This window comes from Panicum virgatum, chromosome 4N, assembly GCF_016808335.1.
Source record: "Panicum virgatum strain AP13 chromosome 4N, P.virgatum_v5, whole genome shotgun sequence".
NCBI lineage: Eukaryota > Viridiplantae > Streptophyta > Magnoliopsida > Poales > Poaceae > Panicum > Panicum virgatum.
In genome coordinates this window covers 44196986-44267683 of record NC_053148.1, presented here as the reverse complement: position 1 = coordinate 44267683, position 70698 = coordinate 44196986, and the positions used below count along the sequence as shown (strand labels likewise).

The following is a 70698-nucleotide window of genomic DNA, read 5'->3' as shown; positions in this document are numbered from 1 at the left end:
AACTTTTGGTGGGAAAACTTGCGTTGTTTCATAAACTTGAAAAGATAGAGTTATCCCTCGGTCTCTTAACCTTACGCGTGCAGCGCGGGGTTCTTTCGTCTTTCCACTTCGCGGCGATGCACGTGGTAGGTCTCTCGCGCTCGCCCCCCACCTATAAATACCGGCGCCGCGACTGTGTGTTTTACTTTTCACTGCCCTTGCTTCCCAGCCTCCTCGCTTTTCCTTTGGCGAAGGTTCTTTCTGAGCTCATTTTTCTTCGAACTATTCCGGTGCTGAACTTCAAGGGTGGCGATCTCAGAACATTCTGCATCTTCGGAGATGGCTCCGAAGAGGGATCAATCAAAAGGGCCGACGACAACTGTGCTCGGCTTGTCGAAGATGACTCCGTCCCTCCTCGATGACCTGGCTCGTCGGGGCTTCGTCTCTGCGGACGGTGTCAGGGCTCCACCGACGGGTGAGACCGTCGCTCATCCTCGTGCATACGAAGTGATCGTGTTCCGCGATCTGTTCACCGCCGGTCTTCGAATGCCCCTCGACTCCGTGGCAGTGGACATCTTTCGGCTATTTAAGGTATATCTGCATCAAATGACTCCCACTTCGATCGTGCGACTCAACCTGTATATGTGGCTGGCGAAGACCTGCCACCTTTCTCCAAGCGCCGAAGGCTTTGCTCGTGCCTTCAGGGTACACTATCAACCGAAGAAGATTTCCGTACAATCAGCCGGAGGTGCGGAGATATCGGCCCTTCCCCAATATGGCTGCTATACCTTCGCCTTCCACAAGAACCTCCTGTGCCCAGTCGTTGCGAGCAAGAACAAGTGGGCCAACGACAGGTCACCCTACTGGTTCTATCACAAGGTGACGCTGGATCCCATCACGAAGACCCATCCCCTCGTCATCGACCACGTTCCTGCCCTTGGCGAGGTGCCGAAGGTCGCCTGTCATGTCCGCGCTGAAGATGAGTCTTTGCTAGCCCTGCTACGGAAATTGTCCAAGACTTTCAGCACGCGCGATGTCATCGAAGAGAACGTTGCGTGTGGGTATTTCCCCATCAGGGTCGGGTGGGACATCTCCAGCTGGCTAGCCAAGGACCGCTGGATCGAAGGTATTCCAGTGCCTGATTTCGCGGCCGTCTTCAGCCTTCGGGCTGATCGTAAGTTCTCGTGCTTGGGTTCTTGTTAAGATGTGCTGCCCGCTACGTTACTAATGGTTTGTGCCTCTTTGGCAATGCAGGGGTAGATCCTGCCGTTATCGAGAGCCGGGCCGACGAGATGGTCGGATCGGTTTCGAGGGACGAATACAAGGCCTTGGTGGCTCACCGCAACGGAGCCCGCTGGAATCGAGTATTTCATGCCCTAGGCCTCTCCGCTCCTCAGCGGGCGGCTGAGGTAAAAATTGCGGAGGGCCCGGGCGCCGCCCCTGCACACGCCTCGGAGAAAGCGAAGGCCTTGGAAAAGGCAAAAAGGAAGCGGGCGTCCTCTTCATCGGCCCTGATGAAGAAAAGCCGGATCCTGGATGACATCCTGCATCAGTCACCCCTGCGGATAAAAGGGGAATCCGAGGATGGCGGGAGCAAAGACAGCAACCGTCCTCCTACCGAGGCAACACCTTTCGGCGTTCCATAGGTGGCGGTACCACTGAGGGCGCTCCATCCCGGCCTAGACCTTGAGTTCAGCACCGCCTTGGAGACCGAAGATGAGGGCGACGGCGAGGAGGTCAACATCGTGGTCGACTCCTCCCGCCGCTCGTCTCTCCCGTGCGGAGCCCCTACCTCCGGCAAAGAAGCCGAAGTGCCTTCCGGGAAAGACGCCGAAGCATCACCCTCGGCCGAGAAGTCCACCTCCTCTTCCGGGATGAAAGGGAGTGGCGGCGAAGGGTCAAGCAGTTCGTTGGATAGCAGTAGCTTCTTTGTTCATGATGCTGATCCTGAAGCTGCTACTGTGGAACTCAGTGCGAAGCCCACTGTTGTGCGCCTCGGCGGGAACATCGTCAAATCTCTTCGTTTTGAGACCCGGGACCGCGAACGTGGGCTTTTAGCAGCGGCAGGGGACTCCTTCTACTTCCCCCTCATGGAAAAAGACTTGATGGGGAGCGGGCTAAGTAACATCCTAGAGAGCGCCCAAGACTTGTCGCTGAAGGCCTTCGTGGCTGTGAGCTGTGCTGCCCGGCAGTTGGCGGTTGAGGACAGCTCAAAAGTTGTTGTTGCTGATCTAGAGGCGAAGGTGGCCTCCCTAGAAAAGGAGATGGCAGAGCTGCAAAAGCGCCTCGACAGGTCTGCTGAGGAGAAGGCGACTCTTACCACGTAGCTGCTTGCGTCCGCTGATCGGGCGGTGAAGGCGGAGGATGCCGCGAAGGCCGCCAAGTTGCTTGCTGAAGACGCTGAGAAATGTCAAGATGTTATGCAAAAATGGCTCCACACCTTTAAAGAGGCTATAAAGAACGGCTCGGAGAAGTTGCAGGAAGAGCTTCCTGACCTCCTCGCCAGGTATGGGCTTGTGGCTCCGGATATGTTTCCGGAGGGCACCGATACAGTTGGCCTGGGCTCCTTTTACAGTGGCTTCGCACTTGCGTCGCCATGCTGGACGCCAGGGTGCATTTCCATGAAGATATCAGTGCCATAGTCACCGTCCGTACTCTCAGTGCCGCAGTGTACGGTCTTTTTCCCTCCGAAGCCGGACAGGCTAGCGGGGTGACGAAGGCTCAACTTCGTTCCCTTCGTGACTCATCCTTCCGCTGGCCGGGCGAGGAAACTGTTTGTCCGAAGACGCTGCTGGCTTTGGCGAAAAACATCGCCATTAACTTCATGGAGCACTTCTTCAAGGGCGAAGGTCGTGCCCTTGTACGACGTGAAGTCGAGCGGATGAAGCCCCAGGTGATTGTCTGCGCTTTTTTTACCAACCTTCTTTACAACGAAAAACCCACTTACTACTGGTTGGCATCGTTCAGCTCTAGGCCAAGGTTGATGCCATCGCGGAGCCCATCCTCAAAGAAGTTGTGACTGCCGAAGAAGGACCTGGTGGCGAGGGCGCGAATGGTGAAAGCGGTCTGCGACGCTACTGATGGAGCCCCGGCGCCCGAAGACCGGACAAGGGCGTCCTCTTCTCGTCCTTCGGCTGGCGAGGTGTGAGGGTTATTGTAGGCTGTTGTACAGGGGTCTTCTGGTCGTAATTATTACTTTTATAAGCTAACACCTTCGGTATCTGCGCAGGACCCTGTGTTGTCCCCTGCGCAGGTGACCGAAGGCGTGCTTCCTCGTATTCTGAGACGAGGGAACTTTTATGTCTCTGGTCCTTCTTGGGCGAAATTCCACGCTCGTTACCCTTCAGTTTTATTTGAGGAATTTTGGGAGAATAGGGTACGCGTTTATGAGCTTCGAGACACCGATACGAAGCATTTTTTCGCTGAGTTTCAGTGTGACCCTAAAAAACACGCAAAGATCTTGCGGACCACGCGCTTCGCCGCGAAATAAAGCGGATTCTTGATACTGATAGGACTTATAGTGCTCCCGGCGGTCTCCGTGAGCCGAAACCGGAGCCGGTGGACGAAGATTCCCTATGCCGCATGAATTTATGTATCGTCGGAAGGGCATCTTTGACGAGAGCTCTAGTTGATTTGCATTTCCCTCGGTTTCAGGGGAGGACTTCAAAGCGTTTCTTCGACGGACAGCCGAAGAAATAATAGATGTGGCGGTCCGGGAGGTCATATCTGAAGTGGACCGCCTTGTCTTCGACGAAGAGGCCTTGGATGTAGCCATGTAATTTATGTCTTTGTGCTTTCACGCGAAGTGTGTTTTTCTTATTGTAATAAACTGCTCGATTCGTATTGAATGTATGGTTCTTAGGCGTTTATCCTTCTGCTGTGTACAAATGTGTGTTGCGAAGCGCCACCCCCCTTCGCACGGGTGAGGAGATAAACGTGTTTTGAATAGTTCATCATCGACGCTGTCGTGCGTAAATTGTTTGCAAAGCGCCACCCCCCTTCGCTCGATTTGTGGGGATGATGAACTTGCATCTTAGCCCCTTCGTCTTTTTAGCCGGGAAAGGTCGTGCCTAGCATTCGGCTTTCGTGCGACAGGACTTTCCTCCTTAGACATTCGCTCATAAGGACTTTGTCAGGGGACCTTCGGCTCTTTAGCCGGAGAGGTTCGCACCTAGCCTTCGGCTTTCGCGCGATAGAACTTTTTGCCTTAGGCATTCGCTCGTAAGGACTTTGTTAGGGGACCTTCGGCTCTTTAGCCGGAGAGGTTCGCATTTAGCCTTCGGCTTTCGTGCGACAGGACTTTCCACCCTTCGCTTTCATGCGACTCGATTTTGTTAATTTCTTTGGAAGTGAAGCTAAGAGGAGCGAAGCCCTTAATCGGGATTGCGCCTCGTGCTTACTTCTTTCAAGTGTTATGGCTTGTACTTTGCGCCGATGACTCCCCTCTTTGCTTTGATGAAGAGGGATAGACGCTTCGGCGCCTTTGCAGCGTGCCTGTTCCTTCGAGACTCTTTTGTGGGGGCCTTGTTTATATTTCACAAGGGGTTACATAGGGTTCCGCCTCGTTAAAAACCTCACACCTTCGGCGCCCGAGTGGACACTCAAAAGCTTCCCCCGTGAGAAAAAGAGTACGGGCCCTTCGATACATTGTGCGGATTTACACGAGAAAAAGCATAAAGAAAAAGAGTTTGCCCTACAAGCCCCTTCGGTTATTTCCCTCCGGTGGCTTTTACACATTTCCTACATGTAGTACTTCTGTAGCATGTCCTTGTTCCATGAATAAGGGTCTTCGGTGCCTTCTAGCGTGGGGAGCCTGCAGGCCTCTGGCCTTGCCATAGATGCGACGATAAATGGGCCTTCCCACTTGCTGTGCATCTTGCCCTTTTGCTTGGCCTTCGGTATTCTTCGAAGCACCAAGTCGCCCTCTTTGATGTTTCTGGGCTTCACTTTCTTATTCTTCAACCTTCGTGTCTCTTCTTGATATTTTCCCAAGTTTATTGCTCCTTGTATCTTACCAGCTTTGATTGTGTCAATTGAGGGTTTGATGTCTTCTTCGATATTTTCTGCCCCTTCGGCTGTTCTCCAGGATTTGAGTTTGATTTCCTCGGGTGTTACGGCTTCTTCACCATATAGAAGCTTGAAGGGGGTGAACTTCGTGGTCCTGGACTCTGTTGTGTTATGAGACCATATGACCCTCGACAGCTCATCCGCCCATTTCCCCTTCGGAAGCTCAGTGATATTTTTCTTGATGCCTGCGAAGATGATGTCGGTGGCCCTTTTCACCGCGCCGTTGGACTGCGGGCGGTAGACCGACGCGAAGCATAAGTTGGTGCCAAGTTGAGTGGTGAACTCCCTGAAAGTTGCGCAGTCAAACTGCTTGCCATTGTCCACTGTAACCTCCTTCGGGACCCCGAAGCGGCAGACGATGTTCTGCCAAAAGAATTTTTGTAGGGCTCCTGCTGTGATGTCCCTGAGTGCTTTGGCCTCGACCCATTTGGAGAAGTACTCTACCGTCACGACAGCGTACTTGTAGTTTCCTGGAGCTGTAGGCAATGGTCCAACGATATCAATGCCCCCATCGTGCGAGGGGCCACACCGGAGGAAGTAGCTACACCTCGTCGGGTGGGAATTTGATATATGGGGCATGTCTCTGGTAATTTGGACATGTGCGAACCACATCGTGGGCGTCCGCCATAGCCGAGGGCCAATAAAATCCTTCACGGAAAGCTTTGCCGACCAGGGCCCTCGTTGCGATGTGCGAAGAACACATCCCTGCATGTATCTCTTCAAGCAGCTGTTTGCCTTCTTCACATGAGATGCACTTTAGGAGTGGTGCGCAGACTCCCCCTCTGTATAACTCTTCGCCTACGATTTTGTAATTCCTGGCCCAAAGTGCCATTCTCATTTCTTCCTTCTCATCCTCCGGGACGAAATGTCCGCGAAGGTAGGCCATTATGGCGGCCCTCCAGTCTTCGCTGGTTATGGCGTTGACGAATTTGGCTGGTTCTTCGGCACAATTGACGGAGGCCTGCTTTAAAGTTTCGAAAAACACATCTGGCGGTAATGGATCGAACTGTGCTGCTGCCTTCGCCAGTTGGTCGGCTTGCTTATTCTTCGTTCTGGAGAAACTGCGGATACTAAACCCGAGGAAGTATTTCTCCATGCTTCGCACTGCTGCCAGGTACTTCGCCAATTCTGGCTTGAGAGCCCTGTTTGACTTGTTTATTTGGCCTGTGATCAACTCTGAATCAGACCTTATCGTTAACCTTCGCGCGCCCAGCGCTCTTGCTTTGCGAAGACCCAAAAAAGGCCTTCGTACTCTGTGACATTGTTGGTGCACCCCTTGAAATCAAGTCTTACTGCGTACTTCAGTTGCATGCCCGAGGGTGCTGTCAATACAGCCGAAGCCCCTGCCCCATCTCTCTGGTAAGCCCCATTGCACTCAAGTTGCCATATTGCTTCTATCTTCAGTTGTTCTTAAGAAGGTGTGGCTGGAGTCCAATCTGCGATGAAATCTGCCAAGACCTGTGACTTGATTACTGATCTGGAGATGAAGTCAATAGTGTGCTCGGCTAACTGCATAGCCCATTGGCCTATCCTGCCGGAGGCTTCTCTGTTTTCAAACGTGTCCCAGAGCGGGAAAGAGGTTGGAACCTTGATTTTGTGGCTCTGGAAGTAGTAACGAAGTTTGCGAGCTGCCATGACTACCGTGTATGCCATTTTCTCCATCTCTGAGTATAGCAATTTCGATCCGTTCAAAGCTTCGGAGATGAAATATATGGGCGCCTGCGTTAATGCCCCTTCGACCATGCGCTCTTCGACGAGAGCGACGCTGACGGCTGCGCCTGATGTGGAGATGTATAACAACAACTCCACCTTCTCCGAAGGGTTGGACAAGACTGCCAATTTCTCAAAGTACTGCTTTAGGTCTTCGAAGGCCTTCGCCTGCTCTTCGCCCCATTCTAAGTTGCCTGAGCCTTTCAGCGCCTTGAAAAATGGAAGGCACTTCTCCGCAGATTTTGATATGAATCGGTTAAGTGAGGCCAACCTGCATGCTAACTTTTGCACCCTCTTTCTTGTAGTTGGCGGGTTCATCCGCCTTATGGCTTCTATCTTCTCCGGATTTGCCTCAATTCCCCTTTCTGTTATCATGCATCCCAATAATTTGCCTCTTCGGACTCCGAAGACGCATTTCTCTGGGTTCAGCTTCAAACCATGACGGTGAAGGTTCGCGAATGTTTCGCGAAGGTCTTGGATATGATCCTCCCTCCTCTTGCTTCGGACAACAACATCGTCGACATATGCGGAGATGTTCCTCCCCAGTTGATCTCCCAGTTTTGATCATTCTGTTAAAAGTGCATCCGGCATTGCGGAGGCCCTCTGGCATTCTCACGTAGCAATATGTCCTGAAGGGGGTGGTGAAACTGGTCTTCTCTTCGTCTGCCTTGTTCATGAATATCTGGTGATAACCTGAGAAACAATCCAACATATTAAGCATCTCCGAGCAAGCTGCTGCATCGACCAGGGTGTCAATTCGTGGTAGTGGGTATTCGTCCTTTGGGCACGCCTTGTTCAAGATTGTGAAGTCAATGAACATTTGCCACTTCCCGTTCTTCTTCGGTACCATGACAACATTTGCTAGCCACTCCAGGTACTGGACCTCGCAGATGACGCCCGCGTCCAGTAATTTCTGTACCACGTCCCTAGCCGCTTTCTGCCTTTCTTCGGACATTGTCCTTTGTCCCTGCTTTACTGGTTTTGCCTTCCGGTTCACACTGAGCTCATGCTCGATGACCTCTCGACTGACCCCTCGCATATTCGAAGAGGACCAAGCAAACACATCTTGATTGTTGCGGAGAAACTGTATAAGCCTGGCTTCTTCGGCCTCTTCAAGCCCTTTTCCGATGATCACCATTCGGTCGGGCACATCTTCGCACAATGGCACCTTCTTCGTGTGTTCCGCTGGGGATACCCCCCTGACTTCTCTGGCTCTTCGCTGTTTGCAGCCTCATTGTCCTCATTTGGTGTTTCAATGATATGGACATTCTTGTTGCCAATTGATGCATTGTCTTCGCATCTTCTTGCTTTTTCCTGGTTGCCGAAGACTGTGATGATTCCTCCGGCCGAAGGTAACTTCATGCATAGATAGGACTGATGAATCACTGCTGCAAATTTAACCAAGGTGTTGTGCCCGAAGATGGCATTATATGGGTAGTTGATGTCAACTACATCGAAGGTTATTGCTTCGGTTCTTTGTGCTGCTCCTTCGCCGAATGTGACATTGAGCTCTATCTTGCCAAGAGCTTCGATTCTCTTGCCTCCGAAGCCAATGATCGGATACTGTGACTTGTGCAGGGCTGTTTCTATGAAACCCATTTTTACAAAGCACTGCCATACGAGGATGTCTACGGAGCTCCCATTGTCCACCAATATTCTCCCTACATCGTTCCCTGCGAAGTGCACTGAATTCTTGCCGATGTTGGCCCTGATGACGAGAGGGTCATTGTGTGGGTAGTGTTGCAGCCGAAGGTCTGCCTGTGTGAAGGATATCGGGACATGCGACCAAGTTGTTTGGAAGCATTTGCCCTCGCTGACATGAGAAACTGTTCTGAAGTACTCCTTGCGCTGCCTCTTTGTCTCAAGCACTGGTTCGTTGGATCCTCCGGAGATGGCGTTGATGATGTTCACCCTGCTGCCCGAAGGTGCATCGTTTGCTCGCTCGGGAATCTACCCTGGCTCATGTTTCGAAGGTGGAGGTAGATTTGTTGTGTCACAAGACAATGGTGTGGAGCTTCTGGACCATGTCTGACTGTACTGCGGAGGTGGTAGCATTGGTACTGATTGTTGTGGAGGTGGTGCATACGGTAGCAGGTTGTAATTGAAAACTGGGTATGACACCGGCCAATTTGGCGTAGGAGCCCAAGTGGTTGCCGTTGCCGAAGACTATGGTGGGAACTGCGAGATATGATTAACTGGCTTCGCTGGCTGGGAGTTCTGCCAATCAAACTCTTCTTTTCTTTCAATGGCGAAGGGGCATTCATTTGTCCAATGGCCTTTGTCCTTGCCGTGGAAAAAACAGAATGGGATTTTCTCTCTTCGACCTCCACTGTCTCTCCGGCTTTTGTTGTGTCGTTCCTCGCGATGGTGACGATCATCGCGATTGGATCTTTCTTCGTGGCGGTCCCTCTCGCCTTTCCCCCGGTGATGGTGTCTGGACTCTCGGGGTTCTTCTTCGGAGATATTGTTCACTGTTCTCTTCTGCTTCGGCTCATCTGCGTGCCATGGTTTTGAATGGGATCTCTCACTGCTTCGCGACTTCTTCTGCTCATGCTTCTCCTCGAGCCTTCTTCTCTTCGCACGGTCGGATATGCAATACTCTTGCATAATCTCGAATAACTTCGTCGCTATCTTCGGCTTGCGCCGAGATATGTATTCTCCGCATGGTCCTAGGTTGATCCCCTTCACCACAGAATCGATGATGCTCTGGTCGGCGACATTGGGTGCTCTTGCGCGAAGCTTCATGATGCTCTGAAGATATTCTTGCAAGGTCATGCTACCTTGGCTCAGATCGTGAAAATCATAGGATGTGACATCGTCGGGCCTCACAGCGCGGAAACTTGCACATAGTTCGAAGCGAAGCTACTTCCAAGACAGAATGGTTCCTGGAGGGATGTTTGCATACCAACGCTGCGCCAAACCCTTCAATGCGAGGACGAGCGCCTTCGCTTTACATGCGGTATCTCCTCTTGATGCTTCTATGGTGGCTTCGTATTTGAGGAGGAACTCTTCGGGGTCTGATTCCCCATTGAACTGCGGCAATATTGCTGGGTTGAGGCGATGAGGCCACCGCACCTCCTCCAGCTCTTCGGACAATGGTGATATTCATTGATGCCTTCTTCGGTAATGCTCTTCGCCGTCTGACTCAGAATGGTCAGAGATCTCCTTGACCGGCACGAACTTTGGGCGGAACCTTGGTGGTTCTTGTTGCCGCGGGTTGACCCCGATCATCTCCTTCTGCGGTAATGGTGGTGGTGGTGCCTGCAATTTCTCGAGCTGCAGCCGCTGGGCACGGAGCTTCTCCTGCATCGCCTTGCAGCGAAGCTCCTCCTCCCTCAACTTGTTGTACTGCTCTTGACGCTCTGTTTCGGTGAGCATGGTCTGCTTCCCCTTCGCTCTTGTCGTCATCTGTGGCTCCGAAGGTTCTGCTTCCAAGGCTTGCTGCTGAGCCCTTCGCGCCTCTTCAATGCGAGCGTCGATATGACGCATCGCCGCGATGTCTTTGGCTGAGACGCCGAGGTCCAGAAGGTTGACTTCAAGCTGGCCATCTGCAAGGGCGTCGACGGAGACGCCGTCGCTGCTAGTTCCGTTCACCTGTGTTGCTGCCGCTTCGCCCTGCGAGGGTGTTGTCGTCGTCGTCGTCGTGTCCTCCGAAGTGGCTCCGGTGGTTCCTCTCTTCTTCGTCGCTGCCATGTGGTGTATCGAACCGACGGGTGGGCGCCAAATTGTTGGTGGAGAGTGTCTCCGGGACGGACGGGCACTGCAACAGTAAGGGACAAGCACACGATTCGAGTAGTGAATATTCTCTCTATTCCATGTGTCCCATCAATGAACATTACAAGGGGTATTTATAGACGTCGTTATGCCTCCTATGTATAATTACTCTTTTATACCCTTACGATAGCCATTCGCTTCAGTGTCCTTGACTTCCTGTCATCGCGAACCTTCGGCGACCGGACCGAATGTGGTTCCCCAACAGGCGGGTTCGTGGCGCATACGCCCGCGACGTCGCCCCATTCCGGCTGATCGACAAACCCGTTTTTTTTAAAAGAAAAATCCCGCCTCGAGATCGACCGGCCGGCGCCTGTCGATGAGAGCGGATCCATCATTCGATCCCCGCGCTGCGTGCCACGCATGATCGCCGCCGCCGCCGCTCCCAACGATTAACTAACGGATGTCCCCGGCCGCCGGCCGCCTTCTCGAAGCACGCCCCGATTTCTTTTGCTCGTTTCGAGGGGGAGGAGGAGACCCACATGCCGAAGCCACTCCCGCCAGCTGATTAGCAGCCTCGCTCGAACGATGATTGTTCCGCTGCTCCCGTCACTAGATCGTCGCGGGGATAAACTAATCCCCCGATCGAATCGGCGAGAATATGATCCGGACCTGCCCGCCTCGAACTGAAAAACAATGCGCGCGCCCGTCGCATGGTTTCCTCGTCCGCTAGACTAGTAGGCCCGGCCGGCACATCGATCTCCGGGGATCTCTGTAATCACCAACCCGCGGAGGAATGCTCTAATTAAATCGAGCTGCGTGGCGTTCGTTGTGGGCAGCAAGTGGTGGTTAAAGCAGCAGAACCTTCTGCCGATCCACCACAAAGAGGAGAGATCGCGAGCAGGAGCAGGCATGCTACTCTGCTCCGAACAAGATAGGCCCTGCGATGATTGGGTCATTGGGATCATCAACTGGGACAACAAGGCGCTGCGCCCTTGCGAGCAGCGAGCGTGCTATTTTAAATTTTTAGTCCAGCCTCAGCTCGAATCTCGCGGGAGTAGTAGCCAGTAGGGGAGTGAGAAAGCAACTTGCGTGGCTCATCGGCCATGCATGTGGATCAGCTCGTGTTAATCTTTGCGTAAAGCAGGCCAAAAAGAAGAGAAAAAAAAGAGGTCAGGGTGATTGATGAGGAGCGTGAGACAGTAGCGGCGAAGAACGTACCCAGGAATTGTTTAGGGGATGGTTGGTTTGATAATTGCAGGCACTGATTCTGCTACCCACTAACCTAATATCTAGTCTGTGAATGCGGCTGTTTGCCACACAGCTTTTTTTTTCTTTTCTTTTTTTGTTCCGGCCGAATCGATACTTGCCGGTGCATTTTATTAAGCCTTTCAGCTCACGTTATGCGGGTAGCAGCTACTCCTAATGATGATTCGGCACGAATCCACCTGCAGGAAATTTTCTATGCCAGCGGATGAAAGCAGTCTGAACAATTATCAAAAGCAGCAATGGGTATAAAGAAATTCAGAGCATATCGCATAGAGTATTATACAGCTTAATTAAATGAATGTACTACTGCATTACGTGATCTTGGGAGGTCGTTTGGAAATCTTGCGAGTTTGGCGTGTTTTTTTTCCCAGTAGCAAAATGATGAGCTCTGAAACGAAGATATCATTTTAGGCTATCTGGTTAAAGTCAACAGTCGTGCACGCAGCTAGCTAGTTACCATCATGCATTCATGCTGTCGAGCTCTCGTGCCCCAACTAGGTCATGTCAACCCCATGGCTTCCATCAGCGATAAGAACGGGATCACGGCGCCACAAACTTTCAACAATCTTGGAACCAGAACGATCCGCGTGCAGCAGACAAGATCTACGATTCCATCACATCCTGTTGCAACTGTCAGCGGAAAGCGGCCTGCATGTCGACATGCTCGGGATTTTCTTCGGAGCTCTGACAGACAGGCAGGCTTAGTGCCCAACAGGATCATTCAACCGGGCGTGTGCGTGTCAGATAAATCAGCGAGTTCTGAATTCATACTGGCATATACTGCTGCATCGTCAAGGATCCCCACAGGATTTTCAACAAGGCAGTGCTCGATCTGATGGCCACTCTGAAGAAGGCGGCTTCCCATTTCACATCCTGGACGATCATTTTCATGGGAGATGGGACTATGGAGTTGAACGAACCCTAGCTCGACACGAACTTCAGCTTGGTGATGGACAAGACTTCCTAGAGTGACACAAGCAATCGGTCAAGGTGTGTCGTCACATTGGGGATGGAATATGCCATTCCAATTCGGGAGTGGACATGCTGCGACCACCGGAAGAGGAATTCAGATGTGAATGGTGGTGGTGCGAGACTGCGAGGTGTGAGGGATCTCTCGGTATCTTTAAGACCACTGTCTACTCGCGGTCCTGTCTGTCTCTGGCTCTTTGCCGATTTCGTCAAGCAGCTTCCTCACCAATGATCTTGCTTTGTTTCACCTTCCTTTCACCAGCAGGGCGTACAGTGCCAGGCACAAGTCTGTATCTGCACGACTGACGACTGCACCACTGCACCACAGGGCCTCGTGTACGCGGCCACGTGGGAGATTGCCTAGGAGAGAATAGTTTTTTTACTTTTAATCTATTTTAAATTTTATTTTAAAAATAACCGACCCAAACATATATGGCATATCTAACTCTTTTACTCGGCATGGTCTGCAAAATAAATCTGGATAGAAATTTTCCTTGAGAGGGAGTGTTGGAAGAATGCAAGGCAACCTTATAGAGTATTTTCCACAAGGCAATAAGAAGATATTTTTATGAAGTACTCTAGAATTAGTAATAAATAACTTAGAAAATCTTGTAATATATAGGAATTCTATAGAAGAGAGGGACAAATGTCACCACCATATGACCCCCCTTAGCCTATAAATAGAGAACCTCCTCCTTGCCATCCATCTATCTAAAAGTATGGTAGATGAGAAGGGTGAGTGCTAGGATAGCCACAAAGAGAGGGTGTGTTGTGTACTCTTGTGTAATACTCTTATGTTGTAATAAAATAAGTGTTTTGTAAATGGTAGTCTCATAGTTTCTAAGTATTTAATATATAAGTTGTGATCTATCGTAGTCTGGCTCTGCCACCCAGGATCACAACAAACATGACATTCAGCTTGTGATAGGATTGGAGAAATCTAGAGGAAAAACCAAAGGGGGAAAATGGAAGAACAGAGAGGAACACGAATTAGTAGGTAATAGATCCACTTCACTGAATCGATAAAGGGTCACAGATACAAGGCCAAAATGGAAGAATAGAGAGGAACACGAATTAGTAGGTATTAGATCCACTTCACTGAATCGATAAAGGGTCACAGATACAAGGCCGCCGGCGACGATGCCTAGAGAACTACTGCTACAACTAACTAGAGTTCTTAGATAATATCTTCTTCATCCCTATCATGTCCAGGCTGCTTGGAGCCTCTTTAACAAGATATGAACGTTACAGCAACATGGATTACATTAATGAATGCCGACCGTCGGATCGACAATAAACGCTTCTCCTTGGGCCTTGGTAGACCGGTATCTGCTACAGCCTAGGGACCGCGTCTGAATGAACCCATTGAGCTCTGATGAAACTGAAAGGAGAGGTCTTCAGGTTCCTGACAGCTTGTCATCACAAACGATCACCTTCTTGTCAGCAGGATCCTGAAAAACAAACAAGGAATGAAGTGTTACGGAAGCTGACTAGCGAAAGGGTTACTGTGCAGGAGAGATATCTTCAAGTATCACAAGATGCTACTGAAAAAACAAAGGAGTTTGTCAGACCCGGGGCAGCGGAACTGTTTATAGGCATAGAATGTTCTAGAGTAAGGAATAGCTAATGGATGTACCTTACCTCTCTTGTAAACTACCTAAATAGGCGTAGAACTAGCTGCAGTACAAAGGAAACTACCCGATCGTGCTGTAGTAGGACTCCAACTGTACTCGGCTAGGACTTTCCATGTAACCCTGTCCCTCCGGATATATAAGGGCGGGCAGGTACCTCCTCGAAACACATCAACACCTAAGGCAATACAAACCACCACACAGGACGTAGGGTATTACGCAACTCGCGGCCCGAGCTTGTCTAAATCTTTGTGTTCCTTGCACCATCGAGTTCCAGAGCCGTCGATCCCTACCTACAAACCTTACTGCTAAGGGTATCCATGAGCAGGTTTGGCGGTAAACACCGACAGAGTTCTAAAGCATGAATAACGGTGTCGTGGACCACGATTAGGGGCATCCTAATCGGGGTACTAAAATCACCCTAAAAACGCAAACACATATTAGGCAACTGAGCCCACGAAGACCTACGACCTCCTTCCAATCTAGAAAAAAGGAAAGGACTCAAAGAAGCCTAACACGCGGCCCATCTGCACCCCCCTCGGACCCGCGGGGTGATCTCCGTCTCGCTCGAGGGCTCCCATCGAGACCCTCGACCGCGCCCCGCGTCTACGCCTCGCTTGAGGGTAGCGAGCCTACCCTCGGGGAGGCGAATCGTCTCCGCCTCACTCGAGGGTAGCGAACCTACCCTCGAGCGGGGCAAATCATCTCCATCTCGCTCGAGGCCACCCCTTGACGAAAAGGACAAACGGCCCTTCCGCTCACCCGCCCGTCGTACGGAGGCATTAAATGCCAACCACTCCTCCACAGCGCCCAGGTCAGAAGACGTCAGGCCGCCATTCCCCACAGTGGCTATGACCGAAGTCCCGTCCGCCAACTCCGGTCACTGCTCCGCCATCCCGGACGCTGTGGCAACACTGTGGGAACCTGCGACGCGGTACGAGACGTGCTCGGCACAGCTCCCGTTACTATTCTGCCAACTCCAGCTGTCCGGACTCCACCTCACCACACCAACGGCCCCGGACCCGTCCCCTGCTCGGGAAGGGATCCGGCGCCGCCACGTGTCCCCCAAGGAGGGATGCTCAGCACTAGCAGCCGGAGGCCCGGACCTCCCCCCTCGAGGGGTCCGGGAGCTCCACGTGACTCCCGGACCCTCTTAGCGCATGCGCTAGCACTCCACCCAGGGGGGGCCCGGGACCGCCACGTGCCCCACTACCGCTGGCGCACATATATATGCAAGACCCTGGCCTACAGGGCCCACGGAACGCTGCCACGTCACACCTGGAAGACGGTACACCCTACAGTGACGACCACGCCGCCTGCTGGGGCTATCAGGACGCCGGCGTGATCTCCGCAAGACCGAGGATGATGCCCAGGACGACTGCCACGCCCAACGCCATGCCCCACAGTGTACTTCCCACAGTGCTCGACCACTGCATCCCCGCGATTCGGGGAAAAGACGACGACTTTCACGATCCCCTGCGCATATACACCGTCCCTCCTTGTGTCTATAAAAGGAGGAGGTGTGCTTCCTTTAAGGGGGTCGCGATCGGCCCATTCAGTAGGACACAACGTTTCGTACTACTAGCAGAGCACACACGCTCATCTGAAACCCGATTTTGGCACTCGCCTCAATCAACTCCTTCTCTAGCAGAGACTTGGGAGCTTCCCTCCCTCTCTCGCCTCGCCTGTACCCCCTACTACAGGCACCTCCGGTGCAAGATAGTACAGTGCTCTCGCACACCCCTTTGCTGGATGTACGGCCCCACGGCCGGAACCAGGATAAACCCGTGTGTTACTATATTGCCTCTTGCATCAACATCTGGGATAAGGAACACACAACATCATCACTGGTTGGGTCCGAACCGCCGGGTCAGGGCACCGACAGTTGGCGCGCCAGGTAGGGGCCGCTGCGTGACATTCTCTCTTTTGTTCCCATTTGATCTCCAGGGATGGCGAGCAGATCCAACCCATTCCCCATGGGCGTCTCAGATTCGCTCCCAGCAGGATACGTGATTTAGTTCCGGAGTCTTGAGTTCAGAGCAACCGGCAACGGTTACCTCATGGAGCTCCTCTCGCCCAGACGCAACCCTGACACTCCGACTTCACTAGCCCGGCGCAACAGGCGCTTGGGCCAGCACTCGCTACAGGAGCGCGTGGAGCGGCGCCGGGCGGCATGCCTCAGCTCCCCCATGTGGGTTGAGGTTGCCATGTCACAGCTCAGCATCGCGGTCGATGGGGCCACCGCTTCGTCATCACGTGCTTCGGCGTCAGCTACGCCGGCACCATCATCGACTGCAGCCCTAGTGCCTCCCGGGAGGGCGCGACTGCGGCGTCGCCCTTCCCCTTTGGGATGCGCAACGCTGGCTCTTACTCCTCTTCGTCCAGCACCAACTTCGCCGAGTATGAGGATCTGCTGTGTCATCACCTCCTGTCGATCCGCAACCTCATCGCATTGTCTCGTAACAACTCCTACCCCGAGACGGCGAGCTCGATCGCCGACGACATCAGCTTCTTCATGGACAACTTCACGGCCGAGGAGGCCGAGGACTACTCCGGGGTTCGCAACCCCGACGCTTTCCGCTCGTTCCTGCTCGCGGCGGCTTACTACCTCACCTGCTCCGAGGACTCCAGCGAGGGGATTACGATCCCACCCGTGAGTGCTTCATGGTCCAGCTCGCGGACGGGCAAGAGGACAATGCTCCGGGTGATGACGGGAACGGCGGGGCAGACGCGCAGGCAAACCAACCGGTGGTGCCGGCTGCGGCCCCTTCTTCTTCGTCAAGCTTGGCGGCGCGGCAAGCACAGCTGGCGCAGCTCAAGGAGCTTCAAGACAAGCTCGACGAGCAGCGTCGGCAGACTCAGGAGCTGCGCACCGCACTCGAGCAACAGTGCACCGCGCGTGACGCACATGCCCAGGTGGCGGCACGTATTGCCCGGGAGCGGATCCTAGCCGATGAGAACGTCGACAAACCTCCGGAACTGAAAACGGCTGGCGAAAAACTCGTCGCTGCGGCCTACCTACTCCAAGCGATGCTCGAGCCGTCGACGACTTCGGGTCGCAACCTGCGCCGCGAGGCACAGGCGCTCATCGAGCAAGCTGTTGTGCAGCAGGCCAAGCGCTCTGCGTCTCGCATGCGCTCGATAGTCCCGAAGTAGCCCGGTGGGACTGTATGGCAGGACCACGAGGTTTCGGTGCACACTCCACCAGGAGGGAAGGGAAAGGCAGCCACAGCGCATGATGCGAAGGCACCCTCGATGCCTGACCGCATCGGAAAGGCTCCCACAAGGGAGCGACTCCACGACACGCGCGGGCATGACGGCGACGGCGATGGCGACGCCCGCTACATCGTCAACGGCAGGAAGTACACCCCTCGACGGGGTGGACGCTTCGACCCCGAGGACGACAGGGGCGAGTCACCGAAGCCTCCGGGCACCCGGGTGTTCAGCCGGGAGATTCGTACCGCTTCTTTTCCCCCGCGCTTTCGACAGCCCACCACCCTCATCAAGTACTCAGGCGAGACCGATCCCGTAGTCTGGCTCAACCACTACCGCCTAGCATGCCAGCTGGGCGGTGCGACGGAAGACGCGATCATCATCCGCAACCTTCCCCTTCACCTTGCTGACGCCACACGAATGTGGCTCGAGCACTTTCCCGCGGACCAGATCCACAACTGGGCCGACTTAGTCCAGATCATCGTGGGCAACTTCCAGGGCACGTACGTGCACCCTGGAAACTCCTGGGACCTCAAAGGGTGTCGGCAGAATCCCAATGAGTCCCTGCGCGACCACGTGCGGTGCTTCTCCAAGCAATGCACTGAGCTCCCCAGCGTCACCCACGTCGAGGTCATCAACACCTTCCTCGAGGGCACGACGTGCAGGAACCTGGTGCACGAGCTTGCGTGAAGCCGTCCCGCCAACACTAATGAGTTGTTCGATGCCGCCACCAACTACACCGCCTGCGAGGAGGCAGTTGGCGCCATTTTCGATGACAACCCAAACAAGCGCAAGGAAGATGCGCCCGCAGAGGGCGGCAACGCCAAGATCAATGCCCCCGCCAAGAAACAAAAGCGAGGGAAGAAAGGGAAGAAGCAAGCCCCACCAATCCAGTGTGGACCGGGGCAGGCGAAAGACTCCGACGAGGCCTTCGTCGCCGCCCTGAACCGCAAAGGACCTCGAGGCCCCCCTCGAGGTGGAGGCGGCCTATTCGATGACATGCTCAAGAAGCCGTGCCCACACCACAAGGGCTCGGTCAACCAAACCCTCGAGCAGTGCGAAATGCTCAGGAAGTACTACAACCGCGTCGCGCATCGCGACGAGGACAAGAAGAAGGATACTGGCGACAAAGGTGGAGATGACGAGTTCCCCCCGGTGGAGAACGCCTTCTTCATCTTTGGAGGACCAACGACGAACATGACCTCTCAGCAGCGCAAGCGCGAGCGCCGTCCAAGGCCACGCCATCCTACCTTGACTGGTTGAAGGACACCATTTCCTTTGGCCGCGAGGACCACCCCGACTACGTCCCACACCCGGGACGGTACCCGCTTGTTATCGACCCCATCATCAGCAACACCCGCTTCTCCAAGGTGCTCATGGACGGAGGCAGCAGCCTCAACATCATGTACGCCCACACCTTGGAGCTCATGGGGATTGGATTGAATAAGCTTCACCCCAGCAAGTCGCCATTTCATAGCGTTGCGCCGGGGAAGCGAGTCCAACCCCTCGGCCAGATCGATATACCCGTCTGCTTCGGCACAGTAGCCAACTTCCGCAAGGAAGTGGTCAGCTTTGAGGTGGTGGGGTTTCGGGGATCCTATCACGCCATTCTTGGTCGTCCCTGTTACGCCAAGTTCATGGCCATCCCCAACTACACCTACCTCAAGCTAAAGATGCCGGGTCGGAAGGGTGTCATCACCGTCGGCTCTTCGTTCGAGCAGGCCTACGAGTGCGATGTCGAGTGCGTTGAGCACGCGGAGGCTCAAGCGGAGGATGAGGCCCTCACAGCCACCCTCGACAAAATGGAAAGCGAGGCCTTGGACTCCACGCACCGACACGCGGGCAGCTTCGAACCCGCCGAGGGTATCTAGAAGGTGCCTCTCGACCCGAATCGCTCCGACGACAAGGCATTGCAGGTCAGCGCTATCCTCGACAGCAAATAGGAAGTGGTGCTCATCGACTTTCTCCGCGCCAACGCAGACATCTTTGCGTGGAGCCCCTCGGACATGTCTGGCATACCGAGGGAGGTCGCCAAGCACTCCCTTGATATCCGACCCAACTCCAAGTCGGTGAAGCAGCGCCTACGATGTTTCGACGAGCTCAAGCGCCGGGCGATTGGCGAGGAGCTGCAGAAACTTCTGGCGGCCGGATTGATCAAGGAAGTATTCCATCCCGAGTGGCTAGCTAATCCTGTATTAGTGAAGAAAAAGAATGGGAGTTGGCGGATGTGCGTAGACTACACTAGTTTAAATAAAGTATGTCCGAAGGTTCCCTTTCCTTTGCCGCACATTGATCAAACCATAGATTCAACTACGGGATGCGAACTTTTATCCTTTCTTGATGCTTACTCCGGTTACCACCAAATCAAGATGAAAGAGTCCGACCAGCTCGCGACTTCTTTTATCACACCTTTCGGCATGTACTGCTACGTCACGATGCCCTTTGGCCTCAGAAACGCCGGAGCTACATATCAGCGGTGTATACTCCATGTTTTCAGGGATCATCTCGGGCGGAACGTAGAGGCATACTCGCAATCGCAATCGTCGCTATACTCTCTGTACCACTGAACACACACCTCAACCGACTTCTCTTCTAGCAGGGACCTGGGAGCTTCCCTCCCTCTCTCACCTTGCTTGTACCCCCTACTGCAAGCACTCCGGGTGCAGGATAATACAGTGCCCTCGCACACTCTCTTGCTGGACGTATGGCCCCGCAGACGGAACCAGGATAAACCCGTGCGTTACTGTGTTGCCTCTTGCATCAACATCTGGGACGAGAAAACACGCAGCATTTACTAGTTGGGATCCGGACCCCTGGGTCGGGACACCGACAGTTGGCGCGCTAGGTAGGGGTCCGCTGCGTGACATTTTCTCTCTTGTTCCCATTTGATCTCCAGGGATGGCGGGCAGATCCAACCCATACCCCATGGGTGTCTCGGATCCGCTCCCAGCTGGATACGTGATCTGGTTCAGGAGTCTCGAGTTCAGAGCAACCGGCAACGGTTACCTCATGCAGCTCCTCTCGCCCAGACACAACCCCGTCACTTCGACTTCATTAGCCCAGCGCAACAGGCGCTCGGGCCACCATTCGCGACGAGCACGCGCGGAGCGGCGCCGTGCGGCACGCCACAGCTCCCCCACGTGGGTCGAGGCTGGCATGTCGCAACTCAGCATCACGGCGGATGGGGCCATCACCTCGTCATCACGTGCCTCGGCGTCATCGGCGCCGGCACCGTCATCTGCTGTAGCATCAGTGCTTCCCAGGGGGGGCTCGACCTCGCCGTCGCCCTTTCCCTTCGGGATGCTCAACGCTGCCACCTACGCCTCTTCAATCAGCACTATCTTCACTGAGTATGAGGATCTGCTGGGTCATCATCTTCTGTCGATCCGCAGCCTCATCGCGTCGTCTCCTGACGAATTCTACCCCGGAACGGCGAGCTGGATCGCCGACGATGTCAACTTCTTCATGAACAACTTCACGGCCAAAGAGGCCGAGGACTACTCCGGGGTCCGCGACCCCAACACTTTCCGCTCGTTCCAGCTGGCGATGGCTTACTGCCTCACCTGCTCCGAAGACTCCAGCGAGGGGGATTACGATCCCGCCCGGGAGTGCTTCATGGTCCAGCTGGCGGACGGGCAAGACAACAACGCTCCGGGTGATGACGGGAACGGCGGGGCGGATGCGCAGGCGAACCAGCCGGTGGAGCTGCCTACAGCCCCTTTCTTCTTCGTCAAGCTCGGCAGCGCGGCAAGCTCAGCTGGCGCAGCTCAAGGAGCTTCAAGCCAAGCTCGACGAGCAGCGTCGGCAGACCCAGGATCTGTGCACCGCACTACGTGTGGTGCACATGCCCAGGCGGCAGCGCGCGTTGCCCGGGAGCGCATCCTGGCCGACGACGACGTTGACAAACCACCGGAACTGAAGACGGCCGGCGAAAAACCCGTCGCTGCGGCCTACCTACTCCAAGCCATGCCCGAGCCATCGATGCCTTCAGGCCGCAACTTGCACCGCGAGGTACAGGTGCTCATCGAGCAAGCTACCATGCAGCAGGCCGAGAGCTCTGCGTCTCGGATGCGCTCGAAGGCCCCGGAGCATCCCTGTGGGACTGCGCACCCGGACCGCGAAGCTTCGGTGCACGCTCCACCAGCAGGAAAGGGCAAGGCAGCCGTAGCGCCTGGTGCGAAGGCACCCTCGGTGCACGACCGCATCAGAAGGCCTCCCGCGAGGGAGCGACTCCACGACACGCGCGGGCACGCCGGTGACGGCGACGCCCGCTATATCATCGATGGCAGGAAGTACACCCCTCGAAGGGGTGGACGCTTCGATCCCGAGCACGATAGGGGTGAGTCGCCGGAGCCTTCGGGCACCCGGGTGTTTAGCCGGGAGATTCGAACTGCTTCTTTTCCCCCGCGTTTTCGACAACCCACCACCCTCGTCAAATACTCGAGCGAGACAGATCCTGCAGTCTGGCTCAACGACTACCGCCTAGCGTGCCAGCTAGGCGGTGCGACGGAAGACGCAGTCATCATCCGCAACCTTCCTCTTCACCTTGCTGATGCCACACGAACGTGGCTCGAGCACTTGCCCGTGGACCAGATCCACAACTGGGCCGACTTAGTCAAGATCTTCGTGGGCAACTTCCAGGGCACATACGTGCGCCCTGGGAATCCCTGGGACCTCAAAGGGTGTCACCAGAAGCCCAACGAGTCCCTGCGCGACTACGTGCGGCACTTCTCCAAGCAATGCACCGAGCTCCCTAGCGTCACCCATGTCGAGGTCATCAACGCCTTCCTCAAGGGTACGACGTGCCGGAACCTGGTGCACGAGCTTGCGAGAATCCGACCCACCAACACCAATGAGTTGTTCGACGCCGCTACCAACTACGCCGCCGGCGAGGAGGCTGTTGGTGCCATCTTCGACGACAAGCCGAGCAAGCGAAAGGGGGATGCGCCCGCAGAGGGCAGCAACCCCAAGTTCAACACCCCCGCCAAGAAGCAAAAGCAGGGGAGGAAAGGGAAGAAGTAGGTCCCACCAAACCAGCGTGGATCGGGGCAGGTAGAGGACTCCGAGGAGGCCTTTGCTGCCGCCCCGGACCGCAAAGGACCTCGAAGCCCCCCTCGAGGCGGTGGCGGCCCATTCGACGACATGCTGAAGAAACCGTGCCCTTACCACAAGGGCCCAGTCAACCACACCCTCGAGCAGTGCGAGATGCTCAAGAAATACTACAACTGGTCCCCCCGGTGGAGAACGCCTTCTTCATCTTTGGAGGCCCAACGATGAATATGACCTCTGGATAGCGCAAGCATGAGCACCGGGAAGTCTTCTCCGTCACCAAGGCCACGCCATCCTACCTCGACTGGTCGAAGGACACCATTTCCTTTGGCCGCGAGGACCAAATCGACTACGTCCCGCACCCGGGACGCTATCCGCTTGTTGTCGACCCCATCATCGACAACACCCGCTTCTCCAAAGTACTCATGAATGGAGGCAGCAGCCTCAACATCATGTACGCCCACACCTTAGAGCTCATGGGGATTGGACTAATTAAGCTTCGTCCCAACAAGTCGCCATTTCATGGCGTTGCGCCAGGAAAGTGCGTCCAACCCCTCGGCCAGATCGACCTGCCTGTCTGCTTCGGCACGGCAGCCAACTTCCGCAAGGAAGTACTCACCTTTGAGGTGGTAGGGTTTCGAGGATCTTATCATGCCATTCTTGGTCGTCCCTGCTATGCCAAGTTCATGGCCGTCCCCAACTATACCTACCTCAAGCTGAAGATGCCGGGTCTGAAGGGCGTTATCACCATCGGCTCTACGTTTGAGCACGCCTACGAGTGCGACGTCGAGTGCGTTGAGCACGCGGAGGCTCAGGTGGAGGACGAGGCACTCGCAGCCACCCTCGACAAAATGGCAAGCGAGGCCTTGGACTCCACGCATCGACACGCCGGGAGTTTCGAACCTGCCGAGGGTATCAAGAAAGTGCCCCTTGACCCGAGCCACCCCGACGACAAGGCGTTGCAGATCAGCGCCACCATCGACAGCAAATAGGAAGTGGTGCTCGTCGACTTTCTCCGCGCCAACGCAGACATCTTCGCGTGGAGCCCCTCGGATATGCCTGGCATACCAATGAGGTTGCCGAGCACTCCCTTAATGTCCGACCCAACTCCAAGCCGGTGAAGCAATGCCTACGACGCTTCGACGAGCTCAAGCGCCGGGCGATCGGCGAGGTGTTGCAGAAACTTCTGGCGGCCGGATTCATCAAAGAGGTATTCCATCCTGAGTGGCTAGCTAATCTTGTATTAGTGAAAAAAAAGAATGGAAACTGGAGGATGTGTGTAGATTACACTAGTTTAAATAAGACATGTCCGAAGGTTCCCTTTCCTTTGCCACGAATTGATCAGATTGTAGATTCTACTGCGGGGTGTGAACTTTTGTCATTCCTTAATGCTTACTCCGGTTACCACCAAATCAAGATGAAAGACACCGACCAGCTTGCGACTTCTTTTATCACACCTTTCAGCATGTACTGTTACGTTACGATGCCCTTTGGCCTCAGAAACGCCGGAGCTACATATCAGCGGTGTATACTCCATGTTTTCGGGGACCGTCTCGGGCGCAACGTAGAGGCATATGTCGACGATATAGTTGTAAAATCCAGGAAGGCGGATGACCTGGTTGCTGATCTCAGAATCGCATTCGATTGCCTACGGGCCAAAGGGGTAAAACTCAACCCCGAGAAGTGCGTGTTCGGGTGCCTCGAGGAATGCTCTTAGGTTTCATTGTCTCCCAGTGGGGCATCGAACCCAACCCTGATAAAGTCTCGGCCATCTCTTGGATGGGACCGATCCGAGACCTAAAGGGGGTACAGAGGGTAATAGGATGCCTAGCGTCCCTCAGCCGGTTCATCTCGCATCTCGGCGAGAAAGGCTTACCCCTGTACCGACTTCTGAGGAAAACCGAGCGCTTCACGTGGACCCCCGAAGCTTAATAAGCCCTCGAAAGGTTGAAGGCATCGCTCACTCATGCCCCCATTCCCACACCACCCACGGACGGTGAGCCCCTCTATCTGTACGTAGCTGCGATGACCCAAGTGGTTAGCGCGGTAGTCGTTGTCGAAAGAAAAGAGGAGGGCCATGCTCTGCCCATCCAACGGCCGGTGTACTACATCAGCGAGGTGTTGTCTGAAACTAAGACATGCTACCCGCAGATTCAGAAGCTGCTCTATGCAGTGGTTTTGGCTCAGCGCAAGCTGCGCCTCTACTTCGAGGCCAATCCCGTCACCGTGGTCTCGTCTTTCACTTTGGGAGAGATAGTCCGCAACCGGGAAGCCGAGGGTAGAATTGCCAAATGGTCTATGGAGCTGATGGGAAAGACTCTCACCTACGCCCCCCGCAAAGCGATCAAGTCCCAAATCTTGGCCGACTTCGTGGCTGAGTGGACGGACACTCAGCTACCCCCATCACAAATCCAGGCCGAATGCTGGACGATGTTCTTCGACGGATCGGTGATGAAAACCGGCGCTGGTGCCGGCCTCCTCTTCATCCCACACCTCGGAGAACACATGCGGTATGTGATACGCTTGCATTTCCCTACGTCTAACAATATGGCGGAGTACGAGGCCCTCCTCAGTGGCCTCCGCATCGCCATCGATCTCGGCGTCAAACGCCTCGACGTGCGCGGTGACTCTCAACTCGTCGTCGATCAAGTGATGAAGGAGTCTAGCTGCCATGACCCGAAGATGGAGGCATACTGCCAAGCAGTGCGCCGCCTCGAGGACAAATTCGACGGCCTAGAACTCAACCATGTCCCGCGCAAGTACAACGAGGACGCCGACAACCTAGCCAAGATCGTGTCGGGGCGGACCACCGTTCCCCCGAACATCTTCGCTCGCGACATCACCAAGCCCTCCATTGCATTCAAGGATCCAACGGAGCCGGGCCCCTCGACCGCCGGGCCCTCCGACGGGAACCCGCCGGCGGACGAGGCCGAGCCCGTGGACATTTACTTCGGGACTACCTCCGCGGACGAGGCCGAAGCAATGGAAGTCGACGAGGCCCCCACTTCGCAAGATTGGCGCATCCAGTACCTTGACTGGATGATTCGAGGGGTCCTACCCTCGAACCGCGCTTAGGCGCGGCACCTGGCCAGTCGGGCCAAGTCCTTCGTTCTAATCGACAGAGGGCTATACAAATGTAGTCCCTCGGGAGTCTTGCAGCGATGCATCCCCATCCCCGAGGGCAAGGAGCTGATCCGCGACATTCACGCTGGCGTCTGCGGCCATCACGCCGCGCCGCGAACCCTCGTGGGTAACGCGTTTCGGCAAGGTTTCTACTGGCCCACCGCGGTCGCCGACGCCACCTACGTCGTGCGGACCTGCGAGGGTTGCCAGTTCTACACTCGAAAAACACATCTCCCGGCCCATGCTCTGCAGACCATCCCCATCACGTGGCCGTTTGCCGTGTGGGGACTGGACCTCGTCGGTCCGCTGCAGAAGGCGCCCGGGGGCTTCACCCACTTGCTGGTGGCGGTCGACAAATTCTCCAAGTGGATCGAGGCTCGACCCATCGGCAAGATAAAATCCGAGCAAGCAGTTTTATTCTTCACCGACATCGTCTTCAGGTTCGGGGTCCCGAATTCGATCATCACCGACAACGGCACCCAGTTCACTGGCAAAAAGTTCTTGGCGTTCTGCGACAGTTTCCACATACCAGGCTGTGGCGCACCCACAGATGAACGGGCAAGTGGAGCGTGCCAATGGCATGATCCTCCAGGGACTGAAGCCAAGGATCTTCAACAAGCTGAACAAGTTTGGCTGGAGGTGGCTCACGGAGCTACCCTCGGTCATTTGGAGCCTGAGGACGACCCCAAGCAGAGCCACGGGCTTTACCCCGTTCTTCCTCGTCTATGGCGCCGAGGCCATACTCCCCACGGACCTGGAGTACGGGTCACCAAGGCTCAAGGCCTATCAAGAGCAGCAGAACTCGCGAGCCCGCGAAGACTCGCTGGATCAAGTGGACAAGGCTCGAGACGTGGCGCTCCTACACTCTGCGCGCTACCAGCAGTCTTTGCGAAGATATCAAGCACAGAGAGTTCGGCGCCGAGACCTCAACAAAGGGGACTTGGTACTGAGGCTTCGACAGGACAACAGGGGCCGCCACAAGCTCTCACCGCCATGGGAAGGACCGTACATAATCACTGAGGTGCTCAAACCCGGCACGTACAAGCTGGCAAACGAGGACGGCGAAGTCCTCACCAACGCTTGGAACATACAACAGCTACGTCGCTTCTATCCTTAGAGTTCTAAGCTTTTTGTACATCGTTTGTACTCTCATTCTCGATTTCCCGAAATAATAAAGAAGTACACTTTACATGTTTATTTTTTGGGAACCTTCCGGACCCTCGAGGGCTCGGATGCGCACGAACACTGAGGTACGCCTGGCTTTACCCTCGGCAAAGCCAAGCCTCCCTCGGGGGCTACTACGGGGGGAACCCCCGAATGCCCCCAAAAAATCGCCAACATTTTTTCGAAATATTTCCGTCTCTCCCCTAAGCTTCTCGTATCCTTGGAAAAAAACGGACGTGAGGCGTAAGCAACTATGGTACGAAGCCGGCCGAGTCGTGGGGCTGCCTACGCCTCCGGGATACGGCACCCCCCTCACCACCCCACGCCTACGTTGCTTATGAACGCGAAATTCCTCGCAGAAGTTTATCTAAGTCGCATACGAGAACACAGAAATAAATTAAAGAAAACAAAGGCTCGAACGCACAAGGCCTCGATGGGCCACACAGTCGATTTAACGAAAATGAATTTCTTATATTCATAACATATGATTACAAATTGTGATTACGACAATCTCTGATCTATTACATGGGCTTCAAGGCCCAGATTTCCTACAGGCTACCATCCCCCCTTGCGGGTCTTTAGTGGTGTCGAATTCAGCAATGGGAGGGATGTCGGCTTCGAGCTTCTCGGCGAGGATTGTGGCGAACTCCTCCGCGGCTACGTCGGCTTCATCCATGATGGCCGACGCGGCGTCCGCATCTGCGTCATCGGGAACGATGTACCCCGACGACACCCTCTGGAGATCCATGAGGTAGTGTGTCGAGGCCACGGCGAGGGCCCGCAGCACACCGAGGCGGAAGGTGCTCTTGGCGTGTTCGGCAATCCGACCACCTAGCGCGCGCAGGCGGCTGATTACCAAACTGCCCGAGATGGCACCCTCTCCCTCGAGCCCTTGGCACACGCTCACGGCGGTTTGCTCCAGCTCAGCAAATTCCGCCTGTGCCGCCGTGAGCGCGGTGTGAACTGCTTCCTTCGCTGCGGACTCGTCCGCCACCTTCTGCCTCAGCTCTGAGCAAAGGAAATCAATGTAAGCTACGAAAAGAAACAAACCAACGAAAATTCGAAGGTACTTACCCATGATACTCTTCTACGCCTCCACCCTCTGGACTCTGGCGGCCTCTTCGAGCGAGGACAAGGAGTCTTCCTTCTCCTTGAGGGCAGCCCCCACGTTCTGGAAGGCCTCCTCCTTCTCCTAGAGGGCCTCGCCCTTTTCCTGGAGGGTCCCGGCAAGCACGACCATGGTCCCTTCCTTGTGGAGGAGCTCGGTCTCCTGCTGCTCGAGCGATGTCCTGAGGCACCGTAGCTTGGTGCTCTGTGCTTCGACTTTCCGAGCCTTCTCCTCGAGCGCTGTCCGGAGGCGTTGCAGCTCGGCAGCCTGCGCTTCGGCCTCCCAAGCCTTCTGCTCCACCGCGGCCCTCTGGACATCCCACTCTCCGGCGACCCGCGCGAGATCCTCCTCCAGCGCCTGCTGACGGGCTCCCAGATCTGCCATTTTGGTGTTGGCTTCGATATTCTTGAACACTAGCTCGGCGTTGTGCTGCCCAAGCTGGCTCATCTGGGAGTACATTCGGGTCATCTCGGCGCTCTTCTCGTGCGAGATTTCCCTCAGCCGCTGCAAGAGGAAAGGCGTGGGTAAAGACATGTTAAAGTCAAACCGAATCCGAGCAATTTTCGAGGGGAAGTATTTACCTGGCTGACCTGGTAATCCGTATTCTGATGGAGCTGGAAGGCGCGGTCCAGGGCTTGGAAGATCTCTTGACCAACGTTGAGCTGCGCATTCCAGACCTCCTCCTCCTCTTGCTCCTTGCAGAGAAACTCCGAGGGGAGCCCAGACGGGACGATCGCCCCGTGATGGGGCCCCTCGGACGTCCCCGCCTTGAGCACATCCGCGTCGGCTGACGCGAACTCGGCGATGTGCGCGGCGGCGCTTGCCACAGTGGCGGGGTCGATGTCCATCGAATCCCCGTATTCTTCGCTACTGTCCGCTTGGCTGGCGGGGCACTCCCGCACAGCCCCACCAGATTCCTCTCCTGTAACCGGCCGGGCGGCGCTAGCCGCGTCGCCCTGACCGGCCTCGACTTCGATGACCGACCGGGCGGTGCCGTCCGCACTGCCCCGACCAGTCTCCTCGGCGTCGCCAGCCTGAGCGGTTGCTTCAGCACTGCTTCGGCTGCCGTCGCCCTCCTCCTGCGCTCGAGCTTGCTGGGCCGCCTGGGCCCCTCGAGCCATCGCCTCCCCCAGCTTCGCGGCCTCCGCCACAAGGTCCACAGCAGGCAGGGGCTGCGGCGCCGTGTGTGGCGTACTGCATGCCCCGGTCTTGAGGGCCTTAGTCAGGGCGAGCTGCACCGCATCCTTGGCGACGGCCCCGGGGCTGCAAATCGAGGAATAAAAGCTGAGGACTACGGGATCGAGAAACTTACCAACACACAACAGAGATGAATTCCAAGTCTACTTACCCGGATCGAGCACTCATGCTCTGCTTTCTCGTACCGCTTCTTCGAGACCGTGGCACCGCGCCGCCCCTTGAAGACTGCCCCGAGGGCGCCGCCCTCGGGTCGACCTGGAGCCTCGGGGCTGTCGGCACGGGTGTCTCCGCGCCCGCAGCGGACTCGTTGCCGATCAGCGCCTGGGGCGCGGGCGTCTCCTCACCTGCCGCCGGAGAGGGCGACTCCCGCTCTGCCCCCTCGAGGGGCGGATCCGCCAACAACTCCGCCACGGTCCTCGTTTCTTCCGGCGCTGCCAACGCCCCCTCATCGGCATCCCACTGATAGATCCGCGGGGAGCTCGCACCCACTGCCGCCCCGTCGTCCCCCAGAAGGTGGCCCTCGGCATTCGAGGTGTCCTCCTCCTCGTCCGTGGACTCGGGCGTGGCAGGCCGCGGCTTCCCCTCCGAGCGTGCAATCTTGCACAACTTGTCGTGCTTCGCCTTCCTCTTCCTCTCGGCCTTCGCTTCCGCCGCGTCCTTTCGCCTCTTCAACTTCTCTGCGTTCAGGCGGTTGATTTAGCGTTCTTCCGGGATCGGGGACCTCGAGGAGTGGCACTTTAATCCCTGCAAAGTACAACCGAGACAGAGTCAGGGGCGAGGAAAGGGGCTGCACAAGACATAACAAATTCGGAATCGAAACTCACCAGTGAAATATACCCCGCCTCGGGGCGCATCTTGATCCTCCAAAGATCCTCGGGGTCGTGGGGGAAATCCGCCACCGCATACCTCATCCTCCGGGCAGCGGTGGTGCGGGAAAGCAGCTCGAACGACGTCCTCGAGCCCTCAGCCTGGCTCCCGGGGGTGAGCTTGTAGATTGGCAGGGACCTCTCTATGAGAGGGATCACCCGCTGCCGGTGGAAGTTCGCGATGACGGCCGCCGCCGTCAACCCCTTCTTCGCCAGGAGCGCCAGCGCGTCCGTGAGGACTCCGAGCTTGGCTTGTTACGCTGGGGGCGATACCCCCCAGTCCCACTTCGGTGGTCGTTCCCGGAGTACCTTGTTGGTGAACGCCGGGAGCGCGCCGCTATAGTTCCGAAGGTAGAACCACCCTCGACTGCACCCGGCGTTGTTTGTCGTCATCTTGCAGGGGATGTATAAGTTCTTCCGGTACGGGCGGACATGGAGCGACAGGATGAGGTACCGTCGTGCACTCTCGTGGGGAACACATTTCGACAAGGCTTTTAGTGGCCCACCGCGGTCGCCGACGGCACCGACGTCGTGCGGACCTGCGAGGGTTGCCAGTTCTATGCTCGAAAGACGCACCTCCCGACCCACACTCTGCAGACCATCCCCATCACATGGCCTTTTGCCGTGTGGGGGCTGGACCTCGTCGGCCCGCTGCAGAAGGCGCCCGGGGGCTTCACCCACTTGTTGGTAGCAATCGACAAATTCTCCAAGTGGATCGAGGCTCAACCCATCGGCAAGATTAAATCCGAGCAAGCCGTTCTGTTCTTTACTGACATTGTCTTCAGGTTCGGGGTCCCAAACTCGATCATCACCGACAACGGCACCAAGTTCACAGGAAAGAAGTTCTTGGCGTTCTGCGATAGCTACCACATATGTGTGGACTGGTCGGCTGTGGCGCACCCACAGACGAACGGGCAAGTGGAGCGTGCTAATGGCATGATCCTCCAAGGACTGAAACCAAGGATCTTCAACAAGCTGAACAAGTTTGGCCGAAGGTGGCTCACAGAGCTACCCTCGGTTATTTGGAGCCTGAGGACGACCCCAAGCAGAGCCACGGGTTTTACCCCGTTCTTCCTCGTCTATGGCGCCGAGGCCATACTCCCCACGGACCTGGAGTACGGGTCACCAAGGCTCCAGGCCTATCAAGAGCAGCAGAACCCGCGAGCCCGCGAAGACTCGCTGGATCAAGTGGACAAGGCTCGAGACGTGGCGCTCCTACACTCTGCGCGCTACCAGCAGTCTTTGCGAAGATATCAAGCGTAGAGAGTTCGGCGCCGAGACCTCAACAAAGGGGACTTGGTACTGAGGCTTCGATAGGACAACAGGGGCCGCCACAAGCTCTCACCACCGTGGAAAGGCCCATACATCATCGCCGAGGTGCTCAAGCCCGGCACGTACAAGCTGGCGAACAAAAATGGCAAAGTCTTCACCAATGCTTGGAACATACAGCAGCTACGTCGTTTCTATCCTTAGAGTTCCGAGCTATTTGTACATCGTTTGTACTCGCATTTTCGATTTCCCGAAACAATAAAGGAGTATGCTTTACTTGTTTATTTTTTGGGAACCTTCCGGACCCTCGGGGGCTCGGATGCGCACGAACACTGAGGTACGCCTGGCTTTACCCTCGGCAAAGCCAAGCCTCCCTCGGGGGCTACTACGGGGGGAACCCCTGAACGTCCCCAAAAATCGACAACATTTTTTCGAAAAATTTCCGTCACTAAGTTTCTCGTACACTTGGAAAAAAATGGACGCGAGGCATAAGCAACTACGGTACGAGGCCGGCCGAGTCGTGGGGCCGCCTACGCCTCCGGGATACGGCACCCCCCTCACCACCCCACGCCTAAGTCGCTTATGAACACGAAATTCCTCGCAGAAGTTTACCAAAGTCGCATATGAGACCACGGAAGTAGAGTAAAAAAAATGAGGGCTCGAATGCACAAGGCTTCGATGGGCCACACTGTCGATTTACGATAACGAATTTCTTAATTCACCAGTACAATTACGATAAGTACTAATTCATTACATGGGCTCCGAGGCCCAGTCTCCCTACAGGTTATCATCCCCCCTTTGCGGGTCTTCAGCAGCATCGAATTCGGCTATCGGGGGGATGTCAGCTTCGTGCTTCCCGACCAGGACTGTGGCGAACTCCTCGGCGGCTGCGTCGACGTCGTCCATGATGGCCGATGCGGCATCCGCATCGGCGTCGTTGGGAACGACGTACCCCGACGACACCCTTTGGAGGTCTATGATATAGTGCGTCGAGGCCACGGCAAGGGCTCGCAGGACACCGAGGCGGAAGGTGCTCTTGGCGTGCTCGGCGATCTGGCCACCTAGCGCTCGCAGGCGGCTGATCACCGAGCTACCAGATATGGCGCCCTCCCCCTCGAGCTCCTGGCACACGCTCACAGCGGTCCGCTCCAGGTCAGTATACTCCGCCTGCGCCGCCATGAGCGCGGTGTTGACCGCCTCCTTCACCGCAGTCTCGTCTGCCACTCTCTGCCTCAGCTCTGATCAAAGGAACCAAGATAAGCTGCGAAAAATTAGAATCCAACAACAGCGAAATTTCGAGCACGCACCCACGATATTCTTCTGTGCCTCCTCCTACTGGACTCGGGCGGCCTCCTCGAGCGAGGACAAGGAGTTCTCCTTCTCCTTGAGGGCGGCCTCCGCATTCCGGATGGCCACCTCCATTTCCTCAAGGGCTTTACCTTGGAGCTCGGCCTCCTTGCGCTGGAGCTCGGCTTCCTTCTGCTCGAGCGCCGTCCTAGTGCGCTGAAGCTAGGCGGTTTGCGCCTTGGCTTCCTGAACCTTCTGCTCCGCTGCGGCCCTCTAGACGTCACGCTTGCTGGCGGTCCGTGCCAGCTCCTCCTCTAGCACCTGCTGACGCGCCCCCAGATCCGTCATCTTGGTGTTGGCGTCGATATTCTGAATCACCAAGCCAGCATTGTGCTGCCCAAGCCAGCGCACCTGGGAGTACAGCCGGGTCATCTCGGCGCTCTTTTTGCACGAGATGTCCCTCAGCCGCTTCAAGTGGAAAGGCGTGGATAAAACACACGAAATCAAGGCCAAATACGAACGATTCTCGGGAGGGAGCCGCTCACCTGACTGATCTGATAATCCGTCGTACTATGGAGCTCCAGGGCGCGATCGAGGTGGTTCAGAATCTGAGAGCTGGCCTCAATCTGCGCCTGCCAGATGGCCTTCTCCTCCTGCTCGTCAAACCCCGGACTGGATGATTGTCCCGTGATGGGGCCCCTTGGACGTCCCCGCGTTGAGCACCTCCTCGCAGGCCGACGTAAACTCGGCGATCCGGTCGGCGGCGCTTGCCACAGCAGCGGGGTCGATGTCTCTCGAGTCCCCGAACTCCTCGCTGCTATCCGGCAGCTGTACCACCGGCACCACGCTTTTCGGCGCCGCCTGCGCCGTCGTTGCCGCAACGACACCCTCGTCCCGGGCCTCTACAGGCACCGAGACGTGGGTTTCCTCCGCCACCGGCGCCCTCGGCGCCGACTCCTCCTCCTCCACGACGCCCTCGACCCCAGCCCTCGGGGCTTAGGGACGAGGGTCTCCATCTCCGTTTGGCTGGCGGGGCGCTCCTGCGTGTACCCACCAGCTCCTTCTTCTGCGACCGGCCGGGCGGCGCTATCCGTGTCGCTCCGACCGGCCTCGACTTCGAAGTCTGGCTGGGTGGCATCATCTGCGTTACCCCAGCCGGCCTCCCCCACGGCGTCAGCCTGAGCAGCTACTTCAACGCCACTCTGGCCGGCATCGCCCCCATTCCCCGGCACTCGAGCCAGTTGGGCCGCTTGGGCCCCTCGAGTCATCGCCTCCCGCAGCTTCGCGGCCTCCGCCACAATATCTACGACGGGAGGGGGCTGCGGCGCCGTGTGCGGTGTGGCGCGCTCCCCGGTCTTGAGAGCTTTGGCCGGCGCGAGCGGGGCTTCATCCTTGGCGACAGCCCCAGAGCTGGAAATCGGGGAAGAAAGGCTGAGGTTAGTAGGATTGGGGGATCAATTAAATGAACGCAAAGAATAAAACCAAAACCACTTACCCGGACCAGGCGCTCATACTGCGTTTGCCCGTGCCACTCCTTCGGGCCCGCGGCACACTGACGTCCCTCGATGACTGATCCGAGGGTGTCGTCCTCGGATCGGCCTGGAGCCTCGAGGCCGTTTGCGCGGGCGTCTCCGCACTCGCCGCGGACCCATCGCCGCCCGTCGACATCGCGGGCGCGGGGATCCCCTCACCCGTCGCCGGCAGGGACGACATCCACTCTGTCACGGGCGTAGATGATCATCCGCCCGCCGCCCGCTGCCGGCGTGGGCGACCTTCATCCCGCTGCTGGCGTGGGCGACCTCCGCTCCGCCCCCACGAGGGGCGGGTCCACCAACAACCCCGGTGTGGGCCTCGCCTCACGCAGCGTCACTGGCATGTCCTCGTCGGCAGCCCCTTGGTAGACCGGAGGAGAATCCGTGCCTGTCGCCGCCTCGTCATCACCCGGGAGGTTGACCTCGGCATCCGAGGTGTCCTCCTCCTCATCCGTGGACTCGGGCATAGCGGGCCGCGGCTCCCCCTCCGCGTGTGCAATTTTGCACGCCTTGTCATGATTTTCTTTCCTCTTCCTCTTCCTGTCGGCAGCCGCCTCCGCTACATCTTTCCGCTTCTTCATCGCCTCTGCGTGCAGGCAGTTGACTTCACGTTCCTCCGGGATCGGAAGCCTCGAGGGGTGGCACCTGCGGCTCACCCCCTGCAAAATGCAATCAAATCAGAGTCAGGGAGCGGGGAAAGGAATAGCACAAGTCGGCAACCAATCGAAATCGAGACTCACCACTGAAAGGTACCCCAGCTCGGGGCGCATCTTGATCTCCCAGAGATCGTTTGCGTTGTCGGGGAACTCCGCCACCGCGTTCCTCGCCCTCCGGGTAGCGATGCCTCGGGGGAGCAGCACCATCGACGTCCTCGAGCCCAAGGCCGGGACCCCGGGGGTGAGGCCGAAGATCGGCAGGCTCCTCTCCGTGAGAGGAATCACCCTCTGCCGGTGAAAGTTCGCGATGACGGCAGCCGCCATCAACCCCTTCCTCGCCAGTTACACCAATGCGTTGGTGAGGACCTCGGGCCTGGCTTGATGCGCTGGGGGCGATACCCCCCAGTCCCACTTCGCTGGTCTCTCCCGGAGCACCCTGTTGGTGAACGCCGGGAGCCTGTTGCCGAAGTTGTGCATGTAGAATCACCCTCGAGTCCACCCGGCGTTGTTCGTCGTCATCTTGTTGGGGATGTACAGGTTCTTCCGGCTTGGGCGTAAATGGAGCATCAGGCCGCCCGCGCACGCAAACCTCTTCGGCTGGCCCCGCACATTCTCGACGAAGAGCTCGCCGTGGAACAAGTGGATCCACAGGTCCCAATGTGCTTCAATCCCCAGGTATCCCTCGCAGACAGCGACGAAGACCGCCGCCTGCGAGATGGAGTTGGGGCCAAAGTTGTGCAGCTCCGCCCCGTAGTACTCGCACAACGCCCGCATGAATCTACTGACGGGGATGCTGAATCCCCGCTCGTGGAGACGCACGAGGCTCACGACGTAGCCCTCGGGGGGATTCGGCTCGGTCTCCTCCGGCCGCGGGGGAATCCACGCCGGCCGCTCCAAGCTGGTGTTCATCGGCAGCAGCCGGTCGGCAACCAGCTGCTCCAGAACTGCCTCTGTGGCGGTGGATTTCCCCCATGGCAACGGCTCCCGGACGTCCGACATTGCTTCGAATTATGGGGGGATGTGGGAAGGCAAGCTCTGCGGTGCCTAAGGTGCGCTCTCGCTCTCTCCTTCTTCCTCCTCACGCTCTCGGCTGTGGGCTCAAGATGCAGGGGAGGTGGAGAAGGCAAGGGAGATGAAGGCAAATGGCCAGGTGAGCCCAAACAATCCCCCCTTTCTAGCTTTTTTCACCACGACGGGCGGATTCGCCGCCACGGCACGAATCCCCCGCATTGAATGCGGTAGATTTTGCTGTTGCTGACGGATGGGCCCCATGACCGCGGAGTCTCCCACGCGTGCACTCGGCAATAACTATGGCGCGGTAACCAATGGGCGCGGTGCAACTGTTGCACTGTTCCATCCGTCAGCCGCCGCCCACGCCGCTTCGTCTACACGAGGTAGTCGCCTGAAAAGGCGCGCCAGCACTGCACCGCATGTACCGGGCCACGTCGCCCACGACCAGCGGAGGACCCGCGCACACGACCAGCGACTCCACGCCACTTGCGAACCGTGACAGAATATTCCTTTCGGGGGCTCTTCACCCTCGAGGGAACCATATTCCGAGGCCTTACTGATCAGGGGTTCGAAGCCTCGCCCTTCGAGGGTTCGACAGGCGCCCTAGATCGCCAGAGTCAGGGACTGCATGGATGTGCCGTACAAGCTACCCTCGAACGCCGAGTTCGAGATGTCCTACGCAGTGTTCAAGGCCAGTCGAGGGCAGGGTTTTTTTTTCGACCGGTTTACCCAAACCGGCGCCCTCCGGTTTCGGTAAATCGGACCGGTTTGACCGGTTACCGGTAGAAACCGGTCAAATTCAAATTTGAATTCAAAAAACTCAGTGCAACCGGTTCATACCGGTATACCAACCGGTTAGACCGGTTTACCGGCCGGTTTGACCGGTTTGAATTCAAATCCAAATTTAAAATTGCATGTGTAACCGGTTTGGACCGGTATACCGGCCGGTTAGACCGGTTTACCGGCCGGTTTGACCGGTTTACCAAGTGGGCCTTAATGGGCCTCTCATTTTTTTCCTTTTCTTTTTTGTTTTAACTTTAAATGCCCGAAAAGTATGTTAAACGAACGAATTTTTGAGAAATTTTGACACCATTATATTCGTCGCACCTTGAAGTATTTTTAGGAATTTTTTGGGAATTTTTCATTTTTTGAATTCAAATTTGAATTTTGAATTTGGGCCGGTTTGGTACCGGCCCAAACCGGAACCGGACCGGACCGGTTTGACCGGTAACCGGTCAAATCGGACCGGTTCCCACCGATAAGGGGAACCCTGGTCGAGGGTGCCTAGCAGGGGGATCCCATCGAGGGAGAGCATCGAGCCCTCGGACCCTATCGAATGGGTCCGAGCCCCGCCTAGCGAATCTTTGCGAGCGCTTTATGTGATGTGTCCACGGACCACGAGCCGACCCTTATCGAACGGGGCACGGACGTTCACTTGAACTACCCGATAACAGCTCACTGAAGCAGTCATAGCTCGCGGCCCGGGCATGGGTAGCATGGTGCGCTTCACCCCTCCTCCCTATGGAAGGGCGACGAGGGCCGTAATAAAAGTCGAGGGTTCCCCGAATGCCTTTATGCATGCCTGGGCTCGGGGGCTCCTCGCACACCGTGGCTTAGGCCGCACCCTCGAATGGATCGACGACCGTCGATTATGAAGTTCCATGTGTTTAACCAAAACCCCCACTCTTGACGTGCGCCTGCCAGATGGTTCAGCCAGACACTGGGTCGATGTGCCAGCACGAAAAACACCGAGACCGGCTGAAAGGAGTGCCGATGCCGGCTGAAAAAGACGCTGGACGGCCACCTCAGTGAAGCAACCAAGCAGGATGATGTTTATAGCCCTTGGACGAGTGCAAACACTCCTCCAAGGCCTCGGGGGCTACACCCGCGGGTGCGCTGACGCGCCCCCACAGAGGAAACTTCACACATTCGAGGACCAAAATCCCCTGCAGGGGTGGTGCCCACCCATACACTTTCGGTCGTCCTCTCCGCGAAGGAGAAGGAGACTTCATTGATCTTTGCTAACAAAGATTACGAAGGGTTACCGGCTTACAGCCGTCGAAAAGTACAAACGCATTGCTACCTGCGTGGCAATTTTCCCTGTCTTGGGGAGGAGTGAGCGCCGATGAAGAGCACCAAGTCCTTGGCCGGCGCGATGGCCAGGCTGCTCGGGATTGCGAGGAGCAGCCCACATACCGCACGGGTCCAGTGGGATGCCCTCCTCGCAAGCTTTCTTCTAGCATCTCCACCGAAGACCCTGCGGGGGGTCAAGCTGGCGGACAGCACCCTCCGCACCATCTCCCCGAGAGCGACATTGTCGCCAGGAGGGTAGCGAACCTACCCTCGAGCGGGGCGAATCATCTCCGTCTCGCTCGAGGCCACCCCTCGACGAAAAGGACAAACAACCCTTCCGCTTACCCGCCCGTCGTACGGAGGCATTAAATGCCAACCACTCCTCCACAGCGCCCAGGTCAGACGGCGTCAGGCCGCCATTCCCCACAGTGGCTGTGACCGGAGTCCAGTCCGCCAACTATGGGAACCTGCGATGCGGTACGAGACGTGCTCGGCACAGCTCCCGTTACTATTCTGCCAACTCCTGCTGTCCGGACTCCACCTCACCACACCAATGGCCCCGGACCCGTCCCCTGCTCGGGAAGGGATCTGGCGTCGCCACGTGTCCCCCAAGGAGGGATGCTCAGCACTAGCAGCCGGAGGCCCGGACCTCCCCCCTCGAGGGGTCCGGGACCTCCACGTGACTCCCGAACCCCCTTAGCGCACGCGCTAGCACTCCACCCAGGGGGGCGGGACCGCCACGTGCCCCACTACCGCTGGAGCACATATATATGCAAGACCCTGGCCTGCAGGGCCCACAGAACGCCGCCACGCCACACCTGGAAGACGGTACACCCTACAGCGACGACCACGCCGCCTGCTGGGGCTGTCAGGACGCCGGCGCGATCTCCGCAAGGCCGAGGACGATGCCCAGGATGACTGCCACGCCCGACGCCATGCCCCACAGTGTACTTCCCACAGTGCTCGACCACTGCACCCCCGCGATTCGGGGAAAAGACGATGACTTCCACGGTCCCCTGCGCATGTACACTGTCCCTCATTGTGTCTATAAAAGAATGAGGTGGGCTTACTTTAAGGGGGTCGCGGTCGGCCCATTCGGGAAGACACAACGTTTCGTAATACTAGCAGAGCACACACGCTCCTCTGAAACCCGATTTTGGCACTTGCCTTAATCAACTCCTTCTCTAGCAGAGACTTGGGAGCTTTCCTCCCTCTCTCGCCTCGCCTGTACCCCCCTACTATAGGCACCTCCGGTGCAAGATAGTATAGTGCTCTCGCACACCCCTTTGCTGGACGTACGGTCCCACGGCCGGAAACAGGATAAACCCGTGTGTTACTGTATTGCCTATTGCATCAACATCTGGGACGAGGAACACGCAGCATCATCACTGATTGGGTCCGGACCGCCGGGTCAAAGCACCGACAAACGGATAAGTCAATTGAAGAATAACGATGTCAAGAATACATGCCTCATATGCCTAAGCACATTGCTACAGGTACTGGGAGAACGGGATACAAACAATCCTTGATGATGACAAAACAGAACAGCAAGCCATTTCTCAATACCCTTGTTATACAGCTCTATCCTAGACTATTCACAGTTCAGACAAATGCTTACAGGGGAGTGGATTTAAAACGTTAGCCAGTTGACCACATGTGCCAAGTCATCATGCTCGAGGCTACCAAACAATGTAACAATCGAAACATAGAAATAAGAAGGAAGAATTTTCAAGTTAACAAAGCATATAGCACTAGTTCCAGAAATCAATACCCAACATAACAAACATAATCGCACAGAAAAATGTACAAGACAACTCATCCTCGATCTTACCTCCTTCCACCATCTCAGTATCATCCTGGATCTTTAGACACCTCATGTAATCTGGTACGCATGGAACTCCAGTTGTCAAGACCACACTTACTCCAGTTGACAATCTTGGAACCAGAACGATCCGCGTGCAGCAGACAAGATCTACGATTCCATCAAATCCTGTTGCAACTGTCAGCGGAAAGGGGCCTACATGTCGCATATGCTCAGGATTTTCTTCGGAGCTGACGGACAGGCAGGCTTAGTGCCCTACAGGATCATTCAACCGGGCGTGTGCGTGTCAGATAAATCAGCGAGTTCTGAATTCATACTGGCATATACTGCTGCATCGTCAAGGATCCCCACAGGATTTTCAACAAGGCGGTGCTCGATCAGATGGCCACTCTGAAGAAGGCGGCTTCCCACTTCACATCCTGCACGATCATTTTCGTGGGAGATGGGACTATGGAGTTGAACGAACCCTAGCTCGACACGAACTTCGGCTTGGTGGTGGACAAGACTTCCTAGAGTGACACACAAGCAATCCGTCAAGGTGTGTAGTCACATTGGGGATGGAATATACCATTCCAATTCGGTAGTGGACATGCTGCGACCACCGCAAGAGGAATTCAGATGTGAATGGTGGTGGTGCGAGACTGCGAGGTGTAAGGGATCTCTCGGTATCTTTAAGACCACTATGTCTACTCGCGGTCCTGTCTGTCTCTGGCTCTTTGCCGATTTCGTTAAGCAGCTTCCTCCACCAATGATCTTGCTTTGTTTCACCAGCCTTTCACCAGCAGGGGGTACAGTGACAGGCACAAGACTGTATCTGCACGACTGACGACTGCACCCCAACAACTGAAAGAATTCCCTTCGTTTTTCTTTCACATTGTTATCTCTCGTTGTTGCATGAGTCTGGTATCAAAATAAGGTTGATTTGACCTGTGTATTTTTTAAAATTGTTTATGTGTCACAAGACAAAATCCCATGCAAAATTGATTGCAGCACCAGTTGAGGCCATTCCCATCTTGATTTAACATGTGGCTGACTTCTTCTTCTTGGGCAATGGCACAAAACCAAAAAAGTTTTTTTTTTAAAAAAAAAAAGAACGCCCGAGAGCTCAGGAGGAATCAACAAAGCAAAGATTTGATAGGGTTGTGGAATGCTATTCCAAGCCCCGCATCATCATCGACCAAGCAAAATCCCAACTTTATGGCACATCAGGATCAGGTTATCAGTCCCATCTCCGCGCGTCCTGTCAACTGGGTTGCCGTTCCTGACGATGCCACGGAGCCGAAGTTGCTGCTGAATCCCAATGCACCAGGATAAAAAGGTGATTAGACGCGAGGACCGAACTCGCGATGATTAAACCCCACGGAATTTCTCGCAAAGGTGCCTGCTACTGGTATCACAACCGAATATCCAGTTTCAGTGGGGTTTACCGGGAGTTTTACGAGTATCAAATATTGGGCTAAATCAGTAAAGTTGCAGATATAGCATGGTCATTATAAAATGAGAGGAGTTTTGTGAAACGTGAGAAAATTTTCATCCTATGATTTAACATGTGAGAGGAGTACTCATTTGGCTCCGGCTACCATTAACAATTTTAGTAACAGTGTAATAAAACTATGCATTAAGACTGGCTTTAGAAAATCCGCAACGTCCTAGCTACTACTCCTAGTAAGAGACAGCTAACCCTTTTTTTATACGTACTTATTAACTCAACTGTTTAAGCCATTGTTTGTAATTTTTTTTCCTTTTTTGATGTTCTGGTCTCGATGTCTGAATATGGCATGAGCACACTTATCTTGAAATGCAGTTTCGTGGAAGTAGATTTGTCTTGCGTCTTATAAAAATTTTGTAACGAAAAGTACCTGCCAAAATGTGTTCTGAAGACCATGTCAGTGTTCCAAAAATGTGACTAGAGAGATTGTTATGGTTCACAATATCCCGCTTATCAGTGCCCAAAGGATGTTTTCTTTAGCCTAAATGCACACGCACCCGCTTCTAGTATGTAAACCAGCTCTAGTTTTCTTGGTTAGAAACTCCCTTTTTTTCTCACCCTGCTGAAGATCTCAAGTTGTAAACGCTTTTGGCTTGCAAAAAGCCCTTTAAATGAAATTCAGGTGGGGGACGCTCCCCCCCCCCCCCCCCACACACACACACACCGTAAAAAAACAAAAAATTGGGCAAAATAGGATGTTTTGCGAGCTATAGAAAAACAAATAGGATGAACCCCAAAGAGCCGTGCAAAGTTCTCTCTTTTTTATATCAACTAAGGAATGATTGTATATTTCACGGTTTTCAATGATGACCATGTTACTCTATACACGTGAGAAATTTTTGTAGAACTTATATATTTGTCCAAACATAAACGGAAGCCTATGCACCTAGACTGAGAAATGGGCCACTTTCCCCTGCACCAGTCCTGTACCAAGCCGCACTACACAATACAGGTTGGATGTGACTCGAAAACGAAAGCCTCGGCTCTCCTCTCCGTCCTGCCTCTGTATGGGTGCGTACCCACACGACGTCCGCGCACAGCGCGCGACCCTCTGGAGCTCGAATGGGCGTGGGCACGACCCATCACTCGAACTCGCCGCACGGTACCTGTGGCCGAGAGCGTCGCGTCCCGGGCCCCCCCGGCGGCCATCCGAAACCTCATATGCCGTGTACCACGGCGAAGGGACACGGGAGGAACGGTGCCCCGTTTCGTACGGCCAGGCGCGAGGTGTCGTCGCTGTCGCGGCAGCGAGCGCCATGCCGCGCTGCCCCGCGTGTGCCGGCGGGCACCGCGGGGTCCGTTCGCTCAGCTCGAGCTCGGGCTGGGAGCCAGCAGGACGGAGTGGGGGAACGGTGTCCGGTTCCCCTCGCCGCCGCGGCAACAGCGCGCGCCCCATCGCTCGCGGCGCGCCGGTGCCCCCGACATCTCACCTCGCGCGTCCGCGACCGCGAGGACAGCGCGCAAGGACAGGGCTAGGCCGAGCGCTCTGCCCTGCCCTACCACCGCGCCGTCGCCATCGAGGACCACCGCGCCTGCCGAGGGCGCCGTCGCCGGCGCCGCCCTGCGCTAGCTTTCATCACGGTACGCACGCAACGGTGCAGCCGGCCTAGCCACCACGCGCCGCGCGGTTGGTCAGAGGAAGGCGAATAGGCGATCGAGGTGGAGCCGTGGAGCGCCGCGCGTGCCAGCGACTCGTGGTGTGTAGGCCGGACGCCGGCGCCCAAAAGTCTTTCCACTGGTCACGGCGACGGCGATTGCCGCACCACTGGCAGGACCAGATGACCAACAGCGACTGCTACGCAACTGTGCACACGACTGCCGCAGCCGTGCCAGTCACTTGTGTGCCAGTCATGGGCGCCAGGCCACGTCCCCATCTCGCCCCTGCAAACGCGCACGCCGCGGACGCCGGCGCCGGCGCGAGTTTTCACCGGCTGATCCGCGTCGAGACGCCGACGCCCGACCTACCCACCAACGCAAGCTAGCGCCCGTCTCTGCTTGTTCAGAGCAGAGCCCGACGCCGGGCCGTCGTTTTCAGTTTTCACCGCCCCCATCTCGATTCCCGGCGATCGCCTGCGCCTCCTATCGCGGCCCGCTAATCGCGCGCCTCTTGGCAGCTGCGACTGCGACGACGACCACCGCTGCTCTGCTCGCAGTCAGCCAGCAGACTGGATGCCTCACGGCTCGCATCATCTTTTGGCCATTTCCATGCGCTCCAAGTGGAGCGCAGAATCTACTCGCCCCGCTCGATCATGCCCGTATTTCCAGTTTTGACCAGGATTCGCGTCCTCCATCCGTGCATCGTCTAGCGAACCCGACGGCACTTGGTTTCGGTGTGGAATCTGAGCGCGTGGTCGGCATAGGGTCATTGTGTGGAGGAGGGATCTTTGAGTCTCTCTCCATGACTCCGTCGGTATGAGCTACAATGATCCTCCTGTGTGATGATGGAGCAAGAAGGCGTGCCTGTAGCTGTCTTGGGGACTTACGGTAGCAGCAAGCTAGCAACCCCCAACTCGTAGCATTGACCGCCATTGTTGCGTCCCTCTCATGCCAAAAAGGATGCATGGAAATCTAATGCAAACCAATAATTTCCTCAAAGTTGATTATCGTCCCATACCATGTTGTCATGGAGACGAAATTGTTCACATGGAAAAAAAATGGAATTCTTGAGGTTTGAATAATTGCCCTCATTTTCCCACTGGGTCGTGCCATTTTTGGGCGGACCACAGCACGATCTTTTGGCACAATCCGAAGCATGGCACAACATGAAATATTTTGAACCATACCAGCACGACACGGATACGAAGACTGTATCGTGCCTAGGATATCAGCACGATGGGTCGTATGGCACGGCCCGTATTTTGGGTCATGCATATGCTGGCATGGTATGAAAATAGCCCGCCAGCCCACACCTAGCCCATTGTTCTACTATGGTAACTAATCTTCCTTTCTAATTAACCGTCATCATGGAAGAAAATATTCATTCAAGAAAATCATGTAATTTTCCTACCATACAAAGTTTATGTGCTTCCTAATTGAGATATGCTGCCTTCCATATGAGAATGCACCTGGGCAAACATAATGTTTCTCCATCGACGCATATAGAATTCGGCCAATCGCCATTACTCTCACGATCATCTCTTCTTGAGTTCTTGTAACGATGATTACACAAGCCAACTGCAATTATGTGGAGGGCCATGCTTGGGCCGGCACAGCATAAAGATGTGCCGGCGTGCCGTGAACCATGCTTGGGCTCGGTAAAAGACTTGTTGTGACAGCACGGTATGACACGATATGCTGAACGTGCCTAGAAGTCTAGACCCGACAAGGCACGGCCCAAGTCGCGACTCTAATGAATACATGAGTTTTGCAAGGATTTTGAAGACTCCGGGACTAGATAGTGGGATCAGAGGGACCGACCTAGGTAGCCGCTCAAAATTTTCGATGATAAAGGAGCCAACAAATTTTCACCATGTTTGAATTTTGATAATCTACTTTCTCTTAGGTGTGCCGCCACTCAAAAATTACTCTAGGTCCGCCCCGAGTGGGATTTATAGATCGGGCTGTCCAAATCTCTTCACCGGTCAACAATGATTGGAAGAGGATGAAAAGCGTCCACATCTTGCAGCTCGCAAGCTACTTTTGCTTAATAGTGGTGCGTTGTTGTTTCAATCACTCAACTCAGCACTGCACAACGGCCATATACGTGATGTATCCTTTTGTCATTGTCACCAGTCACTACAGTAACATAGATATACGACGTGTATCTTTTAATAATTTAATTCATTTATTTTTTAAAAAATGTATCTTCTAGGCAAATAGGAGTATGATTTGTCTTCTTATTGAATATTTGAACTCCCCCTTCCCCGTGGACATGGCCTCGTTCATTTTGCCCGGCCAGTGGGTGGTCACTTGCCTGGTGGCCCTCAACACCTGAAGAACCAATGGGATCTCCTTCCTCCATGACATGATCGCTATCTATAACCAGCTCACTTGGAAGAAATGCTTGTTGTAACAAGTATTTAGGTTCTCAAAAATAGCCACTTTAATGCCAATCATGGTAGTAGCATCCATAACTTTCTCCACTAAGAGCAAGTATTGTAACCGGTAGAGAGCAGACGAAATCCGACATGGCAGCGCGAGAAAAAGTAAGAAAGAGAAAAAAATACCACCATCCATAACTTTCTCCACTAAGAGCAAGTATTGTAACCGGTAGAGAGCAGACGAAATCCGACATGGCAGCGCAAGAAAAAGTAAGAAAGAGAAAAAAATTAGCGACTCGTGAGACGCCGACGAAAGGCGGGCAAAATGCACTGTGGTGACTACTCCCTCAATCTAGTTAGTCCATGTCACAGCGTAATAGAATTCAATATCCATGGAGTCCACCACCACTGCTGATGATGTGTTTGTTGCAGCCAGCAAACAGGTGTATCCATTAGCCCTGCTCTAACTTGATGACCTCAACCTCAAGCCCCCGCAAAAACACACTGAATTTCCTATTTTCTTTTGCAATCCCTTCAAGTGACATTCGATGGTACACTACTGCACTCCATGGCGAATGTTTCGTCTCCTTGTACGTGACATTCGAGAATGTCGGTGGCTAGTTTTCTTAAAAAAATGCCACGTAGAACTAACCGACTACTATAATACTGGCGTGTGTCCGAAGACCATTGGGTGGCGTTGTCCGAGGAAAAGGGGCGTGGCGTGGAGACGTTTGCGGCAGTACGATCCACGCCGACACGCCCGAAAAGGGGAGCCGCACAAACGAGCACGGTAGCGCACTCGCGCGAGTCTCTAGGCTCGTGTCGATGGATCACGCGCCGAGAGCACATCGGAACGGGAGAGGTCGGTGCCTCGGACCGCCGGCCTGCGCGCCCAAACTCTCACGCGCCGCGGCGCACGCCAGCCTTTCCACTCGACCACTCCTACTACTGGTAGTGTGTACGGTACGGCCACCCAAAGAAAAGCAGCTTCCACCCCGGAAAAGAATATCGATCGGACGGGAGAAAAAAAAAGAAAAGAAAAAAAATTAGGACATGTTTAGATCTTTACTCGTAAATCCAGTAAACACAAAAAATGTCACATCGAATGTTTTGATACATGCATGGAGTACTAAATGAAGTATATTTACAAAACATTTTGCATGGATGGGCTGTAAATCGCGAGACGAATCTAATGAGCCTACTTAATTCATGATTTGCAACAGTAATGCTACAGTACCATCCGCTAATTATGAACTAATTATGGATTAATTAGCATCATTAGATTCGTCTCGCGATTTACAATCCATCTGTGCAAAAATATTTGTAAATAAATTTCATTTAGTACTTCAAATTAGTAAGATTCCAACACAAAATTTTTGGATGTAAAAAACTAAACACGGCCTTAATGTTCTTTATTACGGCCAGGACGTCTGGGCCCACGCACGCCGCAATCCCGTGGCTTCTTTCCTTTGCGGACACGTCCGGCCGGGGCCCACCAGGCCCACTGGGCTGCTGTCCATTGCGAGGATGGGTGCATGCACCTCTCTCCCCTCCACGGGCCCACGCACGCGCGGCCCTCTCTCCCGCCGGTCAGCAACCGCGTCCGCGGCGTCCGCCTCCGCCCGCCTCGCTCGCTCGCGCGCGCCGCCACCCTGTTGTCGTCATCGTCGTCGTTACCAAGGCGACGGCCACGCGGACGGAGAACTCGTCAGCATACGGCCAATCGAGCTCGCCATCTTTAACTATCAAAAAAGAAAAAAATCGAGCTCGCCATCTTTAACTATCAAAAAAGGAAGAAAAAAAAACGAGCTCGCCGTCTCCCTTGTCACCGGCGTCCGCTAGAATACAAGACCCGGACTTCGTGCTGACGGCAACCGCTGCGGGCGGAAACAGGCCAGGCAGCCCTCCTCGTGGCGTGTTCGGCTAGCATCGGCACGGAATTTTGCCGTAAGAACACACACGGCGCCACTCCAGAGTCCGCAGTCCAGATTTGGATAAAATTCAGGCACACGGAATAGTGAATCTTTCACAGTTTTAGGCCGCTTTTTCCGAGGCTCCTTTGCTAATTGCTCGCGATGCCTTCGCTCGATGCGCTCACTTGGCCTCGCTCGCTACTTTGAGGCTACGCTTGCACTGTTTGTCCACCCCTTTTAAAGACTTCCTTGTTACTAGCAGAATATTCGTTTGTTGCGAGGGAGGGGAGTAGCTTCTCTAAAAGTGATAAATCCAAATCAAAGCTCATGCTTAAATTATCAAATCACAAAATAATATCGAGCGTTGTGTCAGTGTGGACATCCTTACATCTAATTCTTTTATTTTATTGAAAAAAATCTATGCTTGAACTATGATACAACTTCATGACTGTTTGAATTAATTTCATCTCCATTTAATTTGAATGTGGAAAATATTCTAATCCATCTGCATCAAAAGTCCAAATAAATTCATATGGATTTCATTCTAATTCTCAGTATTTTACTCGATGCACTCAGACCCTATGTAGTTCCTAAAAATTTTCTTACAGTACCCGTCACATCGAATCTTCGAACACATGCATGGAGCATTAAATGTAATTGAAAAAATAACTAATTACGTAGTTCAACTGTAAATGATGAGACAAATTTTTTAAACCTAATTAGTCTATGATTATATATTAATTGTCAAATATCAATGAAAATGATACAGACCCAAACCCAAAAAATTTCGCCAATTAAACACAGCCTCAGTCTGCTTCACCGCTATTTCGAGGCTATGTCTTTCAGTGGCGGAGCTTCCCATTGGCATTAGGGGTCATAAGATCCCAATAAAATTTTATAAATCCTATAGAAATCTACTGTTACACCATAGAAGACCCCATTGCATAAACGTGATGACTCCGGTGATATTTGCGGCTGGCTTCCCTCCTGACGGTATTCACTGTCCGTCCACCTTTTTACAAGACTTCTTTTGCTATTTGCTTGCAATATCCTTTTTTTTTGTCTCGTTTGAGCTGTTACATTATAAACACGATCTATATAACTGAGAAAATATCCATGTAAACCTAGGAATAAGGAAAAGAAGTTGTGATTTTCTACGGTAATACTCGTATCATTCTCTGCATACATTGACCTCCTTTTTCTTCCGCCCAGAAAATACTGTTACACGTAGTAATAGATCTAGACGGTTGAAGCTCATCAAACGGTGGAAAACGTTACAACACCAACACCAGATCCGAAACTCTGTGCCGCGCAGGCGCCAGCCCACTTGGTGCAGCGCAGCGCAGGCGGAGCCTGGCCAGCTGAGCAAAGCCGCGCCCCGGCACCTCTATAAATTCGCCGGCCCACCCCCCGCTTCTCTTCCAAGTTCCCTTCCATTCTCCATCAGCCATCACCCAGCCGAATCGAAAACTGCCCCCAAACCCACCCGCGAATCGGACCCAATTCGACCGTGGAATCGCGCCATCCGGCCGCCCCCCGCCCGCCACCATGAGCTTCTCGTCCATGAGCAAGCAGCAGGTGCTGGACGCCGGCGAGGGCGCGGGGGAGGAGGTCGTGGAGCTGATCCCGGGCCTGCCGGAGGAGGTGGCCGAGAAGTGCCTCCTCCACCTGCCCTTCCTCTACCACCGCCTCTTCCGCACCGTCTCCTCCACCTGGAACCGCTTCCTCACCGACGCCCCCGCCAAGCCGCTGCTGCTCGCCCCCGCCCCCGCCGCTGCGGCGGCCGCTGTGTCGGTGTCGTTCTCGCTGCCGTTCCTCTTCGCCTTCGCGTTTGACCCCACGTCGCGGCGCCTCCAGTGCCAGGCGCTCGACCCGTTCTCCCGGAGGTGGCTCCTGCTCCCGCCGGTGCCCGGCGGCGCCGCGGCCGGGTCGTTCGCGGTGGTCGGGCTCCCCCGCCGCGGCGAGATCTACGTGATTGGGGGCGTCGAGGAGGGCGGCGACAAGGCCGTGCGGAGCGTGGCCGTGTACAGCGCCGCGCGGAACGGGTGGGAGGCGGCGGCGGCGATGCGGACGCCCCGCGGGTACATGGCGGCCGGGGAGGTGGGCGGACGCGTGGCGGTGGCCGGGGAGGACGGCGAGGCGGAGGTGTTCGACCCGGAGGCCGGGCGGTGGCTCCCGGCGGCGCCGCGCCGCGGCGCGACGGTGGCACGGTACGACGCCGCGGCGGCGGGCGGGAAGCTGTACGTGACGGAGGGGTGGGCGTGGCCGTTCGAGCGCGCGCCGCGGGGCGCGGTGTACGACGCCGCGGCCGACTCGTGGCGCGAGATGGCGCGCGGGATGCGGGAGGGGTGGACGGGCTCCTGCGCCGTCGCCGGCGGGCGGATGTACATCGTGGCGGAGTACGGGGAGTGGCGCCTGAAGCGGTACGACGAGGCCCGGGACGAGTGGCGGATGGTGGCCGGCGGCGGGGTGCCGCCCGAGGTGCGGCGCCCGCACGTCGTCGCCGGCGAGGTCGGGGAGGTCGCCGGCGGGAGGCGGAGGATATACGTCGTCGGCGCCGGGCTGGACGTCGCCGTGGGCACGGTGTCCGCCGCCGCAGCCGCCGGTGGCCCTCACGGCGTCGAGGAGGAGGTGGTGGAGTGGGAGGTCGTCAAGGGCCCCGCCGAGTTCGCCGGCCTCGCGCCCTGCAACGCGCAGGTCCTCTACGCTTGAGGAAGGCGCGCCCGCCGGAACCCCCCGCGCTGTGCGGGTGGAACGTCTCTGTCGCCGGACGACGGAGGAGCTAGAGCTACTACGGCTCGGCCCAAGTCGGCGCGCCCACGGGCCCCACCAGCGCCGTCCGTACGCGTCACTTCTCGCCGGCGAAGCGCCGTGCTGGCCCACATGTCAGCGGAACGTGACGGCTCCAGCGCCTCGCCGGCAGGAGCGAGTGGCTCGCTGCTGGAAACCCACACCCAGATTGGATTTTCGGAAGAAAAAAAATAAGGAAACACAGATGGGGGAGCAGCCGAGCGGACGAGGATTCGGTGCAGTACCACTGGCTCGCCACGTGGGACCAGTCTGTCAGCGAGCAGTTCGCGGGAGGGGCTGAAGGGTCTTTTCGGCCACTGTCCTCTAGTACTCTGCAAGCAACTAATCGAGCGTGCAAGCAGTAGATTTTTTTTTTTTGCCCCCACCGCTTTGGAGGTTTTTCTTGTACGAGTAGTATATTGTATTTCTGGAGGAACAAAGAGAAGAGGAAAATAAAGATCGGGAAGGATGTGATGTCCTTGCCAAAGAGGAAGAACGAGTGTGATCGTGGCGATGTGAAGTGAGATCGACGTCGACGCGATGGGCATTAAGCCGAAGAAGCAGCAAAAATGGAGCCCCCCAACCCGTAGCTCCAACCGGGAGAAATGTCTCGCCCAATGAAGCGGTCAAGCGCCGGAGTATTTAGCAGCGCGGCGGCCGGCGGCGCACGAGGCCACGAGCCACCAGCGTGCAAGGACCCGCGCGCGCCTTTTCGCCGCCCCGGGCCACCACCACCACCACCACGGCGCCCTGCCGAACCGAGGAGGCGCACGGCGCGACGGGACGGGGTGGAACTGCTCGGTGGCGTGCGCACTGCGCGCCTGGCGCCTCGCTCCCATCCATATCCCGCCGCCACGACCCACGATCGAGGGATGATGGCGTCGTGGTCGTGTGATGGAGGAGAGGAGGTGAGGAGGAGTTGGAACACGAGCACGTCCGTCTCTTTCGCCTCCCGCGGCTCCTTTCCGGGAGCGCAATCATGGCGCGACGGCGACCCGCGAGCCCGAGCACGACGCCGGGAGGGGCCGTAGCGCGGCGTCAGGCACGCCCCGGGCGCGGCCTCCTCCCCAGTCGAGGAGGAGGAATGGGGGGCGCATAATGGCGGCGTGGGCGGTAGGCCCGTGCAGGCCCGCCAGAGACCAACCTTCCCGGGTTCTCCCTCTTCCCCTCTCTCTCTCTCTCTCTCTCTCTCTCTCTCTCGAAGCTAGCTGCGACTGCGAGCGTGCGCGGCCGGCCGGGGAACAGCACTGGCAAATACTTTACCGTCCTTCTTCCTCTGTGCTACGTACTCTACTAGTATGCTTCTACTCTTGTAGCCGCGTTGGCGTTGGTATTAAAGAAGCCGATCCGAATGATGAGCGCCGACGCGGAGCCTAAACAAAGGGGCCGTACTGTCCGGCGCACGGCTACCTCCACCTGCACCTGCACGCTCACGCACAGCTGGGGATGAGCTGAGGGTGTCAGGCTGCCTGTGGCTGTGCGCGCGTGGGGGGTGCGCCCGTGTGGGGGCTGCAGGCTGCGCCTGCGGCGATCTACTCTTCTGCAACTCTGAACCGATCGAGTGATCGACGGATCGAGGATTCTAGAGGTTCAGTGAGGAGGATGTCAAAGCTTGTTTAAGCTGATATGGGGCAGCCTTGTTTATGGGCGCGCGTACGTACCAGGAAGGAGAGGCCGGGGCTTAAGAAAATGGAAACCGGAGGGGCCGGCCGGACCCGGCGCCGGCGGAGCCTGCACTGAAGCAGCGCGCGCGGTGGTGGTCCTTCGGTGATGGTGATCGTCGGCGCGGGCGCGGCGGCCCGTCACGTTACGCGTCGCCACAGCTGCTGCTGCTTGATTTTGGGGATGGGAGAGGGGTCTTTGTGAGTAGGAAATGGCGGCCAACGGGAGGAGAGTAGAGTAATTGGCAGCCGTAAGTGATAGGCACCTTGGATAGATGTGGTTTCAATTAATCAATTCGAGATGTAAGAGGGCAACGACGAGTTTCCGCCGAGTAGAGATGCATGCAAGTAGCATGGCCTGCCAAATGCCAACCCATTGGGTTGCCGCGGGGTCACCTCACCTGCATGCGTACACTGGAGGAGCAGCACAATACGACATCAGCGCATTTCTAAGCACAAAACGGCTATAAACCCAAGGGATTGCGCAAAATGGCTAGAAATGCACATGGGCATCGTCCGAGGGATCCAAGTGACCGGCCCTAACAGTAGCGATTTCTGAAAGGAGCATCAATACTGGAGAATTAATTATTATTATTTTTAAAAAAGAGAGAACAAAGCCAACGAAATCCAACCATGCACCGCTGCACATCTTTGCTACCAGTCTACCCGGACTGGACACACAAGGTCGATCACATGCAGTACTAACGTAAGTGGAATTTCGTAATCCGGCCACATCTCCTGCACTGATTGCGTGCAAATGGCACACTTGGGGACACCCACTTGCTGCGAATCCGTGCTGTCCTGCCCATCGATTCGGTTCCAGACGTAAACGTGACCGACCCCCCCCCCCCCCCCCCCCCAGCAACTGGGGCATGTGTGATAGATATATCCTGCAATCCTGTTCAAGCTCAACTGCTGCATGATGATCATCACTGACAATTTGGCTGCAGGACTAAGCGGGAACCGAAGCCACTTGTGCTGCCTGATCGCAACTCCGGACGAAGTTCTTCCACGGGCACCGGTCCAACTCGCGTTCCGCGCGGTGCTATCTTTATCTTTAATAGACGAAACTTGACCCTGCCATCGGGCCAAATCGATCGATCGTTCAGCCACGTCGCTCTTATTTCTTACACGTCCGATTGTGATCCAGCGGTTGGAACTGGTTATCACGAAGGGTCTCAAGCTGTCGTTCCGGTGCCTGTTTATGGTTTCGCAATCCTTCGTTTCAGACTGTTGGGCTCGGCGATCCATTGTTTCCCACCGCCGCTTGGCCTCCTCCGGCTCCACGTCCTCCCGCCGCCTGCTCCGGCCTCCAGCACGCTCCGTCCATCGCGCCGCCCGGCGGTCGCACGAATCGATTAGGACGGCGACAAGGCGAAGGGGACAGGCGCTGTGTTCACGAGCCCTGACGCTGCTTAACTGCTTCCCCCAGCATCCATTCCACATAGCCTCAGTCAGCGGGAACTCGGCGTGCGGCGAGGGAGTCAATTCCTCCTTGCCGCTGTCCACGCTACTCCGGCAGCCCTCGTCGCCCTCCATGCTGGGCTTCCGTGTCTCTAGTGGTGAAGCTCACGCTGCCGCCGCCGCTATCTTACTGGTTGTCAACTCCGTTTTCCTGCGACCGAGCACATAGCCTCGGCGCCTGCCCAACCACATGTCGTAGCGGCGCCGTCTCCGCCGCAGGGTCCAGGAAGCGCGAGCCTGCGAGCGTTGTTGCTGGCACCACCTCCACGCATCCAACTCCAGCTCCAGGTTCTGTACTCTCTCCAGCACCTTTTTGTGATATCGTAAGCTCCGCACTACATCATTCATCTATACCGCAAGCAAGCTAGTTCCGCAAGGATATGTTGCTAGGACAAAGGTAAATTTTCTTTCCCCCGATATAATCAGCCCTGCCAAAGTGTGGGTACTGGTGACCTCCTTCATTTACTTCCATGCCCATTTACTGTTCGCTGAAATGTCAATGTAGCATATAAATTTGATTGAGCAGGAGCAAAGCATGTTTTACTGAAGTACTTATTGATCTTGTTCCTGATGCTAAACAAGTGAAAATTGACAAATGAAGCAATTATTATTGTGTGTCAAGTATTAGTTTTCATCCACTTCTTCAGTTTCTGGCAAGTAATCTTCTTGAGCGCATTATATCTGCCTCTCTATCCCCAACGTTGGCATATGTTCTGGGCTCTTTAGTATCCACCGACATGCTTAGAATAATTAAGTATAAAGCCATTAATTTGCTAGGTTCATTTCTATTGCTTGCTCAGTCAGATACTCAGATAAAAAATACCGATTTGAAATCTTATGCTGACGAGTTGCAATGCATATGCCAAGGTCAAATTTCAACAAAATAAAATCAACATGGTATTAGCGCTGACAAAATTAGTACAATTGAAATAGCAACCGCACAATTTTAATACCCTTAAAATTTTTGTACATTATCAATATACCATTATACATGAGACATGATTGAGTTGATTGAGTGCTATGAAGGATTGCATTTGGCCGCACAAGTTGAGCCGGCCTTGATGTATCTGTATATACAAGATATACCTTCACTCATAGGAGATACACCCCAGGTGCTTAATTGCTTGTCTATGAGACCTCATTTTGATGATTCTTCTGCTTTGTTGCAGTTTCTTGTACCATGTTAATCAAATGACTGTGTTGCACTGCAGGTTGCTGGAGATGGCAAATATAGCAATGAGTCCAAGTTAACTCTTATGTGCTATATCAAATAATTTACTACCATTCAATTGTTCAAGACAGATTTTTGCATTTCGTCCATTGTTGTTTCCTGGCATATAACAGAGGACCAGTAAAAGGAAAACGATTATCAAAAAAGGTGAAATGTCTCTGCTAACAAAGTCCCTTCTTATTAGGATCTATTTATGTCAGCCAACAAGAAAGTGATGACGACTGAAGTTAGCCGAGGAGATGAAGCCACGAAGGAGCCTAAGTCCAACGAGAGGCTCGGCTCCACGCATCATGACTTTTGAGACTGACAGCTTGCAACTTTGCAAAGACCAGTTGCTCTCTTTTTAATCTTCTCTTCAGATTGTCAGAAATGGTCATAATTCCATGGGGGAATAATACCAAAACTACATTATGATTCTGCTCCTATCTCATTTATTTTCGCTAAAATTGTTTGTCCCTGTTATTGTAGTTTCTTCTGTAATTGTTCTTTGTCATCAAGTACTAATCCACAGTTCCACACAATGAATTACACGGATGCTCAGAGTATTGATGTGAATGAATACAGCTGAAAAGATATTTCCTAAAACATTTGGCTTCTATGTTTGTTTTGATCATAATATTTTTTTAATAAAATGTTTTGATCATAATAAACATGGACTCTAGAAACCACTCACCTTGTCAATATTTTAATTTAGATTTTAATATACAAATCCAAAAAGCCTGATCCGTTCCAGGGAGGGCGCGGCAAAGCCGCGCCGGTGTTTCTAGTTCTTCTCGGATCCGTGCCGGGCCACCTGCTCGTGCCGGAGCCGCGATACCAAGTGGCAGGCAGCAGTCACGCTGCTGGCTTCTATTCGGCTGTTGCTGCCGTTCACTTCGCTGCAGGTCCAGAGTTGCATCGTCACGAAAAAGATGCCCAGCTCGACAAGATGAGCGCGTGCAGACAGCACACGCGAGCTGACAAAAAAAAACTGAGCAGAGATACGATCAGCACAGCAGCTGCGAGCAGAAACGCCTGCGCATGCCATCCGTCATCTGAGAGCGCGCGCGCCGCGCCCTGCGCCCGCGGAACGCCATCGTCGTCACCACGATGTCCGCATCCGGCAGGCCTTTCTTACTCCCTGCGGCGCGCCGCCCGCACGCGTTCCTCGATCGCGGCGTGCGCTCGCTCCTCGCTCGCGGTGTCCGAAAGCACACGGGCAGGGCGTCTGGCGGTTGTCTCCACTCTCCACGGGCGCGGCGTGACGCGAACCTGCCTGGCGTTTCTGTTCGTTCGCCGGTGTGGTGTCCGGCACCGGTTCGGCGGGCCGGCCGGCCGGTGTGCCTGACGATGACGAAGTAGCCGAGCCGAACGGTACAGGCTCGCACAGAAAAAGCAGTGGTGGCGTCTCGCCGTTTGGGGGGTTCCCGTGCCGGCAGCCGTGTCCGCCTCCGTCCGGCGCGGTCGCTCCCGCCGCCGCCGGGCCGCGGAGCAGTAGCGGGCCTACGACGTCCTCGGCCCGGGGCCGTGCGGAACCCGATGGGACCAGTTGGGCCTTACTGGATGGACGACTCGAAATGATGGAGATACCCCAATTACGTGACATTGGCCCCCTTTCTTATATCTTTTTCCTTTTCTTTTCCATCATTTTGGCATGTGAAAAGGCAGTAAGATTGAAATGGCCAATGTCATACAAAAATCGTAGCATAAAATGTCTATCATCTTGAATTCAGTAGTACGGAGTAGTTTTGAAAAGCACACCAGCAATTGCAAAATCGACAAGCTAAAAAGGAGGCGAAGCGGTGAAGCGGCGATAACGTTCAACGTCGTCTCGTCGTCGGTCTTCGCGATCGTCTCCCACAAACCAGCAGGCGAGGCGACACCTATCAGACTGAGAGGCTCCCGCGATCCACACCGATTCACTTCGCCACTCCTCAGTCACACACTCGCCGCACGAGCCCATGGCCTTGGCGACGCCACTCCGCCACCTCCTCCCCGTGGCGGCGGCGCCGTCCACGGCCCCCGACCCCGCCGGGCCGTCCCTGACCACCCGCCGCGCCCTCTCGCTCCCCCGGGTCAGCCTCCGCCTCCGCTCCAGCGTCGCCGCGTCCACGTCCCCCAAGCCCAGGTCCGCCGTGACGGCGGCGGCGTCCGCGGCGGCCGGGCGGCCGACGGTGCTTGTCACGGAGAAGCTGGGCCCCGCGGGGCTGGACCTGCTGCGCGCGTTCGCGAACGTGGACTGCTCGTACGAGCTCACGGCGGAGGAGCTCCGCGCCAAGGTCTCGCTCGTCGACGCGCTGGTGGTGCGCAGCGGGACGCGCGTCACGCGGGAGGTGTTCGAGGCCGCGCGCGGCAGGCTCCGGGTCGTCGGCCGCGCCGGCGTCGGGATCGACAATGTCGACCTCCAGGCGGCCACCGAGGCCGGCTGCCTCGTCGTCAACGCGCCCACCGCCAACACGGTCGCCGCCGCCGAGCACGCCATCGCGCTCCTCACCGCCATGGCGCGCAATGTCGCGCAGGCCGACGCGTCGCTCAAGGCCGGTACGCACGCACCTCGTTCCTTGCTCCGAACAAACGCGCCTGCACCGATAGCACAACCGGGTCGTTCCTACCACACGTTGTGCGAATAGATAAGGTTGTACTACTGTTAACAATGTGCACGTGCTCCCTGATAATGAAATTGCGAAATGCGATCGCGATTTTCTGCTACTAGTTTCCGATAGGTGATCATTGTTTTAAATTGCCGGCTAAGGCATTTAGCGATCTATGTCTAAAAACAGGCTATAGCCGGCTATAACTGGCTATAGCGACAGTTAAGAGCTAAGTTGCACATGAAAAATCTTTGCTAAATCTCTCTCAAATAACTATAGGGGGAGATAGCGGAAGCTATAGCCGGAGATTTAAAACCTTGTAGGTGATGCACATTACTCCCTAGTGAAATGTAGTTCATGTTACGCCGACCAGCCCACATGTTTGTTGTTAGGATAACCAGGATGGGAGCTTGCCTGCATCACGTTTCTAACGTCCGATAGTTTCAAAAGTTAGGTTGCAAACGATGCTGGCGTGATGTCGAATGCAAAATTGCTTATGTGCTTCCAACAATCGTGTCACGCCAGTGGCATGATGAAGGTGTTCATCTCAATTATCACCACTCATGGATTGTGTTTGGTTAAGGAACGAAATGGTGCAAACTGCATACTGATCAGAGGTGATTGCAGAGCACATACTAGATCAAATATCGATTGTGCGATGTTGCCAGTGTCATTCTAGAAAATATAAACAAGTACTTGCAGTGTAATGCATGTGATTGTCTGCTGACATTAAAGAGTAGCAGAAGCTTTAATTTTTGAAGCACGTATTGGGGTTTTATTATTATGATATTCCTAAGGCCCATTCTGGTATCCTCTTATCCTCTTACAGTTAGTTGCTCCTTAACCAAGCAACTGTGGGTAAACATTCTTGCTGTTTTCGGCAAACTTTTCCCCGATCCCAGAGCAGGAGTCACCCTGCAGGATCGTCGGGAGGAGCTGCACCTCTTGGGCAAACGAACACAAAAGAGGTTTTGACACACTCTTTGCATTGATCACTTGGGAAGTTTGGAAAGAGAGAAATACGAGAGTTCTCCGCACGGCGTGCTTACAACAGAGTCAACTGCTCTCGAAGATCAAGGCCGAAGCTGAAAATTGGGTCGCCGTAGGAGCAGTAGCGCTGGGTTGTCTCGGGAGGGGGGGGGGGGGGGGGGGGGGGTAGTTCACTATCATTGGTCTCTCATCTTTTGTTGTTCTCGTTACGTGTAATACACAATTAAAGTGGAAGGGGTGCGCTCTAGCGTGTTGTAAAAACTCTTTTCCTATCTTAATACAAAGATGCGCAATTCTCTTACGTATTCGATAAAAAAATATAGTGATATTCCTACTTGCCATAAAGAAATCCATTCTTTCTACAGTTCTTCTAATAACCAATACAGTTCTTATGTATCGATCAGTTAGTTGCTTTTAACTTCGGATACTTGAGATTTTATCCTGTATTCTTGCAGCACTGAATAATAACAGTGCTCTTATTGCTGATTATTAGCTGGCAGCAGTGATCATTTTGAGACATAAAATCCACAATTGTTAACTAACAGATTTCAGGCATACCATGTTCCACCAGTAGGTTCATATTTATAAACATTACAAGGTCATTTCGGCAGTGGCGATGTTGTGCCAAGTTCAGTTGTGCTGAGTTGGTGTTGTGATTGGCTTTGCATAATTCAGGCAAATGGCAACGGAGCAAATATGTTGGTGTTACCTTGGTGGGGAAGGTACTAGCAGTTATGGGCTTTGGAAAGGTAGGCTCGGAAGTAGCTCGGCGCGCAAAAGGACTTGGGATGGATATCATTGCTCATGACCCATATGCTCCTGTTGATAGAGCTCGGGCAATTGGTGTAGATCTTGTATCATTTGATGAGGCCATTTCTACATCTGACTTCATATCACTGCATATGCCTTTAACTCCATCCACGGCAAAGATTTTCAATGATGAAACTTTTGCAAAAATGAAAAAGGGTGTTAGAATTATTAATGTTGCAAGGGGTGGAGTTGTTGATGAAGATGCATTGCTGAGAGCACTTGACAATGGAACAGTTGCCCAGGTAATTCCTGTCGTTCTGGCTACTCATGACTCATCCAAATGTTGACAGTGCATATTGCTGTTGCCTGTTATCCAATTCCCATATGCATCTAATATCTATTCACTGCGCAATGTTTTGTAAGAAAAAAGAGAGACATTTTAAGCCTTTTTCCTAATTGCCTTGTGGTGTGAGTCAGGCTGCACTTGATGTATTTACTGAGGAGCCACCACCGAGAGACAGCAAGTTGGTGCAGCATGAGAATGTCACTGTAACACCGCACCTTGGAGCTAGCACAACAGAAGCGCAGGTTTACTAGTCTTTTCCTAGAAAACTTATTTCTACCACATCATACTAGCTTATCCTCTTTACTGAGAGAACTCTTATACTGAACCTCTACAGGAAGGTGTAGCCCTTGAAATTGCAGAGGCTGTTATTGGTGCCCTGAGAGGAAATCTGGCTGCCACAGCTGTGAATGCCCCAATGGTCCCTGCTGAGGTACTTCCATTACCAAGGAATATATTATTCCTTTCAAGGACAATTTTGCAAATCTGCTTGAGTCTAAATGGCACAATCTCTTATCACAGGTTTTATCAGAGCTGTCTCCCTATGTTGTCCTTGCTGAGAAGCTGGGCCGACTTGTCGTGCAACTCGTAGCTGGTGGGAGTGGGGTTAAGGTCGTAAAGGTTGTCTACTCATCAGCTAGAGACCCCGATGACTTGGACACAAGACTTCTTCGTGCCATGGTCACCAAAGGCATCATCGAACCTATTTCGAGTGCATTCGTCAATATTGTCAATGCAGACTATGTTGCCAGGCAAAGAGGCCTTCAGATCATCGAGGAGAGAATTCTCCTTTACGGTTCACCTGAAATCCCCCTAGACTCCATCCAAGTTCACCTCACCAATGTGGAGTCCAAGTTTGCTGGTGCCTTGTCTGATGCAGGTGACATCAGAGTTGAAGGCAAGGTTAAGGATGGCTCCCCGCATCTCACGCTTGTCGGGTCTTTCAGTGTTGACGTTAGCCTTGAGGGCAACCTGATACTGTGCTGCCAAATTGATCAGGCAGGTATCATTGGGAAGGTGGGATCGATCTTGGGAAAGATGAATGTGAATGTGAGTTTCATGAGCGTTGGAAGGACTGCTCCTGGAAAGCAGGCGATAATGGCCATTGGGGTTGATGAGGAGCCCGAGAAGGAAGCTCTCAAGCTGATCGGTGACATACCGTCTGTCGAGGAGTTTGTCTTTCTTAAGCTTTAGAGAGGAAATAACCAAGTAGGTAGGTACCGGAGGTAACATTTGTGCTATGTTAGCTTGAGATTGATTTTTCCAAGCTTCTAGGGGCTAGTTTTGGGGTACTGTACATTGGCATTCTTTGGTGTCCTTCAGGACACGCCACAGATAACAGTATATATCAAGAAATGCATGCAAAAAATGCAATTTTTCCTCTTGGGCGTGCTATCCTGCTTATCAGTTGAACTCTGTTGTCATTGCGTTGGCTTATCTCATCTGTGTAGTTGATCTGAAATATGTTGGTGATGTTGTTAGAATCTGTGTCTCTGTTTTCAGTTTTTTTCTGGATACTGAACTGGAGAGCTCTGTTCTGACTTGTCACACTCCTGCTGCCCTGGCAAACAAGCGCGTATAGCAGTGTTTACATTCTGTTCTGCCCCAAAACCAACACTTCCTTCTAGCTCTCTGAAGTCTGAACCATTTGGTTTACATCCCTGAAGCTGTACACCTATTGTCAGTGCATGCAGATCGAATGCTACAGTATTTGTGCCTAACTTGTTAGCTATTACGATTATTGGCCATGTTTGGATACTCTAACTTAGTTAGGGGCGCGTTTGATTTCTACAGTAAATTTTACGCGTATGTTTTTCGAGAAGAGAATCTCGCATGTATGGAGTACTAAATGAAGTCTATTTGCAAAACCTTTTTAGAGATGGGTGTAACTTTTTGAGATGAATCTAGTGACGGTAATTAATTGATGATTTGCTACAGTGTTACTACAGTAGCCATTCTTTAATCATGCGGTCAAAGGCCTCATCAGATTCGTCTCGCGATTTACACGGGGGGTTGTGGAGGTGGTTTTGTAATTAGACTTCATTTAATACTCTAAATTAGTGGTCAAAGGGAACAATGAATCTCTTTATGATAAACAAATCCATTTTACACCAAAAAGTTTTCGCGAAATCTTTTACACCCCAAACCAAACACAGCCTAGAGGTTAGAGTTAGTATCTAACTCAAAAGTATCCTTGAACTAACTCTAACTAAAGAGGTGTTTGGATGGAAGAGTTAGATTGGCGATTAATGCACTTTTCCAATCATTTGACCTTTCTCCAGCAGGATTTGGTGTGGCTGACTCGTGTGACCTCCTCCATGGCTCCTCTCTCCACCTCTCCCTCCCACGCCGCCCCCCCATCTCTCCCGAAATTTCCTCCCTCCCCTCCACCTCCACCGCCACCTCTCTCTCACGCCGGAGCACGGCCGCGGCGGCACGGTGCGTCGCGGCAAGAGGTGGCGGCCATGGACTGCCACCTACTGCACGCTCCCGGCGGCCTGCCTCCTCACCGGCGATTCCATCTTCCCCAACAACGTGGGCTACTACGACACGGTCCTGCTCCTATCCTCGGTGGCGGCGGCCACCGCCGCGCTGGAGCTCCGGTGGAGCCGCGTGACGCTGCGCGCGTGGTGGCCAGGGGCGGTGGCGCTCCAGGGCGGATCCTGGGCGGCGCGATAGGGAACTCCAAAGGCCGGTGGCGCAACTCGAATTGATGGTCGGGGAGGCTCCAGGGGCGGCGGCGCTCCAGGGACGGATCTGGGCGGCGCGATAGGGTGCTCCAGGGGCCGGCGGCGCAGCTCGATTCGACGGTCGGCGCAGCGAGTTCAGCGACAGACGGCCGGCCGGCGCGCCCACCCTGGGCGGCGTGGGGCTGGGAGGGCGGCAAGAGGGTTCCTGGGCCGCGCCGCGGCTATCGTTGCAGAGGGGGCAGCGATGGGAGGGTGTCGTGCGGAGGGAGCCAGGGAGGAGGCCGATTCGGCCGCAAACCGATCCATGGAGAGAGAAAAATGTGTGGCCCACTCCAATCTAACCCAAATAAGCACTCCTTGGAGGGGATAGTTTTTTGGGGTGGGTTAGATGCATCTAAGTTAGATGTATCTAACCCAATCTAACCCACCCTCTTTGGATATTTTTGGGTTAGATGACCCCAATCTAACTCTAACCCATGAATCCAAACAGGACCATTCCAATTACGGCCTTTTCTTCTCCCGACTAAATCATATCTAGTACTGTTTTGCAGGATTTGAGGCACGTGAAACCATTTCACATAATTGGGCACAACTTCCCCCTTCCGTTCCTATCATCACGAGTGAAGCAGTGAACAACCGGTGGTGTATCTCCAGAGTTTTGAGCACGTTTTCTTGTCCCCAGCCATGTGATCCACCAACTGCATTGTCGAGCTCAACCCCTGTTAGGCCGAGCTCTGCCGACCCAACCCAAATCTGATGCCCCCAAACTTCTTTTCGGCAGGAGCCATCATCCATCGGCAGACGGCAACTCGTCATCTGCTCTCTCCTTTTCCGATCCACCACCGGATCAGATGGTCCATCACCCGATTCACCCCATGCGGGCGCTGCCGCCCGGTGGCCACCGATCTCAAGGCCTCGCCGAGCCGGCGCGTCGTCGTCGCCGTCCTCTCGCCAGCTTTGGGGAAAGGGGTGCGCTGGACACTCAGCCGGGCGCGGTGAGTGCCCCGCACACTAGCCGGATAAAGGCCAGCCCCGACGGCGACGGCGACGCGCCATCGCGGGAGGGATTGAGTGGAAGAGAGATCCCGGCGGCCGTCCCGGTGGCACAGGAGTGCACGCAACTTGCTCCTCCCTCCTCCTCCCTCTGTGACTGCTACCGCCGCCGCCCCCCCCCCCCCCCCCCCCCCCCTTGTACCTGCACCAGTGAACCAGTCCGAGTAAACAATCATCTCCATCTCCTGCTAATCCTTATCGTGTCCGCGGCCTGTCTGAACTCTGAAGCATCACAACTCTAGTGTGCAGATTTTTCTTCTTCTTCTTCTTCGATCTGGAAAGAGAATGGCCGCAGCAGGTCAAGCTGGTTCGGGTTTCAGAGTTCAGGACGCGGCGGGCGAGCGCCTAGCGTGAGGGAGAACCGTGTGATCTTCTCCACGCGTAGAGCCGTAGATGCTTATCACGGCACGCGCGTTCAGGGCACACGACCGACGGCGACGTCCAGCCGCGGGGGTGGTGTCCGGCTGGGGGCGGCCCGGGAGAGCCGGAGAGGCTTGGCTGGGAGTTTTAGCTCCAGATTCAGATTAGTCCTCCTTTTCTTTCAGGAGTTGACGCTGGATTTGACAAAAAAAAACTCCGAGCAAATCTTGTGGCTTCCCTGAATCTCAACGGGCAGCGCGCCTGATTGATCATGAACGGAAATAAAAATGGAAGATGTTTTTGGGCAATGAAAGGAAGGCTCATCATGGATGGATTGCAGAGCCGCAACCGCAAGCAAATCTTCTGGAAAATTCTGATCGCGATGAGTCGGGAAATTATGAGATTTCGCATCAATGGCGGAGCCCGGATCTTCCAAGTCCTGAATGCGGCGGTCACGTGAAGAAAGCTTAACAGCACGGGGAGGCGGGCCCGCCCGAGATGTTGGCGGCAACCAATCGCCTTCCCGTCGAGTTGGGTGTAGGCCCAGGACCGGAGGACCCCACAGCCCCAAGTCCCCAATCCGGTGCGCATGAAGCAAAGATTACACCACTTTGTGGCCATCCCCCACTTTTGAGTCTTTGAGAGTCATCCCAGTTTGGACCTGTATGTGCCATTGGAACCAGGGAAACGGCAAGAGATGCTTCTAGCAATGAAGTTACTTGATAATTGGGTGTTCAAATACAACACATGGATCCTAAAATATGAGTGCGCTAGACATTTCTGCGATCTGCTACGAAACTATGTAGTTTCAAATAGAAAAGATTCATATTATGAAAAGTACTCTGACCCAATATACGCAATATCATCATACAATTTCCGCATGGAAATTAGTTATCATACAAAATGGTTAGACAATAGCTAATGGCCCAAAATTGCCTTTTGCGCCATCCTAATTAAAGGACTTCCACACGAAATTTAATGCCCATCAAACACATAACCCTCTTTTGGGAACGTCGCTCCAACCAATTGCGAGATGCAAACTAGGATGGCCAAGACGTAGACCACGACCAAATTAACTCTGGCCAGGACACGGGGACGTGCGCAACCAAGCGCCATGCCATCTTGAAAGGACAATGTCCCGTGGCGTTGACCCCTTGGGTCAGGCAACACACGGTCACATGGGGCGCCACCGCACGGGATCGCCAGCTTTACGAGATGACGGCATCCGGTTCGTCACCCGGCACCCGCGCCCAATGACGCTTCTGCCCCCGGGGGTGTGTCGCGGGTCCACGAGTCGACGTCGGGCGTATGGGTCAAGATTCCCCCCGGGCCGGACTGTGTGACTCAACGCGGCCGAGTCGCCCGTTCCTGCCACGGAATTACCAAACTGCCCATGTTTATCTTGTCGCGGCAACTACGAAATTGCAGTTTTCAAACCTGAAAGGGAAGCTTTGTCCGTTACAAAGATAATATTGTTTCTCCAAGGAACTTGGATTGTGGAACCATTGACTTTTCGTCCAAGCATTTTTCAAATATGATTGACGTGATGAGGTGTTATTTAGCGTAGGATTTTAAGGAGAAAAGGGGCATTTGGGATTCCAGAAGAAGGATTTTTTCTGAGCTATTTTACAATAATTGTAAAGTACCAATATATACTTTCAGGTACTTTTACCTTGAGCTTTTTTCTAGCCGTTGATCTATGAAAAATATTTATAAAAATTAAATTTAATTAGTATTCGATCCCACTTTTTGGTGTTTGGTCCCACATTTTCGAAGTACCACATACTTTATCCTACGTACTTCTAGGCACTTCCTATATTCACCACGGTAGGATTTTATCAGACGGGCGGCTCCTATTTTTTCAATCATTGTAAAATTTCTCATTTGGTTTTCCTCTGGAAATACAATGCATGGGTAGATACACTAACCAATTAAACTATGCTCAGTTTGTAATTAAACTTATTGTTTATAAATGACTTGAAAGTGTGTTTCATGATAACTATAAAACATCAATTTTATATACTTTTTCAAAACACAGTATTATATAATAGCTGAAGTTAAGAGTTTTACAAAAAAAAAAAGATAACACATAAAAAAATGCATAAATGACAAGTGTAAAGTAAGGCACATGCAATGCTGACTTCACCAGGTAGATATAACTAGATAGTGGTATTTCCAAAACGTGTGCTACAAGATTTTACCATCTTACAGTTTCGGATCAGATAGCGATCAATGGATGTGCTACGTATTGGTCAAAATCTACTCCGCCTGTTGGCAGCTCTGGAAATGCCATTTTACAAGATTTTACCATTATGACACCTTCATCCTCCTATGCTGTTGGCAGCTCTGGAAATGCCAGAACAGTATCGTCTTCCGGCAAAAAAAAAATAAAAACAAAAAAATTGATGGCACTAAGGCAAACCATGGAGGCCTGCAAGTATGAAGCCTCTTTGTGGAGATGCCATCTCCCTAGCTCGGATAGATCCCTGGCAGATCAATGGTGTTCTGTTTTTTCTTTGGCAATGTAAACCCTCTGACAAACCCACTGTAAAATGATAACGTCATTCAGGGTCTCAAGGACAGGACATAAACGTGACAACTGACAGAAGCTATACGAGCTATCATTTTATTCTCCTTTTGAGTGGATTACCAGCAGGTTACTAATGTTGAGGTTAAAAGCCAAGGAAAAATGATAAGAAATAACAAAAGATACCCATCGGGTATTTTATCACATGCCAAAGATCCAATCGTTGTGTTCGCTTGGCTGTGGCTGATGGCTGGTACTGATTTGTTATGAGAGAACAATACTGCTAACTGACTGGTAGCTGGTGGCTGGTGCTGATTTATTAGTATGAGAGAATAATATTGCTGGTTGGTTGGCTGACAAGCCAAGAGAACACAGCGAATATATATAGAGCAGACAACGACACACCCAATCTGCATGGTAGGCTAGCGGTTGAAAGAAAGAAAAAAATTTATCATATACTCTCACTAGGCATGTTTGCCACCGCAAACTATTGGAGGGTACTTTGGACATTTGCTCACCCAGCATATCTGTTTAGGTACGGTGGCAGAGAAAGGTGGGCTGATTGTGACCGGCAGCGAATCACCGGCTAATTATTGATACTCGGCAGCTAATTTTCTAACAGTGCAGTTTGACGGTGTCAGATCCGTAAAGTTAATATTTGTCCTTTTCAGCTTTGAGGAACTATAGAGGTCGCAGCTTGTGGCCCTAGACGGGCGGTTGCTTTCAAAATATCTTTAGTTAAGCTCTGAAGCTCCTACGTGCGTTCTATTCTATGATAAAGTTTGACTTAAAGGGACATCGTATAATCGTATAATAGGATCATCACTATAATGCCATGTATAAAATAGCCCGCTAATAGTCCGTTATAGTCGTCTATTAGTTTTTTAAGAGATCTACCACTACGCTATGCAATATTTGTCAGTTATGTCCGCTAAAGGGGTTTTTTACAGGATTTAGTGATAGTAAATGCCCACTACTTCCGCTAAAGATGTAGCCAAAAGAAATAAAGAATCAATATAACTAGGATGGACCATAGACAAAGCAGCACATGCACAGTTAGACAGTTAAGAGACATGTTGAGTCTATTTTAAAATGTTAGACCAATGATGCTTCTACTTTTGTATATATTATAGACGTATGGCTATGAAAAGTTTACTGAAATTGGTTGCATTACTGATGTTATTGGCCACATTATGCATATTTTTTTTTGCAAACCGCTAAATGGATAGCTCCGCTATAACTCTCTTCGTTTTTTGAAAGGACTTCCGCTAAACGTCATAGCCCGCGATTTTAAACATGGCTATAATGGCTAATGCAATGTATAGCAGGAGTAGGTTTCACACTACAACATTATTGGAATTTGGAGAACTGACATAAAGCTATGGGCCAGCTAGCTGTGTAGAAACCATGGCTCAAGATATGCAGCCTGTTTGGTTGGCTGATAAGTAGCCGGCGTAGCTACAGTGCCGACACATTATGCGTGTCCATGGGTAATCAAGGCTCTACAAGAAGATCTGCTATAGTAACCAATCACTACAGTAATCAGCCGCTACAGTACATACTCTCAACCGAACATGCTGATGGTGTGTCGAATAAAATATGTAAAGTAATTTCTACATGGTTTTAGCGTAGTCATGCTTATTATTAAAATGGATGCTTCTTTTGACAAAACAATCGAGATTAGACCGCAACATTGACACTTACTAATATATACATACATAATCCATAAATTCAAGATCGAGCTAGTGGCGTAGTACTTGCAAAGCTTGGATCCATATGGTCATATTGACTACTTTATCACTTGACATTTGGAGTCCAAATGCATCTCTGCCCAGATGGAAAAGCCACAGGTTCGTCGCTTCTTGACATTTGACGTTTGTAGATGCACGACCTTGTGCGGCATGGATTTTGGGGAGATGATCGTTGGGGTCACTCTCACTCTAACTGCATATCCTTGACAATTTACACGGTCCAAATTAAATTACAATCAGCACAATTCACCAGGATTAAATTAGCACATTGCACTGAGTCACGTGCGTGAAGTGACCCAAAGACATACAATTCAAAAACAAATAAATATTTTATACTATATATATATATATCAATAGTCAATAGTGCGTTAATTCTCTTTAAAAAAAACTGAGCTGGAAACTGTGCTCCTATTGACACTCCATTAGCACAGCACGAAACGTGAGGCCCAGAGGTCTGCCGTTATCCAGCCGGCGGCATCACCGTCCCGTCTGGGTAATTAGGCCCCCAACATCGATTCATCCCCGCGAAAGGCCAACACGGCCCGGCCCCGCCCAGCACACCCGACGCGACGCAGATATCTTCGCCGCTCGTGCGCGGGGCCCACCTCCCTCACATGCACAAGATCGACCCGCGGGCCCCACGGCCCACGCCGAAACCCCCCGAGAAATAATATTTAATCCGATTTCGCTTGGTTCCCAGCCACCCACGTGTTCCGCACCCGCCACGTCACCGCCCCCCACCTACTACTACATGTAGCGCTGCCTCCCTCCACTACGCCGCGCGCGCTCCCTCCCCTCCCCTCCTCCCACCAGCCCACCACCACCACAAGCACCGCGTCGTCCACACCACCTGCCATTGCCGCGCCGAGCTCAGCCTCTAGCTGCGCCAGGAGGGCGCCCGCCTCCCTCCCTGCCGACGCCGGTGTGATGGAGCTGCACAAGTACTGGGGCGTGGGGGGCCGCCGGTGCGGCGGCTGCGAGGCGGCCCCGGCGGCGGTGCACTGCCGCTCGTGCCCCGCCGGGGGCGCGTTCCTCTGCACGGCGTGCGACGCGCGCCCGGGGCACGCGCGGCTGGGCCACGAGCGCGTGTGGATGTGCGAGGTCTGCGAGCTGGCGCCCGCCGCCGTCACGTGCAAGGCCGACGCCGCCGTGCTCTGCGCCGCCTGCGACGCCGACATCCACGACGCCAACCCGCTGGCGCGCCGCCACGCGCGCGTCCCCGTCGCGCCCATCGGCTCGGAGGCCGCGGCCGCTGCCGTGGAGGCCATGCTGTTCGGGACCGGCGAGCCGGCCGCGTCCGAGGCCGAGGAGCCGCAGAACGCGGCGGCCGGGCACAACCACCAGCACGCGCTGAACCTCAACGTGGAGGCCAAGGACATGAAGCTGGACTACCTCTTCTCCGACCTGGACCCCTACCTCAGCGTCGATATCCCGCGCTTCCAGCACGCCGACAGCGTCGTCCCCAGCGGCGTCGGCGCCGGAGCAGCCGGCACCGTCGAGCTGGACTTCACGTGCGGCATCGGCGTCAAGCCCTCCTCATACAGCTCCTACACGGCAACATCCCTCGCCCACAGCGTAAGCAGCTTCATCTTCCCTTGCCCTGCCTTTCGATGCTAGCTATGGCGGACTACCCTCCTTGCTGATTAATCTTGCCGGTCGCTTGATTTGCAGGGCTCCTCTTCTGAGGTCGGCGTGGTGCCAGAGGCCTTCTGCGGCGGCGGCGGGAGCTTCGAGCTCGACTTCACAAGGCCCAAGCCTCAAGCCTACATGCCGTACACCGCGACTCCTCAGAGTCACAGCGTAGGATCCCAACCAAGCTCGATCCAACCTTTCGGACGCACACGTGTGGACGACACTGATCATGTAGAACTCGATTGGTTCCGTACGCAGGTGTCGTCGGTGGACGTGGAGGTGGTGCCGGAGCGGGGGGACATGATGGCGGCGGCGAGGCCGGTGCCGCTGGTGGGGGAGAGCCGGGAGGCGCGGCTGATGCGCTACCGGGAGAAGCGGAAGAACCGGCGGTTCGAGAAGACCATCCGGTACGCGTCCCGGAAGGCCTACGCCGAGACGCGGCCGCGGATCAAGGGCCGGTTCGCCAAGCGCGCCGACCACGACGCCGACGACGCCGAGGCCGAGGCCGCCGTGCCGTCGCCGGCGTCGTACGTGCTCGACTTCGGCTACGGCGTCGTGCCCAGCTTCTGAACGACGACGATCCACTGCTAGAAAATCTATCATTAGTGTCATTAGTGGGAACCCTCGGTTTCTACGGTTTCCAACCGGTACCGTTCCTCCAGTACTAAATGTGACTGAGTACCGGTCAGCTGGTCCGGTACTAAACAGTCCGTTTAGGTACTAAACTGCTGGCCACGCCAGCAGCTAGGCCGAGTAGTTTAGTACCGGTTGGTAATACCAACAGATACTAAACGATTTTTTTCTTTTTGATGCTTTATATTTGTTCTCTTTTTCTTTCAATTTCAATTAATTATATTAATAGTCGTACTCGCAGCGATTTGTGTATTTGTACTCGTACTCGTATTGTGTATTCGTACTCGTACTCATATCTAGAATTCGTATTTGTATATGGAGCAAAGCAAATAAAAAAAATTATATACATACATGGATAAAAGAAATGTTAGAAATTATATACATACATGGATAAAAGACAATAATATTTACAAGTATGAATTCTCATATGTTTTTTCCGACAAATTCTTCAATAATTCTAATCATCTGCATCGGCACCGGCATCCTTCTTGCGGCGTTTGTTGAGTTTATCAGCTCGAGCCACACTTATCCTTGGATCGGAATGAAATTCACCTTTTGGATTTATCACCTCATCCAATAGGAATCCATAGAGTGCTTCTTGAATTGCCCTGATTCTTTCCGGTTCGATGAGATTCTCTTTCAGTCTCCAAATCTGTCAACAACAAATAAACACCAATAGTTTAATTTAGTACCTGCATGGAATTAGATACAAGAAATTGTTACTAATGTTATACGTACTTCGAAGTTTTCTTGTGTCACCCTCTTTGTATCTCTGCAAAAAAGTGCATGTGCTCACATACGTAGTATCCGCAGAGGTTGGTTCCTTGTTTCTGTCTCAAACACTATATACATATATACATGTTATGAAATATTCATGTTGTTTGAATAAATGAAAGTAGATGTGCGATATTCGTACTGGCTTGTTATAGTTGAATTCAAGCTTAGTCGGTGTTGACGCGACTCCTAATTGTGTTTTGAGGAACCGAGACCATGCCCTTTGCATTATGTCTACGAGATTTTGATATAATTCTGGTGGCTTATTCAAGGAGTCCCACACAGTAACTCGGGACTGATCGATTTCGATCACAAGTAGGATCCAGTGGAACTGTTGATACATACATATGGATACAAGAAATGTTAGATATATACACTTATTGGCTAGTTG

At 54.1% G+C, this 70698-nt stretch overlaps 3 protein-coding genes and 1 long non-coding RNA gene across 4 annotated transcripts; all 4 read left to right on the top strand.

Annotated features, from left to right (window-relative positions):
* Positions 1–48357: 48357 nt before the first annotated feature.
* Positions 48358–50371, top strand: LOC120671444 (F-box protein AFR-like). Its single transcript, XM_039951771.1, has one exon. The coding sequence runs from the start codon at positions 48637–48639 to the stop codon at positions 49798–49800; it is 1164 nt and encodes a 387-aa protein (XP_039807705.1). The 5' UTR covers positions 48358–48636; the 3' UTR covers positions 49801–50371.
* Positions 50372–52570: 2199 nt separating this feature from the next.
* Positions 52571–54809, top strand: LOC120671443. Its single transcript, XR_005673652.1, has 2 exons — positions 52571–54115; positions 54215–54809. It is a non-coding gene; the product is annotated as an uncharacterized LOC120671443 (long non-coding RNA).
* A 1286-nt stretch (positions 54810–56095) lies between these two features.
* Positions 56096–60271, top strand: LOC120671442 (D-3-phosphoglycerate dehydrogenase 3, chloroplastic-like). Its single transcript, XM_039951770.1, has 5 exons — positions 56096–56754; positions 58470–58846; positions 59022–59132; positions 59225–59320; positions 59410–60271. Exons 1-5 carry the CDS (start codon positions 56175–56177, stop codon positions 60079–60081), a joined length of 1836 nt encoding a protein of 611 aa, XP_039807704.1. The 5' UTR covers positions 56096–56174; the 3' UTR covers positions 60082–60271.
* Positions 60272–68038: 7767 nt separating this feature from the next.
* Positions 68039–69849, top strand: LOC120671441 (zinc finger protein CONSTANS-LIKE 5-like). Its single transcript, XM_039951769.1, has 3 exons — positions 68039–68843; positions 68940–69068; positions 69159–69849. The coding sequence occupies exons 1-3, from the start codon at positions 68196–68198 to the stop codon at positions 69468–69470; spliced, it is 1089 nt and encodes a 362-aa protein (XP_039807703.1). The 5' UTR covers positions 68039–68195; the 3' UTR covers positions 69471–69849.
* The last annotated feature ends 849 nt before the right edge of the window (positions 69850–70698 follow it).

Coding starts and splice junctions, on each gene's coding strand:
- LOC120671442 (XM_039951770.1), top strand. CDS start 56,175: ATGGCCTTGGCGACGCCACTCCGCCACCTCCTCCCCGTGGCGGCGGCG. Junction 56,755..58,469: donor CGACGCGTCGCTCAAGGCCG/GTACGCACGCAC, acceptor TGCATAATTCAG/GCAAATGGCAACGGAGCAAA. Junction 59,133..59,224: donor CTAGCACAACAGAAGCGCAG/GTTTACTAGTCT, acceptor GAACCTCTACAG/GAAGGTGTAGCCCTTGAAAT.
- LOC120671444 (XM_039951771.1), top strand. CDS start 48,637: ATGAGCTTCTCGTCCATGAGCAAGCAGCAGGTGCTGGACGCCGGCGAG.
- LOC120671441 (XM_039951769.1), top strand. CDS start 68,196: ATGGAGCTGCACAAGTACTGGGGCGTGGGGGGCCGCCGGTGCGGCGGC. Junction 68,844..68,939: donor CAACATCCCTCGCCCACAGC/GTAAGCAGCTTC, acceptor CTTGATTTGCAG/GGCTCCTCTTCTGAGGTCGG. Junction 69,069..69,158: donor CGACTCCTCAGAGTCACAGC/GTAGGATCCCAA, acceptor TTCCGTACGCAG/GTGTCGTCGGTGGACGTGGA.